Consider the following 72089-nt stretch of genomic DNA (forward strand, 5'->3'; position numbering starts at 1 on the left):
CTGAAAATACAAGCATTTTTTGCTAAAATATTGTTAAATGAATAACCCTAGAAAATGAAAATAGTGCACAAACAGGAAGATTGTTCACACCGGATTGTAATTTAGGACTGAAAACAGGACTCCTGACCAATGAATGGGAGGGAGAGGGGGTGAGACAGGTAAACTTTAATTCAAAAACATTCAGTTTAAAAGGGACTTCCAGTTTTTACACTATTTTCATTTTCCAGATTTACTTATCGGGGCGGCACGGTGGTGCAGTGGGTAGCGCTGCTGCCTCGCAGTTAGGAGACCTGTGGTTCGCTTCCCGGGTCCTCCCTGCATGGAGTTTGCATGTTCTCCCCGTGTCTGCGTGGGTTTCCTCTCACAGTCCAAAGACATGCAGGTGAGGTGCATTGGCAATTCTAAATTGTCCCTAGTGTGTTTGTGGGCGCCCTGCGGTGGGCTGGCACTCTGCCCGGGATTGGTTCCCTGTCTTGTGCCCTGTGTTGGCTGGGATTGGCTCCAGCAGACCCCCGTGACCCTGTGTTCGGATTCAGCGGGTTGGAAGATGGATGGATGGATGGATGGAGTCTGCATATTCTCTTTGTGCCTGTGTTTTGGACATTTTTATATCAAATCAGATAAAACCATTCTGAGACAGACTAGTCTCCCATCCAGGACTTGGTCCAACCTTGCACCCACAGCTGCCAGAATAAGTTTCATGCAAACCAAGAAATCAATGTGTCCATGAATTTCCATTCATCCAACTTCTAACCTGCTTTTGCAGTTCACAACTGCAGGGGCTGGAGCCTGTTCAGCAGCCCTGGGCCCTATTTGTGAAAACAGTCGTTTGTGGGGCACGTTCACACACACACTCACTCACTCACTCACTCCCTTTGGGACAGTTTACAGCCTGCATTTAAGGCAACACACTGGTCTTTGGAAGCAAATGGAGCATTAAAATAAAATTCCATAAGGTGTGGGCAAGAATGTGCATCAGGGGTGTAGCACAAAACTCTGGGTCCTATACATAGGTAGTCTCTGTGGGCCCCTACCTCTCGATCCATGTCTGTCACACGTCCTTTCCATTCCAGGCTTCAAGAGACCCCCCAACCAGTGGGCTGTGGGTAATCATTACCCTTTACCCCCACTACGACACCAATCTTGTGTATTATGATATTGCAGGCTGCTTTCTAAGTCATTAATGACTTGCACAGCACATTGAGTTAATGATAATAGTAAAAACTCACAGCCTCTTGGATCCTCAAACCAAGGCTAGTAAAGCATCCAGGGTTTGATTTGGACTAAAACCCTACGACAACTTCCTCTGGTTAATCAGCCATCTATAAATGTCTTGTTGTATTTAAAATTAATATCAAGAAAAATTTGCACCTTAATAATTAATATGGTCCAAGATAAGATCCCACTTGCCACCAATTGCTTCTAGGATGCAACGATAAAACTAATTAATCTGAAAACAAATAAAGCTATCATGGCATTTATATAATGTTAAAGGGAGAATACGGACACCCGTTATTTGCGTGGCATTTCAATTTTGTGTCGCTGTAAATGTCAACGCGGACCAATGCTTAAAAAAAATGAAGAAAAAAAAGTTGCACTTCCATCTACGTACGTATAATGCTGGGTCAAGTGTAACCGAGTTTAAGGCTGCAACGTCTTTAAACGCAAATTCAAATTAAGATCACACCATTCTGGTGTAGATGGCAGGGGGAAAGGGATGTTGATGGATTTGCCATATAAAAAGAAACTTAATCTTGGCCGAGGTCCCTTAAACCTAACGTACTGTTTTTCATTTTATACATTTTTCTATTGATTCGGTTTTTAGACCGACTACTCAAAATGGGCATCCGTTCAGTTACAACATTAACATTGGGAAATGTGTTTTAAAAATCCTTTACTCGAGAGCGAATTACAAACGTAAAAGTGCCTTTACCATCCGCCACGATTTCCCAGAAGCACTTACTACCTCAAGAGCGATTCGCTCCGCCAATCACTGACCGACCATGCGAATGACGTAACAAGGCGACCATGCTGCACCGCAGGATGCATGCAAGTAGAAACTAAGAGGCTAAGTGCTGCTCGAAAAAGAAGAACTTAACTATTTGTGAAACTCTAGCCTTCCACGGATTATTCATAGGTAGGACGAATGATGAGCTGTATACGATATAAATGCTTCCTGATCCAATAATGTTATCAATTTACCTGGCGTAAAAATTCTTGTATTTTTGTAAACGTAATATGCGACTAGTTTAGTTTCAACCCTCTAATACCCTGATTAGCTAATACGCACCGGGAAATCATTTGGATTGGCTGTTGTAAACAGCAATCACGATCACCCCGCCCACAACTAGATTAGGGAAGTCGGACAGGAGCATAGATTTAATGAAAACACACACTGTTTGTTTTCATCTATCCATTTAAGATCTCGCGTTTTTAATTATAAGGCCGGGAGGAGTATTTCTTTACAAAATATAAAATAAAGTTTTAAACATTTTTCTTTATGTTATGAAGCTTTTGACCCTCCCTCTTAACTGCATGGACTGCGATCACAACATAGTTACGAAAATCGACCAAGGAAAGAATATTTTTAACAGCTGTTTATTCGCAGCATACCTACTTATTCGCTCAGGCAACTTTATCTGCAGATGGTATTCTGTTAAAAGAACGATACCATGTTGTAAAAGTTATACATCGATTTGTGCCATTAAAATTAATGAATAATTAGGGGAGCACATATTCCACGTTCCGACCGAATATGAATTTTTCTGTGCCAAAATTAGATACCTTACAGTAGTCAAAGTCTCCAGTAAACTAAGGGCAGGGAAGTATGATGATACGTAGAACTGCGTAGAGTAAAGTTGCATCGGGCCACTTTATCCGTAGGATCGAGCAAAGATCCACTACATTTTAACAAATGTATCATAATTGTCACAGAACTGTGAATATTAAAATGGACCAACCTGTTTGGGGCTTTTTGAGGGCCCAATAAATATACTTAGACCTCTTTAGATATGGGAGTTCAACAAGTTTGCCAGTGAATTTGATTAGTGCTACCTGTGATGGACCTGGCAAAGTTCACATGAAGTCAGACTGTAGACTGTTCAGTTTTTCTAGTTATTCAACAATTTTAATGACACAAATCGATGTATACACTTTTGAACATCTTACCTTCCTGTTAACATGGAATTAGAAGCTGTTTCCCAGGTGTAAGAGATACCTGGCTACAAGGGTAAAAGTTGCTAACTTCAGCCTCTATAATTCTTTAAATCATGAGTGTTATAATATGGGGGACTAATATTAAGCAGATGTTAGTGTGATGTGCTGCCTCCACTTCTCGGGTTGGGTTCCTACTTAGCATCCATCAGCTGCTAGCAATTTTAACTTGGATTATGTAGGTTCAGATAAAAAGATGGATGGAAAAGGATGTGAAATCTTCACTTTATGCTTAAGATATAATTCTGTAAAAAAACTCTTACTTGACATTGATACTGTATTGAAAAACAGAAATTGCAGGGAGCTGGAGCGTAGTATGTCAGTGTCTTGGAAACAACCCTGAATAGGTTTCTAGAACAGTGTGCAGTGCCGCCAAATTTGACATTACATCTTTGTTTTGTCTACAAAGATATTTAGGATGTCTCATCTTGCACCCAGTGCTCACAGGATCACCTTTTGTGATGTCCAGTCCTTTAACACGAAACAAGTTGCAATCTAAGAGAGATACTGTGCTGGAAACCTGTGGTACTGTTAAGTTTTAACTGGGAATTACTAAGTTTCTAGCATTTTTTTTATTTTTTTTGTAATTTTAAAGGAGCACACAATTTCTATAGCCCATAAAGTGTACTGCTTTGTTTTTGCTATTTAAAACCATGGGAGTCTATCCTGTCATCACTGGGCATAAGTCAGGAAACAAACCTGGACAGGCTGCCTGTCCATATCATCATGTTATATTTTAAATTCAAATAAAGGAAAGTTCATTAGATCTCTAAATAGGACTTTGTGAGAGTAGAGATTAAACCTATGATAACGTTTTATTTTAGTGAGATGTTGGTTTCTTTCATTTTTTTTGTAACGCAATGGATTAATAATTAATATTATAAGGATCTGTTAAAAGCAGAGGGGGAGATAGTAGTACCTAGGTTCCCTTCCAGTTTTGCTACTGGGTCGATATCACTGGTCTGTGGCAATATCATACAGCGCAAAAAAAAAGGTGAACTTTATAGATTTAGGTGTGTTGAATCAATTTCTGAAATGGGAATTTTTCTACCACAGACGTTTTCAGCATGATATCAGATTAAGTGAAAAACACCTTCTTTTTTTATATATACTTTACTAATCCCTGGGATTCATTTTTTTTTCCGCATGACCTTTGGAGGTCAGAGTGCAGGGTCATCTATTTGTACAGCAGCTCTGGAGTATTTGCAGGTTAAGGACCTTGATCAAGGGCTCAATGGTGAATTCCTTTCGAACTGTATAACTGGAAACCTTCAAGTTACCAGCCCAGATCCTTTAGAGAGGTCAGAAATGTTGTTGAAAATAACTGCCTGCTTTTTCTAATCTTTCTTCAGTATTAATATTATAAACTATGCTATCTGGTATTAATTCTAATCTTTACTCAGGCTCGGAATTCTGTATAAGTATAGTTAAACCTGAGTGTTTCTCAGGATAAGCTTTTATGATCCAATGCACAGTGTTAAGCCCAAAAAAACTCTCAGTAGTAATATTTTACTGGATGAAATAACACTATGCTTCAACAAATTATGACTTTCTATGCATTTTTCTACTGTAAGGTAACTCATCAATATTCATGAGTGGGGTGGAGCCTTCAAACAAAACAACATGGCATGTAAATGAGAAGCTGTAAAGCCAGTTTTAGAACAAACTGAAACTGCACCATTATTTGAATCCAGTGATAGTGAGGACAATGTAAATTGCTCATCACATGTTGACATGGATAGTGAAACTTATGTATACGGCACTCTATGACCGGACCACTTCGATATGCCTAGCGAATTTGGTTGCCTGAAGGTTCACCATGGTGCAGGTAGGTGCGTGGCAAACAGGCAAAATGATGGGATCAAGTAGAAAGACCAGAAAGGTATTAGCCCTCTGTAATGCCTCCGTTCATAATGCAGTAACTGTCGTTCGTGAAAGTCACTAAGCCTACATAACACAAGGGACGCATCGATTATGTGGATCAGGCAATGAAATTCAACCTTTTCATACACAAGCAACAAAAAAAAAATATAAGAAAAGTGCAAAGAAACACACTTCTACTGTCCTGATTGCAATGCCAGGCTGTGGGTTGATTAATTCAAAACACACAACATGAAGGACGTGTAACAAATCTACATTGGTACAGCAGTGGACACAAGACATTCCTTCCCTATGTCTCTGTTACATGTAATAACATTTTGTCTTGTTAGGAAACAAAAAATCATAATTTTCGACTTTTTTTTTCCATAGGTAAACATAATTCTAAGGAGGTTACTAAATATTCGTTAAGTACTTTTTGCCTCTACCACTCTCTTTCAAAAAGTGCACACCTCAAGGCAGGGTTAGGAGACCCTTCAATTAGAATTTCGGGTAAAAAAAAATATGGAACTCCACTATTGACAAGATACGCTTCACAACAATCTGTGCCAAGTCGGGGCAATTAAACTAAAACTTTTACATCACACACTTACTTTGACTCTGGTTATCTAAAATATACCCAGGCCAGGGTCCTAAGTTTAAGCAATGCCATCAGACGTCTGTCTAGCTTGGTCATACAGCATGTTTTGAAATTGTCCAACACTCAGAATATATTTGGAAAAAAATATTTAACTGCACATCAGATAGTATTGAAACCACTTATACTTTAAAACCATTTTTTTATGCAGTATTCAGAGTACTATCAGTGGGGATAATAATGTGCATTGCTAACTCATTACCTTATCTTATTTAACAGGAAACATCCTAATACACCAACTATAATACAGTGGGAAATGGATTTCACTTAAAATAAGAAAAACATTAATTTTACCAGGAAAGGGCCAAAGCTTCTTTAAAATCTCACAAGAATGTATTAATGTTTCTCTCAACTAAGCATGCTAAGGGTCTGTTAGCCGTTCTGAAGCTGTAATATCTTTGCGTGACAGTGGTGCACTGTGCTATCCAATTTCATACATCTGCAGAAGGGTTGGGTGATGGTGTTGATGTCATATTTCATATCAAGTTTAACTTTATCATATGCTCAGTTTTTCTATATCATATGTATTGCAATGTAATTTCATAAAACCAATAAAGAACAAAAAATAATATTCATGTGTTTAATTTTTTTTTTTTTGGTTTGAGAGTTTTATTTGTAGACGCTATGGCTGAGTGGGGAGAATACTATCAAAATGAAGATGATCCAGAACAGGAGGAAGGAGAGGCACCCCAAGGTAAGGTTGTTTTAATAACAACTGTTGCTTACTGCAAAAAAAATGAACAATAAACAAAAAACTTGATACAAAATTGCCATTGCAGGTAAGGAAGGTAAAGGAAGATGAATAGCAACTAATTAAATTAGTGTTGTCTTAATATAGGGTGACACGTGTAGTTAGACTAAATGTCACTTACCAAATAGGCCTACCCTGCCATGAATGTGCCTGTTACAGCAGGCCTGGGGATATCTTCATACATAGCAATATCACAGGTATCTCAAGAATGCACCTCCTCACAAAAAATCACCCAGCCAACATGGGACCTGTGGACAGAAGCAAACTATTGGTGAAAGGTGCAGATGAAGTCTAGTATAAGCATATTTAGAGTAATTGGGTACATTTAGTCAACAAGCAGCTGAGTGTAACCAGTGAATGCTCAGCTGATTTTATCTTAGTTGGTGAAGTATGGGAAGCCAAATTCCAGTCCTGTGGCAAGAAACAAGATGGTACAGTTGCAATGGGCTAAGGAACACTGGAGGGGTAAAAAATGTGATAAATTCTGTATTAATTGGAGGAACAGGGTATGGCAAACACCCCATAAGTCTATGAATCCAATTGCAGGGTGTTAACAGTGATTGGGAGGAATAATGATGAGAGAAGGTTTACTTGAAGTACACCGACTCTTCAATACAAGTAGAGTAATGCTTGAAATCACAGTGTGTGGTAAGCAGGGAAAAGACAGAAGGGGGTTAGGAAATACAGGCTGTCAAAGGATCAGATTGTGGTAAAAAGCAAGGGAATTTAGAGTATGTTTCATTAGAATGTAATCGCTAGCCACAGTTGTTGAAGTCAGAAAGCAAAAAACTAATTTGTGAAGCACAATAAAAATAAAGAAAAAAAATGTATGACACTTCCCAGAGATATCCTCAAACTTGGACAGTGTTTTAGACACCGACCCAGTTTATATACAGCTCTAGTGATGAGCTAGTCCGATTTCCAGGGATGTGTTCTCTAGCAAGTAGCCATTGTGTCTCGGCAACAAGTACTGAAAATGACAGTGCCCATTAAAAACAGAATGATGGCGCGGGAAATAAACAAAACAAAATGGTAAATAATTATAACTTGGTGAAAACCACGTTATCTACATAGAATGATGGTGTATTTCAATTCCTTGATAATCAAAACATATAAAAAAATCCAAAAAAGTAAGGAAGAACAATGTATGAACTTCAGAAACGTTCCACAAACACATGGTATATCTCAATATTGTTGTAGATCAGATTCATCCTTCCTTGACAGCAGTGTACTCTTTGGTAATTTTTATTTTTTTCCCAAGAAGATTAATACGTAATGGCACAAGGCTGGGTAATTTACAGGAATTTTCCAAGAAAATCAGAACCGAGTCAGCCCACTTAAGGATTCCAGTACAGTTTATTTTTATATAGCATACTTTAATATACAAGCCTAGAGCTTTATGCACATTTAGAAAAGTAATTAAAATAAAACACAATATAATTTGCAGTAAAACAAAAATAGTAAGCATTATGTACTCAAAGAAGTATGTATTTTTATATGTAAAGATCTTGTAAATCTAGAAAATTAAATATAAATAATAGGCAATTCAGTGCTTCCACCCAAAGTACTTGTTAGGTTTACTTTTTATTTATTGATTGACTGTATTATTTCTCCAGTGAGATAGTATCCTTGTTTTTATGTTTCTGCTGCCGTAATCATTTGAATCTCCCCTTGGGATTAGTAAAGTTTATCTAATCTAAATAAAATTCTCAACATAATATTCACAAACCCGCTAAGTCTAAAACTACACATGGACAGTGACTGGGCACAGGATTCAAACCTAGGCTAATTAAACCATAATGCAGCAGCACCAACCACCATGTCACGATGTTACAGTAAATTAAGTCCAGTGCCTAAATACTAATAATATAAAAAATTGTAAAGTAAGAGTTTATATGAGTGTATATGTGCAGATTGCAGTTGATAAGAAAGAAACACAGAATTCCAATCTAATCATCTAGGGCCTGTAGTCATTAAGAAAGACAAAAATCAAAACCTTGGCCAACAGCCTGCCCAGTTCTGCCATGGACTAACTACAATGTTCTGTGAAGAGTGCTGCAGAAGGTTTTGGTGGGTTGAGATTAAGATCTTAGGCAGAGCCTGCCAAGGTGATAGCATATCTGTTCTGAGGTCTTCTTAGAGAGAGAACATGATGAAGATGGCAGCAACCCAAAGAGATATTTATTGCAGGATAACAAAAAGGGAGTTGGAAAGACATAGTATTAGGCTTATCACAATGATTGCAGCAATTATTAATAAAACAATATGAACAGAATATATAACTGCTTTGAGAAGGAACAAGCTGTACATAGTAGAGATCATTCACCACTTGAATTTTACCAACTATGAACACACTAGCGTCATTTTAGCGTCACGAAATCCACAAAACTTCATGTCTTTGGAAGGAAACTGGAGTGCACTGTGGCAACCCACCAAGAAAACATGCAAACTGCAGGCTGGGAACACAAGGGACACGACTGCCTGCGAGGCAGCAGCGTTACCCTTCTGTCACCGTGTCACCACAACATGTGTAATTATCAGTATTCATTATTTAAATGAAGTTAACGACTTATCTGTAAAATGTAACATACTGTACATACTTTAATGCATTTCATCATGAAAGTGATATCAAGTATAAATCTAAGGATTATAAATGTGTAGAGAGCTGGAATATCATAAATGTAACATGTTCTGTGTGTGGTAATTGCTGCTGTCAGGTCAGGAGGAAGCCCCAGAAACACGTAGCAATTAACAACTGGGCCGGTTTAAAGATGATGTTTATGACAGTCTACTTTAATAATAAAGTAAACTACGGGGTTAAAGTGGATATTTCAAGATTAAAGTCGAAATTTCCACTTTAATCACAAAGTAGACCTTTTCACCATGCCCTTAATTTTTTGTCTCTGTGACTCAAATACGCTGCTGTACAATCTGATGCTGTCGTGAAGATGGAATGTGAAATGTTTAAAATGTATTGTGTCATTATGTTGGGGAGTATGCAACGGTTGAATATAAAATCACCATGAATGCATTTGTATGTTGGCATTTTGCCTCACCACATCGAACTATTCATCAAACATCGAAGCAGGCACATCGATCCCATAGGATCCGCATAGCAGCTTTCTGTCACATGTTGATAGTAAGCAGAGACTCTGATTTCACGTTCCCACTTTATCACACTGTGCCCCCCGACTTTTTGCTGGTACTGCAACTTGCGCACGCAAGTTAATTTCTGAGGATGTGCTTAGAGGACGTGTCAAATGAATGCTGGGAATGTGTGGCAGCCATGATGCATGTGGGTACGCGTTCTGAGTGTGAAGTATAAATGAGCCCTTATGAGGGTAGGACATGGTATTAGGTTCATGGACTCTATAAATTAGTTTTAAAGCCCATAAGTGAAAATGTAGCAGAATACCTATGATAATTGTCAATGGATTCATATTTTATTTAAATGTGTAATTATTTGCTTTTCTCTTGAATATATTTTATTGATTTGAGAAATGAGCATTATTTACATGTCATTTTACTATTCCTATTACTATTTATTACTCCTTGCACATCAAGATTATCCCAATGTCTTTTCTCTACATTTTTTTTACTTTAATTTTTACTGCAGAGTGGAAGTACACTGGCAGGGACAGCTTGATCTTTCTAGTGGATGCTTCAGAGTCCATGTTTCAGTGTATGGAGGAGGATGAGCAAAGCCCTTTTAAGATGACCTTGCAGGTAGGAGATTGCATTAAATGGTGAAGTTATTTTTTAAGATGAATGTAAGTTGGAGCTAACCAGTTTTTGAGACGAGTAAACCAGTTTCTCAACATCATATCAGATGGGCAAATTGCTGGATTATACAGACCAACAGTCTTTGGTCCAGGTCATGTGAACATGTCCTGATTATGGTATTTATTTTATCCTTGATATGCTTTTCAAAATCGTTTGGAAAAAGTCTTGGAAGTAAAGTAGGAGGAATGTGAATAGTCTATAAGACAGAACATGAAACCCAATATTAGGCTACGTGACAAATGTTCCTTCCCCTGTGTCATTTATTTTTACTTATGCTACTTCTGACTGGTTGACCATTTCCAATAATCCAATTATAATTTTAACTGTAAAACTCCATTATTCACCCTTTTATTTTCTGACCTGCCTATTCTGGGCTGGTAACGTCACTTCCAGAGAAGTCCATTGAATCAAAAAAGCTGATTAAAATGGCAGACTCAGTTATAGGACACACTGTGGATCCCCTGTAGGTTGTAGCAAAGGAGATAAGTAAAACAAATCAGAGTGCCATTATGAACAATGCTACACGTCACTCACTCTCACACACTATCACTGAATACTTCCAGACAATGAATTATTCAGCAGAATAAGGATGAGCTTGACCTTTAGACAATTGTATAGGGTTATCCCAGACAAACCTTGAATGACTTTAATGTTAGTAAAAATGCAGAAATAATTTTGATATGAACAAATGCAACACATTACAGTACTAATTCAAATATTGTTTGTTTACATTGGTTTAAAGATGTCTAGGTTAATGTGATCTCACTATGATTTTAATTTTAGTTCAGGTGATGCTGAAGATAAAGCCTACTTTCTCGAAGCATCCATCATTCACAATAATTTGTTTCCTGTGGCATTCAGATTCTAAGAAAATATCTCTCATAATCCAGCAAAGAAGAACTTAATAAATATTGCCTTCCATTAAAGCTTAAAAGTCTAACTCAAGAACACATTTTATCATCAACACATCCTCTTCAACTTGATGACATATGAAGCTTTCAGTATGACAAGAACTCAAAATTCCACTTTAACATCAACAGTAGAATGGTTGACTGAAAGCAACATTGTCATTTTTGCAATGGGTGTAAAAACCTGTAGTCGAAACTGTTTAAGGGTCAACCTAAGGATATCAAGAACATTATCTGCATAATTGGAAGATCCAAGATACCTTCCTATGTGTTTTCTGTCTTTATTAATTGCTTAGCACAGTTATCCATGTTAGACGAATTAGCACCAAGAACTAAAATCGGATTCAAATTATACTGACAAAGGTTTTTTGGGGAAAAGTAGCTTTGTTGTTAGAAAAAAAAATGTTTTCAAATAATTGCAATAAAACTATAGCACATAATTATATTATATTGTCATATGTATCGAAGGTGCTTATCTTGAAACAAAGAAATGATTTTAGTTGTATGAAAAATAAATATTGCTTTACCAGATTTTTCATTCATTATTTCATTCATTTTTGCACCTGCTTATCCAGATCAGGATCTGAGGAGTTGGAGCCAGTCTTGTCATCCTTGGAAGTTAGGAAAGATTGACCTGGATGGAGCACCAGTTCATCACAGGGCCACCCTCCCTCCTACCCTCACTCACCTGGGTTTTTGAGTTGCCAGTTTATATTAACACACATGCCTTTAGGGTTAGGGAAAATGTTGTAATATCCAGAGAAACAACCATGTGCAGATCACAGGTGAAGAATGCACCAAATCCACAGCAGTAGTTCCTTCGGCACGGATTGAACCCCAGGATTCTAGTGCGGTGCTTCAGCGGCTCTCATCATTTGCCACTGTGCTGCCTTTGACCCAAAGTGTCTTTACTGTAAAGCCAATACCATATAAGCAGCGATACTGAATACCTTGCTTAGGGTTCTGTTTGTGGGTATTTGACTTCTTCCCTGCTTACTCCTTACAGTGTATACGCAGTGTCTACACCAGCAAGATTATCAGCAGCGAATATGACCTGTTGGCATTAGTGTTTTATGCATCTAGAGAACAACATGGCACTTTCAAGCATGTCTATGTCTTCCACAACTTGGACACCCCAGGTAACTATGAAAAGTTAGAAAGGACCGTCAATGATATTGTAAAACAGAGATGTTTTAGGTTATAAAGTGCATCATATGAATACAATTTAATGACAATCCTTTCAGCACTTAGACTCTGATGAGAAAATACAGTTAGCATATTTTCTTAATGTGTTCACCATTTTCAGTGAGTTGAGGCCTTGTTTTATATTTTAGCACTACCCACGTTACTTATTGACTTTGCTATAACTGGGCATTCAGATCTTTATGAACGCTGCTAGAGCAGAGAGGGCAGTTACTAAAAATTATATTTTATGCTGTTTTTTGTTATTTTACATTAACAATCCAAAGCATCATCCACTTGGCGAATGCTCCCTTTTGCCATAAGTAAATGGTGAACTTCAATGCCTTCTTGTTGTGAATCATGCTTTCGTCCTGCATTCCTCAAGGTGCCCGTAGAGTCCTGGACTTGGACAACCTTCAGAAGAAGGGTCAGAAGGGTTTCGATGAGTTGATTGGCAGCAGTGCTCAGTTCTCTCTTGGGGAGGCACTGTGGACCTGTTCAAACCTCTTCAGTGATGTAAAGCTGAGGCTCAGTCACAAGCGTGTCATGCTTTTCACAAATGAAGACAACCCGCATGCAGGAAATGGCGAATTAGCCAGACAGGCTCGCACTAAGGCCAGTGACCTGCGGGAAACAGGTTGGTGTTACGCTCCTTTTCTTGCTTTCATAAAAACTATTTTATTAACATAAGCATTAAGGTTTTCTCCTCTGAAACGTGTCTGTATCCAGATTTAGCGTCAGGTCTTCTCCTGTATTGTATCACATCACCAATTTTTGCCTTCTCAATCCTATTTCTTCGTTGTCCCACAGGTGTGGTCCTAGACCTGATACACCTTAGAAAGCCTGGGGGCTTTGATGTGTCCCTTTTTTTCAGGGACATAGTAACTTCTGTTGAGGATGAAGACTTGAAGCTGCAGATAGAGCCCTCCTCAAAACTTGATGATCTGTTGAGGAGGGTCCGTGGTAAAGAATTAAAAAAAAGAGCACAGGCTAGGTAAGGATTTTTAGAATTGTGTTGAAAAAGGAACTTTCAAAAGATGGTAAACAATAAAGTAAATTTAATACGTACTGTTAAAAACTAGACAAGCCTTTTAAAAAACACATCTGTCTCTGCTAGGTTGAAGCTGACCCTTGGAAGTGGTGTCTCCTTGGCGGTGGGGGTTTACATAATGGTACGCAGTGCCACTAAGCCATCTCCTATTCAGCTGTACCGTGAAACGAATGAACCAATCAGAACTAAAACGCGCTTGTTTAATGGTGAGACTGGCAGCTTGCTGTTACCCAGTGATACAAAGAAAGTGCAGGTACAGTAATTGTCACTTCTGCTATGCTATAAATGCCTGGTGATTTTAGTACAAAAACGTAAAAGTGTTGAGCTATGTCCATCTTTAATGCAACCAAGCAGACAGTTTCCAAGTTTTACAAGTAATTTTGTTTCTAGCATTTATTTAAATTAGCAAATATACCCCGTTTTGAGTTTATTTTTTGTTAAATTTTATTTTGTATTGTCCTGATGTTAGGCTAGTCCAAAAATAAAGAAGAATGAAACCTAATTTGGACTTTGATTTTTAAACTTCTGAATTGCAAAGGCATTGTTGGCTCATTTGTGACAGAATTAGTAAATGTGAGGCTCTTTGTAAAATAAATAAATGACTGACTGACTGTAAAAATGTTTGACTACTGCTGGGATTGTGCCATAATTTGACCATATACAGAAACTTATCCTGCAAAGTGCAGTGCATTCCCATGGATACTTGTAAATTATTATTATTAATTTGTATTTGGCTGACACTTGTATCCAAAGCAGCAGTCACAGTCAGGAAATGGACAATTGTTTACATACATATGTCACTGTTGAGGCACTGCCAAGACTTGCTGAGGGTCACACGCTGGTGGGAACGGAACAAGCAGTCTAGCGTTTAAAGTCCATTGCCTTAAGCAATACGCCACACGGCCTGCCTAAGTGTGCCAAACGTCAGTCCAGACAGAAATGAGCCAGCAACCCAAGCGTGTAAATCATGAGATGTTGACGGCACCTATCACTTCAATAAGGCAGAGTTAGTTAAAACAACACTCATTTAACTCAATTTCAAGGGTGGGGAAGTTAAGATGTTCTATAAATCTGGTATGATAACATCTTTGTGATCCTTTTTGCTGCAGTGCACTCTGTGACACAATGTTGTCTCCATCCGGCTTCATCTTAGAAATGGTGTAACGTGTGATACCTTGTTGGCACCAGACTTAGTTAACTTGTTGGCATGAAAGTAAAATATTATGTTGGGTTTCCCTTGCTGTTTTCACAGCCATAACATCTGTGAGATCCTAAGAATAGTGACCAACAACTGAAAACCTGCGAGAAACCAAAGGCTTTTTATAAATGGCATGCAATTATGTTGGAATTTGGGGATGTTAAAAATGAGCTTACTGCGGTGGGTTGGCACCCTGCCCGGGATTGGTTCCTGCCTTGTGTCCAGTTTTGGCTGGGATTGGCTCCAGCAGACCCCCGTAACCCTGTGTTCGGATTCAGCGGGTTGGAAAATGGATGGATGGATGGATAAAAATGAGCTTTAAAAATAGGCAATCACTTAATGGAAAAAACACTTCTTTTTATGTTATGGTTTGTTTAGGGTGGCAGACAACTCGGCAAAAGCCATCTTGGCAACAGATAACTCGGCGAAAAAAAGCCAACTGGGTAACAGACAACTGGGCGACAGACAACTCGGCGAAAAGACAACTGGGTGACAGACAATTCAGCAAAAAAGCAATTCGGCAAAAGACAACTTGGCGACATCCTTTACCAGTTAGGTAATAGTTAGGTTCAAAGAGATTTTTTTAATGATATTTAAATGACAACATAGGGTGCCAGAAAATCCACAGAATCACCTGCTTTATGAGAGTCCCAATACGTTGAGAGTAAAGATATTCCTTAAGCCGTACTCACAGGTCACCTTTTGTATTCTAAGTAACGTAATCATACGATTACAATCAATACAATTTATATAAAGGATTAGCAATTTTGGTTGCAGAAGATAATGTAAGATAGAGTTTGTTCCATCTGCACAATAAAGTTTGTTCGTCAATTATATAAATTTATTTTCAACATTTTAAATCACGTTGTCATTTAAATATAACTAAAAAATCTCTTTGAACCTAACTGTTAAAGGATGTCACCGAGTTGTATTTCTCCAAGTTACTTCTTCGCCGAATTGTCTTTCACCAAGTTGTGTTTTCACCCGGGTTGTCTTTCGCCAAGTTGACTGTTGCCCAGTTGCCACCAAACCGTTTTGTTTAATAATTAAATATTTGTCATAATGACTCCTTGTCTGCTCCATTTAATTTGTTTTACTCCACCACTCAGGTATATGGAAAAAGGCAAATTGTTTTGGAGAAGGAGGAGGTGGAAGAGTTGAAGAAGTTTGATGATGCAGGTCTTGTTCTGATTGGATTCAAGCCATTAGACAAGCTGAAGAAGCACCAGCATATTCGACCTGCACAGTTCATCTACCCTGAGGAATCTCAGATCACAGGTTAGCCTTTACGTTATTAAGGTACTCCAGATAGATACTGTACATAGATGGATTATTCGTTCGTTCGAACCAACTAACTAACTTTACTTGGCTTTTTACTGAAGCTCCATAAATAAATAAATAGCTAGGCAAATAAATACATTTATATACATACACACTTTGGTCTGAACACACACCAGAATCACTAAAAAGCAAGAAAATTTAAAAGAAAGAAAACTTCTGAATTGGTTGTTCCAGTCACAGTGAGGCATTATGCAGGTGTATTGCTGTTGGTATAAAGGAGCCCCCGGTAGCGTTTCTTGACACTCTTCTGCTGAATGATTTGTTGGCTGAAAGTCCTCAGTGTTCGTGTGTCATAGAGAGAATGTGCAGCATTTTACATGATGGCATTCAGTTTTCCAGGGGGTCCAGAGTGTGTCCCATAACAAAGCCTGCCCTTTTAATTAGCTTTGGTGGGCTTCTCTTGAAGTGGTGTGACCAGCCCAGCACACCACAATGTAGAAAATTGCACTGGCCATCACATAGTTGTAGAAGATGTGAAGGATGTCACTTTCCACATTACAGGAACATAGTCTGCTAATGACAAAGAGTCTGCTCATCCCTTTATTGTACAGTTACTCTGTCTATTCCAGCCTGTCATTAATGTGGACCCCCAAGTACTTGTAGGAGTAGAACACCTCTACATCCACTCCCTGAATGGTGCCCGGACATAGAGGCTGTTTGATGTGGTGGAAGTCAGTAATCAGTTCCTTGGTTTTGCAGATATTAAGATGCAGACAATTCTCAAAGTCCTTCTCCTGACTCCTCTCCTCTGTCTCATTCCCTTTATCAATACACCCCATAGGTGTAGAATCATTTGAGGGTTTCTGCAAGTGACAAGACCTGGTGTTATAGTAATAGTCTGTGGTGTACAGAGTGAAGAGAAAAGGAGACAGGAGTTAATTTTTGGATGGAAAATATGAGGCTTTGGAAATAACAGTCTGTATCTCCAATCTTCACATGCATGGGAAGAATAAAAGTAAACCACTAATTAATCCAAATCATAAGACATGTGTAGCCCACCAACTTATGTATCTTAATACGTTTATGCTTAAAGTATCCAATAGCGAAATGAAATTAACTCAAATTTCTGATAATGTGCCTCTCATTGACACATATTTGCTGAATCAGCTATACGGTGGCCCCAATTTAGTGCTTTCGTTCTGACAAAGGACAAGCCTAACTGAAGTCCCATTTAATGGGAGTCTAAGCACACAGTGCATTGTTGGAAATGTAAACAAACAAAACAAATATGGAATGCATTAGTGGGAGGAGGTGATTATTAAGTAAATGCTATATGATTGGTACTTTAAGAAATGAAACACTGCCAGTTGAACAATGTTGAGTGGTAGGGCCCTGCATAGGTATGAGCTATGAGCCTAACTCATACCGCCATCATTAAAGCCCATATCTAAAGTCAAAAGTTACGGTAACAAACTTGATTTGGCTTGTATAAGAAAGTTACATTTTGTACAACAGGATAAATACACTTGGATTGTGCACACATAAACATGTGACATTGATACTAACAACTCACAGGTTCTTTTAACCTACGTTAATTCCATCCTGCTTCCTCTCAAACCCCATCAGTATCCCTTAATAAATGAAAAAGATTTTTTTTTGACTTGTTACTAAGTTTGATTCACTAACTTGTGATTTAATCACACAACTGTTCACTAGACATTAGTTTGACTTATTTTAAGATAATCAATGCCTTCCACTTCAAACTCTAAGGACTAAATTGAAAAATGTCTGTAGATATTGCCTTTGGAAATGGCACAAGGCAGTACGGAAAGTTGCCAATGGCCTTTATACAAAATGGAAAATGTTAAAAGAGCGGCTCCCTTAATGCTAATTTGCCTATCAAATCCTCCTACCTGTGAAGACTGTCTCCTTTCTACTTGCAAATAGGCAGCAGGTTACTGTGCCCTTCCTAATGTTTGGGACAAAGACACATTTTTCCATGATTGCAGACTTTACTTTAAGGGTATACAGTGCATCCGGAAAGTATTCACAGCGCATCACTTTTTCCACATTTTGTTATGTTACAGCCTTATTCCAAAATGGATTCAATTCATTTTTTTCCTCAGAATTCTACACACAACACCCCATAATGACAACGTGAAAAAAGTTTACTTGAGATTTTTGCAAATTTATTAAAAATAAAAAAATTGAGAAAGCACATGTACACAAGTATTCACAGCCTTTGCCATGAAGCTCAAATTTGAGCTCAGGTGCATCCTGTTTCCCCTGATCATCCTTGAGATGTTTCTGCAGCTTAATTGTAGTCCACCTGTGGTAAATTCAGTTGATTGGACATGATTTGGAAAGGCACACACCTGTCTATATAAGGTCCCACAGTTGACAGTTCATGTCAGAGCACAAACCAAGCGTGAAGTCAAAGGAATTGTCTGTAGACCTCCAAGACAGGATTGTCTCAAGGCACAAATCTGGGGAAGGTTACAGAAAAATTTCTGCTGCTTTGAAGGTCCCAATGAGCACAGTGGCCTCCATCATGTGGAGAAGTGGAAGTGGAAGAAGTTCGAAACCACCAGGACTCTTCCTAGAGCTGACCGGCCATCTAAACTGAGCGATTGGGAGAGAAGGTGACCAAGAACCCGATGGTCACTCTGTCAGAGCTCCAGAGGTCCTTTGTGGAGAGAGGAGAACCTTCCAGAAGGACAACCATCTCTGCAGCAATCCACCAATCAGGCCTGTATGGTAGAGTGGCCAGACGGAAGCCACTCCTTAGTAAAAGGCACATGGCAGCCCACCTGGAGTTTGCCAGAAGGCACCAGAAGGACTCTCAGACCATGAGAAAGAAAATTCTCTGGTCTGATGAGACAAAGATTGAACTCTTTGGTGTTAATGGCAGGCGTCACATGTGGAGGAAACCAGGCACCGCTCATCTCCAGGCCAATACCATCCCTACAGTGAAGCATGGTGGTGGCAGCATCATGCTGTGGGGATATTTTTCAGCGGCAGGGACTGGAAGACTAGTCAGGATAAAGGGAAAGATGACTGCAGCAATGTACAGAGACATCCTGGATGAAAACCTGCTCCAAAGCGCTCTTGACCTCAGACTGGGGTGACGGTTCATCTTTCAGCAGGGCAACGACCCTAAGCACACAGCCAAGATATCAAAGGAGTGGCTTCAGGACAACTCTGTGAATGTCCTTGAGTGGCCCAGCCAGAGCCCAGACTTGAATCCAATCGAACATCTCTGGAGAGATCTTAAAATGGCTGTGCACCGACGCTTCCCATCCAACCTGATGGAGTTTGACAGGTGCTGCAAAGAGGAATGGGTGAAACTGGCCAAGGATAAGTGTGCCAGGCTTGTGGTATCATATTCAAAAAGACTTGAGGCTGTAATTGCTGCCAAAGGTGCATCGACAAAGTATTGAGCAAAGGCTGTGAATACTTATGTACATGGGATTTCTCAGTTTTTTTATTTTTAATAAATTTGCAAAAACCTCAAGTAAACTTTTTTCACATTGTCATTATGGGGTGTTGTGTGTAGAATTCTGAGGAAAAAAATTAATTTAATCCATTTTGGAATAAGGCTGTAACATAACAAAATGTGGAAAAAGTGATGCGCTGTGAATACTTTCCGGATGCACTGTATGTGCACATTTTGGTCAGGCCATGTAGAAATGACAACACGTTTTATACATGGTCCCACCATTTAAGAGCACCATAATTTTTGGGACAATTGACATCAGAGGTATGATTCATTGCTTCAGAAGATACCTCGGCTTGCTTCTACCCTTTGGAGTCCGTTGTTGCCATTGTTCAACATGAGGACAAGAGCTGTGCCAATGAAAGTCAAAGAAGCCATTATGAGGCTGAAAAACAAGAATAAAACCACTAGAGACATCAGCAATACCTTAGGATAACATAAATCAACTGTCTGGAATATCATCAAGAAGAAAGAACACACTGGTGAGCTCAGTAATCTCAAAGGGACTGTTAGGCCAAAGAAGGCCTCCACTTGTGATGACAAAAGAATCCTCACCATGATTAAGAAAACCCCCAAACGCCATCCGACAGATCATAAACAGTCTTCAGGAGGCAGATGTGTATGTGAGAAACAATTATGAGCAGCAGACTTCATAAACAGAAATACAGAGACCATACTGTAAGATGCAAACCTCTAGTTAAGTACAAAAACAAGAGGCCATATTATATAGTTTGTGAAAAAGGACTTGAAAAAGCCTGCAGAATTCTGGAAAAAGGTCTTGTGGACAGACGAGGCAAAGATGAACCTGCTTGAGAGTGATGGCAAGAGGATAGTGTGGAAAGCAACTGCCCAAGATCCAAAGCAGACCACCTCATGTATTAAACACGGTGCTGGGAGGGTTACAGCTTGGGCATGTATGGCTGTCACAGGTCCTAGCACACTTCTCTTCATTGATGATGGAACTGCTGACAGCAGGTGTGTAGAAACATCTGATCTGCTCAAGTTCTAGTAAAGGCCTCCAAACTCACTGGACGGCACTTCATTCTACAACAAGATAATGATCCAAACATACTGCTAAGTCAACACAGGTGTTTTTCAAAGCTAATAAATAGAAAATTCTTGAGTGGCCAAGCCAGTCACCCAATTTAAATCCAATAGAGCAGGACTTCCATATGCAGAAGAGAAAACTTGAGGGAACACGCAGGAGCTGAAGGTGGGCTGTGTGAGAGGCTTGGCAGAGCATCACCAGAGAAGACCCTCAGCACCTGGTGATGTCTATGAATCGCAGACTTCAAGCAGTCATTGCGTGCAAGATCTAAATATGACGGCTTTAACACACCTGCCATGGCTGTGTCCCAAACATTATGGTGCCCTGAAAAAAAAGTGTTGCTATTTCTATATGGTATGACTGAAATGTCTGCAAATCTCCTTAAATGAAAATCTGCAATGTGCACTTTAACCATATCTGAATTGTTTGATTTGTAATTTTAAACTGTAGAGCAGAGAGCTGAATCAAGGAAAAGATTATGGAGGGCACTGTATATATAAGGACAGTCTGAACTGGCATTTACAGTTAGGTCCATAAATATTTGGACAGAGACAACTTTTTTCTAAGTTAGGTTCTGTACATTACCACAATGAATTTTAAATGAAACAACTCAGATGCAGTTGAAGTGCAGACTTTCAGCTTTAATTCAGTGGGGTGAACAAAACGATTACATAAAAATGTGAGGCAACTAAAGCATTTTTATAACACAATCCCTTCATTTCAGGGGCTCAAAAGTAATTGGACAATTGACTCAAAGGCTATTTCATGGGCAGGTGTGGGCAAGTCCGTCGTTATGTCATTATCAATTAAGCAAATAAAAGGCCTGGAGTTGATTTGAGGTGTGGTGCTTGCATGTGGAAGATTTTGCTGTGAACAGACAACATGCGGTCAAAGGAGCTCTCCATGCAGGTGAAAGAAGCCATCCTTAAGCTGCGAAAACAGAAAAAACCCATCCGAGAAATCGCTACAATATTACCAGTGGCAAAATCTACAGTTTGGTACATCCTGAGAAAGAAAGCAAGCACTGGTGAACTCAGCAACACAAAAAGACCTGGACGTCCATGGAAGACAACAGTGGTGGATGATCGCAGAATCATTTCCATGGTGAAGAGAAACCCCTTCACAACAGCCAACCAAGTGAGCAACACTCTCCAGGGGGTAGGCGTATCGATATCCAAGTCTACCATAAAGAGAAGACTGCATGAAAGTAAATACAGAGGGTGCACTGCAAGGCGCAAGCCACTCATAAGCCTCAAGAATAGAAAGGTTAGATTGGACTTTGCTAAAGAACATCTAAAAAAGCCAGCACAGTTGTGGAAAAACATTCTTTGGACAGATGAAACCAAGATTAACCTCTACCAGAATGATGGCAAGAAAAAAGTATGGAGGAGGCATGGAACAGCTCACTATCCAAAGCATACCACATCATCTGTAAAACACGGTGGAGGCAGTGTGATGGCTTGGGCGTGCATGGCTGCCAGTGGCACTGGGACACTCGTGTTTATTGATGATGTGACACAGGACAGAAGCAGCCGAATGAATTCTGAGGTGTTCAGAGACATACTGTCTGCTTAAATCCAGCTAAATGCAGTCACATTGATTGGGCGCCGTTTCATGATACAGATGGACAATGACCCAAAACATACAGCCAAAGCAACCCAGGAGTTTATTAAAGCAAAGAAGTGGAAAATTCTTGAATGGCCAAGTCAGTCACCTGATCTTAACCCAACTGAGCAGGCATTTCACTTGTTGAAGACTAAACTTCAGACAGAAAGGCCCACAAACAAACAGCAGCTGAAAGCCACTGCAGTAAAGGCCTGGCAGAGCATTAAAGGAGGAAACCCAGCATCTGGTGATGTCCATGAGTTCAAGACTTCAGGCTGTCATTGCAAGCAAAGGGTTTTCAACCAAGTATTAGAAATGAGCATTTTATTTCCAGTTATTTAATTTGTCCAATTACTTTTGAGCCCCTGAAATGAAGGGATTGTGTTCAAAAAATGCTTTAGTTGCCTCACATTTTTATGCAATCGTTTTGTTCACCCCACTGAATTAAAGCTGAAAGTTTGCACTTCAACTGCATCGGAGTTGTTTCATTTAAAATTCATTGTGGTAATGTACAGAACCAAAATTAGAAAAAAGTTGTCTCTGTCCAAATATTTATGGACCTAACTGTACATCAAATGTAAAAGTATGCCGTTGTATTAATTACAGTAGTGGGCGCCTGGCAAGTTTTTGATTATCGGTGTTGTAAAGGGGATTCTTAATGCTCTTATTGTGGTTTCAAACTGCTTTCGATTTGTTTAAAACTGCACGACAAAGGGCAGAGTTTCATAATTAATATAAACGCTTGCACAACAGCTAATCACAAGTCATGACGCAACCTTTTAATAATAATAATATGCTCATAATAATAATACTGTTTATTAATAAGCACCTTTCATGACACTCAAGGACACAGTACATAAAAATGTTTAGTATTACACAAATTTGAAAATATGGTTGAGGGACATGTTTATTTTTAACTGATTAATTTTCCTGTTACATCTTCAGTCCAAATACTGAGAGCTCTTTTACTTTTCACTAGAATCTTTGCAGCTTTTGATGCACAAACATCGAAGCTTTCACATTTTTTGTCTTTCTTATAACTGTAGTGGTCTGTGGGCTCATTCATTACATCTGCTGCCCATTGATGCAAAGGAATGTCTTAGTTTTATTACATCCAAAAGTGACACTTTCTCTGCCGAAGTCATTACTTTTATGGTCATTTTAGCTGCTGGCTAACCTGGATTTGAAGTAGAAACAAGGAATGGCTCTCTAGCACCAGCAATCGCCAGCTTTTAGTTGTCCTAATTTTTTATTTTTTTTCTTTCCAGGAAGCTCAAAGCTGTTCACAGCTCTTCTAATCAAGTGTCTAGAGAGGCAGGTGTTTGCTTTGTGTCGTTACACCCCACGTCGTAACACCCCGCCACGTTTTGTCGCTCTTGTTCCACAGTCGGAAGAGCTGGATGAACATAAGGTGCAGGTCACTCCCCCTGGTGAGTAAAAGGATTTCATTTTTATTACACCACCTGGATAGGATTTCCATATTCATCTCAACACCACAAAGGAAATATTGTTTTAAATGTACACTTTGTAACAACGCATGTTGTGTGCATTCTGACTTGGAGCAAAAAATAAGCAACCACAATGTTTCTTATGTTCCTGTATATCTTGCTTTGATGATGAACAAATTAAATAAATTACACCTTAAATTCACCAAATCCTGGATTTTTCACTTGCATTTTACTCTTTCAATAAGAACATAAGATATCTGATGGACAAGATGAGCCCTTCAATCTATCAGCTTTGTTCCGTTATATAGCTAAACATCTCCTCCTGCTATGTTTTAGAAGTTGTCACCGTTTCCACTTAAGCTAAGTGACTTAGTGAGTTGTTCCAAATTCCCACAATCCTTTGTGTCAGGAGGTGCTGGTTGAATTGCATCTTGAATACACGGCTATTTGTTTCCACTGGTGTCCTCAAGTATGTGATTCATTATTTAAATCTAATTGGCAGTAAGCTGAATTAGCAGCTTCTTCATTCTTTATTAAGGAACCGCTGTGCAATAGTTAGCACTGTTTCCTCATGGATCCAGCATCCTGCATTCATATCCTGGATCTGGTCACTGGTGATGTGGAGTTTATATGGTATCCCAGTGTCTTATGGGGTTTCTTCCCACATGCCCCAAGACATGCAGATTAAGCAGACTGACCCTGTTGTCATTTTGGTTCATCCCAAATATATGGACACTTTGTTCAGTGATGTTTCCTATCTTGCACTTGCCAGTGGCAGAATTGGCTCTGGCCCTCCCATGATCCTCAATTAGATTAGGTGAATATGTTGTGTTATGCTTCTTTACTCAAGGCAATTTTCAAGACAACATTTTCAACACTACTCTTTTGTTAATGCACTGTACATACATGACATAATTTTTTTGCATCAAATAAATGTCTCTCTATACTGTTTTTAAGTTTGTATCTTTACTTTTTCAGACCGCACTATCCAGAAATGTAATTTATTTTTCATATGACTCACTGAAAGTCCTGAACAAAATTTAAATTCCCTGTTAGTCTTAATAGGATAATATAACCACAGATGTGCAATAAAAGTTATTTTCTGCTGGATTCATGGAAATTCTTTCCAGAAACGTGTTTGTTTTGTTTTGCAGTTTAGATTCACTGATGACCAGGCTTATCTGTGTTTCTCTGCTTCTTTCATTAACAGGGTTTCACCTGATTTTCCTTCCTTATGCTGATGATATTCGCAAATTGGATTACCCAGAAAAGGTCGAAGCCAATCAGGATCAAGTGGATGTAATGAAGAAAATTGTGCAAAAACTTCGCTTCTCTTACAGGTTTTAGTATTTCTGTGTTCTTCAAACTCTTCACCTTCCCTTTTTTTTAGAATTTAATTAGTCTGTAAATTTGTAACCACATATCCATACATTTTGTGAAAAGTGTAATTAAGAGATAAACCATACAAGCCACAAGGAATACGTAAAACCGCAACTAGATAAAAAAGGGTACTGGAAAAGTTAAGAGAAACTGAATAAGTAATCTATGACAGACACTACTTAGAAATGAGCAGGATACTAACAAAATAAAAATTTTACCTAAAGTAAAGTACTTTTAGGTAAAGTAGATTTATTGTATTGGGCAGAAGTGTAAAGAGTACTTAGAAGTTTAAGACTTAAAATTGAACAGTCGCATATTTTTCAGTACAGTACAATATATACATATATATTGTCCTGCGGTGGGTTGGCGCCCTGCCCAGGATTGGATCCTGCGTTGCGCCCTGTGTTGGCTGGGATTGGGTCCAGCAGACCCCCGTGACCCTGTGTTTGGATTAAGCGGGTTGGAAAATGGATGGCTGGATATATATATATATAATATATATATATATATATATATATATAAAATATATAGTCACAATAACAGTCTAAAGACATTGAAAAGGTGTGGGGCAGCCACCCGTATACTGTGTCCTGGATGCAAATGGGTCATTTTGTTGAGATATTTGTAGGTTTCAGTCCAAAACAGAACTGATTTGAGTGTGAGAATATGGCAGCTTTAAAGGCTGAGACAGAAAGTAATGTCGTCTGGACTGGAACCAGAAGTGATGTCATCAATAGCGCTGAACGTGGAAGTGACTTCAGTAAGTGGCACTGTGCCGGTAGTGATGTCATCTGTGGCGCCAGGACATAGCGGGATTTCCCGTGGATGGTCTGCAGAGGATTCAGATAGAAAGTCAGTGCAGTTCGCTACCACCTAGTCTGGTTGTGGTACTACTATTATATATATATATAGATATATATATATATATATATATATATATATACAGTGCATCCGGAAAGTATTCACAGCGCATCACTTTTTCCACATTTTGTTATGTTACAGCCTTATTCCAAAATGGATTAAATTAATTTTTTTCCTCAGAATTCTACACACAACACCCCATAATGACAATGTGAAAAAAGTTTACTTGAGGTTTTTGCAAATTTATTAAAAATAAAAAAATTGAGAAAGCACATGTACATAAGTATTCACAGCCTTTGCCATGAAGCTTAAAATTGAGCTCAGGTTCATCCTGTTTCCCCTGATCATCCTTGAGATGTTTCTGCAGCTTAATTGGAGTCCACCTGTGGTAAAGTCAGTTGACTGGACATGATTTGGAAAGGCACACACCTGTCTATATAAGGTCCCACAGTTGACAATTCATGTCAGAGCACAAACCAAGCATGAAGTCAAAGGAATTGTCTGTAGACCTCTGAGACAGGATTGTCTCGAGGCACAAATCTGGGGAAGGTTACAGAAAAATTTCTGCTGCTTTGAAGGTCCCAATGAGCACAGTGGCCTCCATCATCCGTAAGTGGAAGAAGTTCGAAACCACCAGGACTCTTCCTAGAGCTGGCCGGCCATCTAAACTGAGCGATCGGGGGAGAAGGGCCTCAGTCAGGGAGGTGACCAAGAACCCCGATGGTCACTCTGTCAGAGCTCCAGAGGTCCTCTGTGGAGAGAGGAGAACCTTCCAGAAGGACAACCATCTCTGCAGCAATCCACCAATCAGGCCTGTATTGGTAGAGTGGCCAGACGGAAGCCACTCCTTAGTAAAAGGCACATGGTAGCCCGGCTGGAGTTTGCCAAAAGGCACCTGAAGGACTCTCAGACCATGAGAAAGAAAATTCTCTGGTCTGATGAGACAAAGATTGAACTCTTTGGTGTGAATGCCAGGCGTCACGTTTGGAGGAAACCTGGCACCGCTCATCACCAGCCAATACCATCCCTACAGTGAAGCATGGTGGTGGCAGCATCATGCTTTGGGGATGTTTTTCAGCAGCAGGGACTGGGAGGCTAGTCAGGATAAAGGGAAAGATGACTGCAGCAATGTACAGAGACATCCTGGATGAAAACCTGCTCCAGAGCGCTCTTGACCTCAGACTGGGGCGACGGTTCATCATTCAGCAGGACAACGACCCTAAGCACACAGCCAAGATATCAAAGGAGTGGCTTCAGGACAACTCTGTGAATGTCCTTGAGTGGCCCAGCCAGAGCCCAGACTTGAATCCGATTGAACATCTCTGGAGAGATCTTAAAATGGCTGTGCACCGACGCTTCCCATCCAACCTGATGGAGCTTGAGAGGTGCTGCAAAGAGGAATGGGCCAAACTGGCCAAGGATAGGTGTGCCAAGCTTGTGGCATCATATTCAACAAGACTTGAGGCTGTAATTGCTGCCAAAGGTGCATCGACAAAGTATTGAGCAAAGGCTGTGAATACTTATGTACATGGGATTTCTCAGTTTTTTTTATTTTAAATAAATTAGCAAAAATCTCAAGTAAACTTTTTTCACGTTGTCATTATGGGGTGTTGTGTGTAGAATTCTGAGGAAAAAAATGAATTGAATCCATTTTGGAATAAGGCTGTAACATAACAAAATGTGGAAAAAGTGATGCGCTGTGAATACTTTCCGGATGCACTGTATATATATATAGATATAGATATATATAGATAGACAGATATAAATATTTATATATATATATATATATATATATATATATATATATATATATATATATATATATATATATTCCCGAGAGGGAGTGCAGTGGAGTGTGTACACCTGATGAGCCCAGAATGAGGGCGAAACACGTGTCGTGTACTCTTTGCATTTATTTCACAGTAAACTATTTCAACCATATATATATATATATATATATATATATATATATATATATATATATAGATATATATATATATTGTAAAGAAACACAAGCAACAGCATAAAGGTTTGGGGTTTTTAGGCCCCGTATACTGTAAAGGAACTGGTTTTCGGTCAGTAATTTCATACAGACATTCAACAACAAACAGTGGCTGGTGGACAATTTAAAGGGGAGGACAGGAAGTGATGTAAATGATGGGGAAGTCATGGTGGTGGATGGGTAAATGACGTCATCAGGAGTGGACCAGAGGTAAGAAAGGAACCCGGAAGTGGGTGGGATCAGCAGTCTTCCGGGTATGGTCATGGCGGCGGTGCTTCGTTCTTTCTGGAGAGACAGAATAAGAGAGGTTAGTACCCCGCCATTGTCCCCTGGCACGACTTGTCGCTGCGCTCATCGGGTCCTTAAGCCACTCCCCATGCGCTCGTGCGTGACAATATATAGATAATAGATAAATAGTTACAATTTTGTGTCTGAACACTGAAACATGAAAATAAAATCTCCATTTTCTAATTGATATTGTGCTCACTTAATCACGCCATTCATCCTTCAGTGACCTGTTAGTAATCATGCCTAACCTGTCCAGTTCATTTGTGTGAATGTGTGTGTTTTACAGGAGTGATGCTTTTGAAAATCCAGTCATCCAGAAACATTTCAGGAACCTTGAAGCTCTTGCACTGGATTTGATGGAGCCCGAGCCTATTGAGGACCACACTTGTAAGTTGATTTTATTGCTGACATCTTTGTTCAGAGTTACTGAAGTGACTGCAGTAAGCATTAAATTAGACTGGGAATCAGTCCCTCTGTCATCCATCTCTATACCCATGTACTGTATGTACATTCATAAATATGTAACTTATTACACTGCGTCTACCCTTTTTGTCTGACAGTGTGCACTCTTTAGGTTTGTCGATTTTCTGGTGGCAGTTGATAACATAACATTTAAACTTGCTTAATCCAATTCTAAGCTGCGGGGGCCACAGTAGATCCAAGTAGCAAAAGGTACAATGCAGGAACTGACCCTGAACGAGACACCAGTTCATCTCGGTGCTGACCATATCAGACCAGTTTAAATCATTGTGGTTGTGTATGTGATTGTGCCAAGTGATGGACTGACCACATGGACAATACTTAAGGCTAGGCTCTGGCTGGGCCAATCCCACATAAGCTAGAGCCCCTGACACTCTAAATTGAACAAAGCAGGTACAGATAAAAATTGAATAAAAGTAAAAAGTCATGCTCTTGTTTTAACATTTATGTCAGAACAGCTGGCTTATCAAAAGAAATCTGTGTTTCTAAGATGCAAGACTGATATTTATTTATTTATAATTGGTTGATTTTAAGGTTTTACCTCTATTTGGGGTTAGTCTTCCATATATAGGTTGGCATAACATTCTTAAGCCTGATTAATCTAATTTAGGGTCCTCCACTTTGCTCAGCATTAGTTGCAAAACAGAAACTAACCCTGGACAAAACCTCATTGCACTGCATGGCTCACTCACACACACCTCTGCATAGGACTACTTCAGAATTTCCAACCAACCTTACACATATGCAGTCGGGATACGGGAGAAAGTTACAAAGCAATTTGCAGAACCAAGTCAGATTACTATCCAGTATCAGGTACAGTGGGTTCAGAAAATATTCAGACTACTTCACTTTGTTCACACTTTATCGTTTTGTAGATTTAATTTTAAATTGGTAATTCTGAGACTTTGCCCATCAAAACTAAAAACTTGTTTTCAGAAAGGTTTGCAGATTTATCCCCAAAACTGAAATGTCTCATTTATATGAGTGTTCAGATTTGCTGTGGCATTCCAAATTGTAGTTGGCTGCACCCTGTTTGCTTTAATTCTCCTTGAGATGCAGAACTTGATTGGAGTTGACCTGTGGCAATCTGAATTGATTGGACATCCTTTAGAAAGGCACACAACTGTTTATATGAGGTCCTACAATACACACTGCCTGTCAGGACAAGAACCAAGCCATGACGTCTAAGCAACTCTCTGTACACTAACACAATAAAACTGTGATGAGGCATAGATCAAGGCAAGGTGATTTAACCATTTCTAAAGCTTTGTGTGTTCCCAGAGGCACAGTGGCCTCAATAATTGCGAAACAGAAGATGTTTGGATCCACTGGGACACTTCCTAGACTTGGCCATCCAGCCAAACTGAGTAATGATGCAAGAAGAGCTTTGGTCAGAGAGGTGACCAACAACCCAATAACAGAGTGTCAGAAGACCTCTGCTGAGATGAGCAAACCTGTTGGGAGGATGACTGTCTCGGCACCATTCCAAAAATCAGCTGTTTATGCCAGAGTGCCTTGAGTAAAAGGTATTTAAAGTACTCGGAGAGCTTGAGGAAAATTATTCTCTGGTCTGAACTCTCTGGGCAGAACTCCAAGCATTCTGTCTGGCAAAGACCAGGCACTGTTCATCACCTACCTAAAACCATCTCAACGGTGAAGCATGGTGGTGGCAGGATCATGCTATGGGGAGCTTCTCAAGGGCTGGGACATGAAGACTGGTCAGAACTGAGGGAAAGATGAATGCAGCCAAATACGAGAGGTCCTTGGGGAAAAAAAAAACCTGACCCAGAGCACACACTACCTCAGACTGCGGCAAAGGTTTTCCATTCAACATGACGATGACCCGAAGCATACGGTCAAGTCAATGCTGGAGTGGCTTTGGGAGGACAAGTCTCTGACTGTCTTTGATTGGCCCAGCCTTAAGCCTTATAAAATATCTGTGGAGACACCTGAAGATGGCAGTTCCTATGGTGCATGAGAAGATCTGCCAGGCAGAATGGGATAAACTGCCCAAATGCAGGCAGGCCAACTTTGTAGAGACTTAACCAAGAAGACTAGAAGCTGGAATTCCACCCAAAGGTGCTTTGACAAAATACAGAATTAAGGGTCTGTACGCTTTTATGAATGAGAGATTTCACCTTTTGATTTTTAATAAACTAGGGGGCTTTGCCCCATGCTTGTTCTCTCTTCAGTTCCCCAGGTGGGTGCTAAGCACTAGCCACTTTGCGATTCAGCCGCTTGCGTATGGGGAAGCGCATGTACAATTTAAACAGATTGTTATTTTCATGGGAATTGTTACATATGCATAATAGAACTAACTATTTTACATTACAGCGAGTAATTAACCATAGTAAAAAAATAGTAAAACGTAATAATTTGAGAGTAAATTATGTTTCATGTTGTGTTAGAGTTATTTGTTGCGTTATACGATTTTGTTCTGTTTGGATTTGAAATTAACACGCAAATACTTTTTAAACTTACAGTTTTACTGTAAAACTTCAGTAAAAACAATTTTTTGAACAAAATTTTTGTCAATATCACATTGAATTTTGATTCCGTGTTTGGACTTGCATTGTAACAACGCAACATATAACTGCCCATGAGTTAATTTCGTTTCTTTCTCTCTACTGAATAAACCTAATTTTTTGAATGTTTGTCTCTGTGATTTGTTAATTGTCTTTGAAAAAGCTATTCTAACGGGAAACTGTTAATGTTTTAATATGAATGGCATATCAAGATCTCCTTTGGTGTCTTATGTTATCCCCTGAAGATGTACTACATTACCTTTCTTGTCGCTTGTTAAAATTTTACATGTCAGAATTGCTCGACCAATTTTGAATACAACTAATCTTGTCTTATTGCATAGCCCATCACTCAGACATAAATTACGTAATAACATTACGATACATCCTTCTTTCAACAGTAATTTGGCCGGTGCAAGACTGGATGGTGTTAACGGTTGTAGATATTCTTCGTGTTATTGTAAGTTGATGTTTTCATCTTCCGCACCATCACCACCAACTGTTTCAGCAGAGTCTACTGATACGCATTTAACTAATTTGCTGTCTAACCGATCGACAATTTTTGCGTTAATTCGTTTGACTTCATCATTTCTCAGTGTTAGGATTGCCCGTGTACTCATTTCTTCTGTTGATAACCCTTCGGGATGAAATTCTTCAGTAAGATTTGGACATAATAAGTTTTCTTTTATTGGGAACTTAAAGTGAGGAAAACGTAAAAATTTATAAGAGCTGAGAGCGCAGGAACTGTGTCTGACTAAAGCATTCACATGAATGAGAGGTGAGAGGACCGTGGGTGTGGTTGAATATGGTGGAAAGGAGGGCGGGACTTGAAAAAATCCCATGGCCAAAGTCTTGTCTTGCAGGTCTTGAAACTATGTCTTTGAAAAAGTCTTCTTTCAGGATTTCCTTTAATAATAGAAAGATTTGCAAACCTTGCCGGACAGGTTTTCACTTTGACATTATGGGTTACTGCGTGTAGATTGATGGGCATTTACAGTAATCCCTCCTCCATCGTGGGGGTTGCGTTCCAGAACCCCCCACGAAAGGTGAAAATCCGCGAAGTAGAAACCATATGTTTATATGGTTATTTTTATATTGTCATGCTTGGGTCACAGATTTGCGCAGAAACACAGGAGGTTGTAGAGAGACAGGAACGTTATTCAAACACTGCAAACAAACATTTGTCTCTTTTTCAAAAGTTTAAACTGTTCTCCATGACAAGACAGAGATGACAGTTCCGTCTCACAATTAAAAGAATGCAAACATATCTTCCTCTTCAAAGGAGTGCGTGTCAGGAGCACAGAATGTCACATAGATAGAGAAAACAATCTCTAGCAAACAAATCAATAGGGCTGTTTGGCTTTTAAGTATGCGAAGCACCGCGGCACAAAGCTGTTGAAGGCGGCAGCTCACACCCCCTCTGTCAGGAGCAGGGAGAGAGAGAGAGACAGAGAAAAACAAACAGTCAAAAATCAATACGTGCCCTTCGAGCTTTTAAGTATGCAAAGCACCGTGCAGCATGTCACTTCACGAAGCAGCTGCACAGAAGGTAGCAACATGAAGATAATCTTTCAGCATTTTTAGACGAGCGTCCATATCGTCTAGGTGTGCGAACAGCCCCCCTGCTCAATCCCCCTACGTCAGGATCAGAGAATGTCAGAGCAAGAGAGAGAGAGAGAGAAAAGTATGTTGGGTAGCTTCTCAGCCATCTGCCAATAGCGTCCCTTGTATGAAATCAACTGGGCAAACCAACTGAGGAAGCATGTACCAGAAATTAAAAGACCCATTGTCCGCAGAAATCCGCAAACCAGCAAAAAATCCGTGATATATATTTAAATATGCTTACATATAAAATCCGCGATAGAGTGAAGCCGCGAAGCGCGATATAGCGAGGGATCACTGTACAATTAAATCTACAACACAATAAAGTCTGCAGATGGTAAATACTTTCAGAATCCACTTTATATACATTAACCAATACGATATAATTTAGTGCAGAGTGGTATTCATTTATATTATGTTGATTTACAACCTGAACAATATGGCAGAAAACAGCAGTTGACATTTTGGAAATATAAAAAGTACCTGAAATGTCTCATTGTTGGGTATTCAAATGGATGGGATAACTAGGGATTTTGTTTTAGATTTTTACCCCCCAAAAGTGGGCTTATTTTTTACTCTTTTTTTCATTGTGTTGTTGTTTTCTCTTTTCTGAAATGCTTAGGTGGGTGTCCCCTGTAAATGTGCTGAGTATCATTTGAATCAGTCGTTTCCATATGCAAGTGACAGAATTCTCTGGCATATTGAGCTTCTCACCTTTCACACATAATCAACACATGTAGTTTTAAGTGTTAGTTTGTCTCCCTGTTTATTATTTTATTATTATTATTACCACGCTTATTTTAACTTCACCTGTTTGTTGTCTGGTACAAATCTTGTAATCGATATTTAACCCACTTCCTATTGTCCAAATGACTTGAAATTTTGCACACTTACTCACTTCCGATAACAATACATAAATCAATAATCAGTTTCACTATTGATCCAATTGATTCATGTTAATTAAGAAATGAAATTTTCATATGAAGAATAGTTCAAGATTTCACCAATAGATGGCGCTAGTAATGGATAGAAATATTAAAGGAAGTGTTAAAATATTGATTACAAAATTATACTAAAACAAACCCAACACTAAAAAGTTGAAAATATTATACAGTGCATCTGGAAAGTATTCACAGCGCATCACTTTTTCCACATTTTGTTATGTTACAGCCTTATTCCAAAATGGATTAAATTCTTTTTTTTTCCTCCGAATTCTACACACAACACCCCATAATGACAACGTGAAAAAAGTTTACTTGAGGTTTTTGCAAATTTATTAAAAATAAAAAAAACTGAGAAATCCCATGTCCATAAGTATTCACAGCCTTTGCTCAATACTTTGTCGATGCACCTTTGGCAGCAATTACAGCCTCAAGTCTTTTTGAATATGATGCCACAAGCTTGGCACACCTATCCTTGGCCAGTTTCGCCCATTCCTCTTTGCAGCACCTCTCAAGATCCATCATTGGATGGGAAGCGTCGGTGCACAGCCATTTTAAGATCTCTCCAGAGATGTTCAATCGGATTCAAGTCTGGGCTCTGGCTGGGCCTCTCAAGGACATTCACAGAGTTGTCCTGAATCCACTCCTTTGATATCTTGGCTGTGTGCTTAGGGTCGTTGTCCTGCTGAAAGATGAACCGTCACCCCAGTCTGAGGTCAAGAGCGCTCTGGAGCAGGTTTTCATCCAGGATGTCTGTACATTGCTGCAGTCATCTTTTCCTTTATCCTGACTAGTCTCCCAATCCCTGCCGCTGAAAAACATCCCCACAGCATGATGCTGCCACCACCATGCTTCACTGTAGGGATGGTATTGGCCTGGTGATGAGCGGTGCCTGGTTTCCTCCAAATGTGATGCCTGGCATTCACACCAAAGAGTTCAATCTTTGTCTCATCAGACCAGAGAATTTTCTTTCTCATGGTCTGAGAGTCCTTCAGGTGCCTTTTGGCAAACTCCTGGTTGGCTGCCATGTGCCTTTTACTAAGGAGTGGCTTCCGTCTGGCCACTCTACCATACAGACCTGATTGGTGGATTGCTGCAGAGATGGTTGTCCTTCTGGAAGGTTCTCCTCTCTCCACAGAGGACCTCTGGAGCTCTGACAGAGTGACCATCGGGTTCTTGGTCACCTCCCTGACTAAGGCCCTTCTCCCCTGATCGCTCAGTTTAGATGGCCAGCCAGCTCTAGGAAGAGTCCTGGTGGTTTTGAACGTCTTCCACTTACGGATGATGGAGGTCACTGTGCTCATTGGGACCTTCAAAGCAGCAGAAATTTTTCTGTAACCTTCCCCAGATTTGTGCCTTGAGACAATCCTGTCTCGGAGGTCTACAGATAATTCCTTTGACTTCATGCTTGGTTTGTGCTCTGACATGAACTGTCAACTGTGGGACCTTATATAGACAGGTGTGTGCCTTTCCAAATCATGTCCAATCAACTGAATTTACCACAGGTGGACTCCAATGAAGCTGTAGAAACATCTCAAGGATGATCAGGGGAAACAGGATGCACCTGAGCTCAATTTTGAGCTTCATGGCAAAGGCTGTGAATACTTCTGTGCATGTGCTTTCTCAATTTTTTTATTTTTAATAAATTTGCAAAAATCTCAAGTAAACTTTTTTTCACATTGTCATTATGGGGTGTTGTGTGTAGAATTCTGAGGAAAAAAATGAATTGAATCCATTTTGGAATACGGCTGTAACATAAGAAAATGTGGAAAAAGTAATGCGCTGTGAATACTTTCCGGCTGCACTGTATATATAAAAAAAATAATACTTTTTAAAAACCATGCTTATATTAAGTTAAAAAGTGTACTAAAAAGTAAAAAATACGTCTCTCATGCATCCCTCGTAAAATAAAAGGTGGGCACTTTTCATCAATCAACATTCAAAAAACACTTCTTAAGTCTTAGCAAAAGTGACCACCTTTTATTTTATGAGTGATGTATGAGAGACTTATTTTCTACTTTTTAGTACACTTTTTAACTTAATATAAGCGTGGTTTTTAAAAAGTATTTATATATATATATATATATATATATATATATATATATATATATATATTGAGCTTCACTTCATGTTTTACTTTGCAATTTAATAATAAAATAATTCTTTGCATTTATGTAGCGAGTTTCTCACTACTCAAAGCGCTCAGCAATTGCAGGTTAAGGGCCTTGCTCAAGGGCCCAACAGAGCAGAGTCCCTATTGGCATTTATGAGACTCGAACCGGCAACCTTCCGATTGCCAGTGCAGATCCCCAGCCTCAAAGCCACCACTCCGCCTATTTAACCTTCTGAACCATTCTATTTCTCTATAATGTTGTTAATTTTTTTATCTTGATCATTTTCCTGGATGGTTCTCTTATTAAAAAATATGTCTGCCTTTTTCTCTTCTAGTACCAAAGGTGGAAATGATAGACAAAAGACTGGGGTCACTTGTGGATGAGTTCAAAGAGCAGGTGTACCCTCCAGACTACAATCCAGAAGGCAAAGGGACACAACAGAAACGAAAAACTGGTCAGTCTCACACTTCCTCTTCAGTCAGTCAGTGAACCTTTATGTAGTGCCATTCACAGATTAAAACATCATACGACACTTTAGGTAACAAACACAAACATTTGCATCTGAATACGTTTTAACTCTGTTTTGCTTTTTCTCGTTTTATTTCAGCAGAGGGGAGCGGTGCAACAGAGAAAAAGCAGCGCATGGAAATATCGGAAGCAGAATTACGAGCCCATGTAACAAAAGGCACCTTGGGAAAGCTGACTGTTCCTGTCTTGAAAGACGCCTGCAGGCAACTGGGTATCCGCTCGGGGACAAAGAAACAGGAACTCATGGATGCTCTGACTGCTTACTTCAACAATTGAAATACTTTAAAAAAGATAAGTAGTTAAATGGCGATTGTTCTAGTTTACTGTGCTTGTTCAGCCGGTTCAGAATTACAGGGCATTGCTAATTTACATAATCATGTTAAATCTTAGTTTGCAATTCTTTTTTTAAGTGAACAACTATGTTGCACTACATTTTTCAATAAAAGAATTTTGCACCTGCAATTGGGTGACTTCATATTGCACCTTTCACCCAGTCGCTTGGCACACGTGTCCCATCATGCAGAAAGAGACACATTAGAAATAACATTCCAATTAAGGGTTGGATGCTCTTAAAAATAAAGGTGTGGTTCTTCAGAGCGATGCCATGGGAGTTCCCAAAAGACCCGTCCACATGAAGGTTCCTAAAAGAGTCTTTGTTTATTTAGATCCATAACAGGCTCCATAAAGTGAATAACCATGAAAAGATGGTAACAGATCTGTGAAATACCAACCATATTCTTGCTGCGTACGTTCAGTAACACAGACTGAGTCCAGGTTTTCATGATCTGCTGGTATCCTGCTAGGTAGCCTACCATACATTAAAGATTTTTTTCTACACATTAGGAACCTTTTCAGAGCACAACGAACCAACTTCATATGCAGAGAACCCTTCCCAGAATGACATGATTCTTTCTCAAGCAATGGCTTTTTGAGGAACCATACAATCCAGCATGTGGCGCCATTAAAGAGCCAGCATTTTTAAGAGTGTAGAGTGCACAGGTCTGTCTTTCCAGTATTAGGCACAAGACAGGAGCCAACCCTGAATGGCATGTCAGTCATTGCAGGTCCTACTTCTGCTCACACACACACACACACACAAGCTTAATTCTGAATTGCCAGTTGCCAGTACACACATCTTTAGCATGCGGGGGCAGATTTCTATTTAGTTTTCATAACCACTGAATTCAGTAGAAGATCAGGGAAACGTGAGAGCTTATGCTTGCAATAAGAACAAGGCCTGGACATGATGTCTGTCTGTTTCAAAGGAAGGGATGATTGGGCCTGCCATCTCTGTACCAACTATTTAATCAAGCACTCACTTTTCTCTCTATTATTTAAAAAAAGAAAAAAGGGAGACTAGGGATATGAGACGTGATCTTCTCTGAAGACATTTTGACGTCCCGCAAGAGACACTTTAACGTCACACGAGACAAGGCAGTGGGACAACATTTAAAACAAGTTCACGGACATCTAACCTAGCAGTTGTTGGAATGCTTTTGGCAGACACAGTTTATAATAATAATTCATTACATTTATATAGCGCTTTTCTCAGTACTCAAAGCGCTATCCACACAGGGAGGAACTGGGAAGCGAACCCACAATCTCCCTCAGTCTCCTTACTGCAAAGCAGCAGCACTACCACTGCGCCACCTGTTTATGTTCTCCCAGCTCTTAAAACAATGACAAACAGAACATACAGCAAGCCAGCAGCTGATCCGTCGGCATCTCCTTAGCATGCATTCAGCTCCCCCATTTCACAGTGCGACCGGGAGAGACGCAAAGTGTCAGGAGTGTAGCACACCTCCGGGGGGGATGAGCGAAGTGATCGAGACGTGATCATCTCGGAGAGACACTTTGATGATATACGAGACTAAACATTATAACCTTAGGAAGCAAAACCCGTGAGACGGTGATGACTTTGCACGTCACGCCCTACATACAAAAACAATTTAAAACAAGTTCACTGACATCTACCCTCGCAGTTGTTGGAATGCTTTGGGCAGACACATTTCATGTGCTCCCAGCTCTTAAAGCAACGACAAGCAGAGCATGCAGCTCACCAGCAGCAGCAGCAAGCCAGCAGATGATCCGACTGCTTCTCCTTAGCGTGCGTTCACACCGACAACGCGACCGGCCGAGATGCGAAGTAGCAAAAGGACAGCTGCTGTACAGGCTTTTAAATGATCGACACGCAGCGCGACAAGCAGAACACGCAGCTCGCCAGCAGCAGAAAGACAGCAGCTGAACAAATGGCATCTCCTTAGTGTGTGTTCAGCCACCCCCCCTTCACAACGCAAGCGGCATTATACGTCCTGTGAGAAAGAGATTTAACCACGCCCGGGGCCGGAAATAGAGGACAAGTATTGTTTTTACAAATGTTTTAAAATAAACGTGAAAGTAATGCGTATGTAACAATTCCCATGAAAATAACAAACTCTTTAAATTGTATATCCGGTAAAACCTAAGCTGGGTGGGCAAGCGAAGCAAGCAGGGGGCAGAGCCCACTAGTTTGTTTAAAAAATACATGTGTAAATATATAAGTGGCCAGATGAATAGTTACAGTACCTATGCATGAATTCAAATGGAGCACTTTGACTTACACATACAGATGAGTTTGCATGTTCTCTCCGTGTCTGCGCAGGTTTCCTCCCACAGCAGGTTAGGTGAATTGGTGATACTAAACTGGCCCCAGTGTTTGTGTGTGTTTGTTCGCCCGGTGATGGACTGGCACCCTGTCCAGAGTTTATTTTTGCCTTGCGCCCTGTGCTACCTGGGATAGGCTCCAGCACCCGCTTCAGGGCCTGTTCTGGACAAAACAGGCTAGATGAGGGTCATGTTGGAATAAGCTGACATTTTATTAGTGTGAGCAGCATGAGGAGGGCCTGTCCAAAAATTGGTGATATTACCAGAAAAAAAAACAAAAAGTGAGCAACAGGCAAGAAAAAAAAAACATTTGGCCAACAATATGCTTGCGGTCCTGTTGGGGCTAACAGTGGCGGGTTCATCACGTCCAGTCCTGCAGGACCTCTGTGGCTATCGGCTTTCACTCCAACTAGTTTCACAAGTCCCTCTTGTGTCTCATCAATCTCATTGTTTAGCTGCCTATTTTTCTTTTCATTTAGAAAAGAGCTCTAGTATGATATCTGCATTTAGAAGAAATTCAGGAAATGTGTTTTCTTTGTCATAGTTTTAAACGCCTCTCTCTTACCTTTTTTTCAGTTCACTTTGTTTGTGGAGTTCTCTTCTTAAATTATACTGACAATTAGTGATGAGCAGAACAGACACAGGTGCAGATGACTCGCAACTCAATTTTACATTCTACTGTGTGATAATTAGTAATAATTATTTCAAAATAATTAGTAATAGTAAAAAAAATTATAAACTAAATATAATTGAAAGTGTCATCACATTCTTCATTGCTGTCTGGTTTGGTTCAGCGATGGTAAACTCCAAAGGTAAATTTCAACAATTGTGAAGTCTGCTGAGAAAATAACTGTCTGTGCTCTGTGCACGAAGAAAAAGAGTGAGAGGCACATTAGACAATCATCAAATAGGGGGTCTTTTATTTATTTTTTACTATGATAAACTCAGGCCTTATCTTAATACATAATTTGCCTGCCTCCTCACTCACTCACGTCCGTCCGAAGCCGAATGTGCAGTCGCCTTCTGCACAGCTGCCCGAAAAACCTTACAAGACTGACATCCAACCCCAACATCGCGGCAGGCGGCGGATTTACGGCCGCAAAAATTCAAAGAGAAAGGCGACTTTGATTAAAGCTCTACAGGCCTGAAAGGCGATTTTGACTACAGCTCGAGGCCTAATTACGCATTCTGATTCAATTACGCATTCATTCAATACACCTATATCAGGTTTGTGGTGCTTATACTTATTACTATTCCATATTGTACTGGAACATTCATCATTCAATATTATACTATAGGCCTGGAAAATTCATCAACTAACAGTACAAGCCTGTACAGTAATGAGTAAAGCGGACTACAATCATTACAAAACAACTTCTTCATTACTTATCACTTGTTCTTCATACACTGCTGACACAAACTCGTGCCTGTTTCATCTTACGTTGTCGAAACGGGCTCTTTGTCTAGTCAATAATAAGTCTTGAATAAATCTTGTGAGTTTCAAGTTGTCAATATGAAGAGTTTATGTCCTTTCTTCCTTATGCATCCCCCTTATGTCATACATGGCTTACTTGCTGGTTAAAACATATTTGAAGCAATAAACAAAAGCATGATACATCTGGGTCCTTCACAGTTCAATATTTGTTAATAAGAAGAAATAATGAGTCCTCTTTTATTTTCCCAGTTTCACACCTGGACATATTTCCTATAGTATGAGACCATGAGATGATGGATGATCTAAGACCCCGATTAATTACTTTCATGAATAAAATGCATTACTATAAATGTTTGTGGTGCACCACTTGTTGGGATGGAAAATTGAATGCATTTTATTACTAGAAATGTATGATGTGCCATCTGTTGGAAAGAAAGAGACAAAGGAATTGGACAGATGCATAGACGAGCATACACTTGGCCTTTTATTAAGGTGGGAGTTGTATTGTACAATGGATTGCATTAATTTTAGCTCTAGAATGGATAGAAGAATTAGAATAATTTGCTCAGATTCCAAATCTGCATTATTGTTGATTAAAGTAGATAAATGTTTGTCTAAACAAGATCTGCTGTCTAGAAATATTAGTAATTTAGGGAATTTTTAGGATCTATTTGAGTTCCAGCACATGTAGGGATGCACGGAAATGAAACTGCTGGTAAGTTATCTAAAAATGCTGTCAAAAAGAACAGAAGTGAACTTGGAGAGGGAAAGGGTATAACAAAGTTAAAAGTAGTATTAAAAAGAGTTTTTCCAATTGTGGAAAAAGAAATGGGAAGGAGCATCTAAACTTATGCACATATATGTGATATATAATAGTGTTACACCATTTAAATACTTAGGTAAAAAAAAGAAAATAGGAAGCCATATTAAGTAGGTTAAGGCTATGACATCGTGCCTTAAATCAAGCATTGTATCTAATAGATCGCCACCGAGATGGAAAGTATGCAAAACGTGGCTCAATGGAAACGTTCAAACGTGTTACTTCACTGTATTTTGTACCAAAAGCAAATTCAATCACTAACTGAAAGCCATCGCAAAATTAAAGTGGTTGCAGTAACACTAAAGGGCCTTCAATAATAGAGGAAATTTCTTAAATACACTGCATTGGAAAAAAAAATTTAGCAACTAAAACGCAATGAGGAATTCTCCCTCAATGCAGCAGATGGCAGCGATACACGAAGACTGGCAAAAGACGACTTGTGTGTATATCTATGGTTTTAGAGGATGAGTGACGTGATGAAATGCTGGCAGCGGATTGGTTGGTGTGCACATGGTCACTAGTCACATACGTAACATTTGACTTTGGATCCGATCATTTGTTTTTCGTTCAAATAACCGTCAGGTTGCCGTGTTTACTTGAATATCTTATAATATTTGCATTTTTAATGTGTGTAAACCTCATTTATTTGTGCCTTCCTCTGGTTTATGTGTAAACTTGAGAGACGTGATTTGATTTTAGTGCGAAGTAATACTATAAAATCAATTTTATTAACGAAACGGCCCTTCATAACGTGGAGGATTATAAAATTGTTTTCTTCTTGGTCTGCTGGTTCTACAAACTAAGGCGGGGAAAAGTTTCAAAATAGATTTTATATAAATTTAATAAGTATTTGTGCATCTGCTTTCTAAAGTGATAGAGTTAAGACACTGATTGAATGCTGTTTCAAAATTCTGCCAGTGGTAATTTGAAATAATTAATAAATAGCGGAGAATACTGAGAAGCCGTTAATAAAGAAAAATTGTAATAATGGCTTAAAATGAAATCTTTAGGTTTCGGTATAATAAATGTAAGTTTTTCAGTTCGATTTATTCTCATACAGAAGTCTTTTTCAGTGGACCAAATTACAGGGTTTATTTTTATCTAATCTTTTTTTTAATTAGGATGACAAAAAATCATATTCGCCTCAGGTAATATGAAACATTTACCGTTGTAAATTAGATTTTGTTCCTCGTCCTAAATGTTCAGAGCTACTCACTTTCAGCTTTCTGCTGCAGAGTGTGCAATACATTTTGGTATTTTTGAGCAAAAGAATTCTAGGCATTTGATTTGTTTGGCCATTTTCTTGACATATCTATATTATATACCATTCCTAAACCCTCTTATTGCAACTCCTGACACATTCTTTATAAAACTTTGAGTTGATTTTAGCTCACGCTAAATCACGGGAATTTTTTTTAAGTCAGATTTATAAAACCTGGCGTAGTCAAATTCCTACGCAATTTACCCTTCGCATCAAGCAGCCCCCTTACAGAAGGTCCGTATTTCTCACTGATTTTTGTTTTGTTTCTGAACTTATTTACTATTTATTTAGAGATCTTCTGTAAAAAGCTAAATTGGGGACAACTAATGTTCTATCTATCTATCTATCTATCTATCCATCCATCCATCCATCCATCCATTATCCAACCCGCTGAATCCGAACACAGGGTCACGGGGGTCTGCTGGAGCCAATCCCAGCCAACACAGGGCACAAGGCAGGAAACAATCCTGGGCAGGGTGCCAACCCACCGCAGGACACACACAAACACACCCACACACCAACCACACACTAGGGCCAATTTAGAATCACCAATCACCTTGTAAATATGCGTACGTGGGCGCGCCTTCAACACCGCCCTGAAACATCCATATATGGAGCATGCTAATTAACCTCATACATATGCAATTAGGTTGCTGCCGACGTTCATTAGCTGGTAAGCAGCCTCTCTCCCGACACACCGTAACCCTGTAGTATGTATCTGTGCTCCGAAGCTGATAACGTAAGAGCATTCGTGGCATTATATTGCCTCTCCTCTGCGCTATGGAGATCTGGGAAAGGTGTAATATGGCGCCAGCGACTGAGCTGATAGCCACCATCACCTGGCACATGTAATGATGGGATTGCTGTAACAATGAATAGTACAGGCCATATGAAACACTGAAGGGTTCAGCTAGTTCACTTACCAATGTTGGTTGTGTGACATCAGAATCACAGTACGCATTATAGACAAAAAGATGGTGGAAAACTACAGAATGTCTTTTTATTTATTAGTGTTTTCTATTCATATGATTTTTTTTTTCATTTAAGAACACATTTTCCAACCCGCTGTTTCAGTTCAGCTCAAGGATACATAAAGCAAAATAAAGGATAAAATTATGCATTTGGTGAAAATGTTGTAAATCTTCAATATATGACCCATTGATACTGCTAAACTGAGGCTGTTTAGTTTGGTTGTGAAAAATGTACAGTGCACGATTGATGAGATCAACAAATGGGACACTAACTTGGCCAGTCAAAGACTGACATTTTTTCCCCTGATGAATCCTGTAGACATTCATGAAGATTGAAGATTTTCAATGTGTCGCTGTCGTGTGAGTATTTGTGACACTCCAAAGGTATAATCACATTTTTCGGATAATTTTCGGTCTTGTTTATAATCTATCTATCTATCTATCTATCTATCTATCTATCTATCTATCTATCTATCTATCTATCTATCTATCTATCTATCACTTCGTCTAGGTTGGGTTAAGTTAAATCAAGTAAATAAATCATTTCTGTTTGAACCAGTAGAGGGAGCAGTGCGTCGCGGTAATTGCAGTTCAGGCTCCGCTCTGCTTCCGGTTGCCTCCCTGATGCCTCATTTAAAAAGAGCGCGGCTACACAGAAAGGCGGCACGGATTCACTGTCTCCATCGTTTTTCTGGTTGCAGCTTTCATTTAGCTTTACTGCTAACACTGCCCCCCTGCCCGGGAGGTGTTACATGTATAATATGATTTGCATTCATACAAGTAGCCTGCTTGTATTTATTTTTTCCTGAATATCTTTGTTATTATCAATATGTTTCAATGCTCTTGTATTCCTTTTCGGTTTGCATTGTTTTATTTATTTCTTGGGCTTCATGAGAAAACGTTTCGTGAGCTCTGCCAGAAGAAAGACCGAGAATATTCTCTGGTTTACAGAGATTTCTGGTAAATGAGGCACAAACCCCGTTAGTTAGACACTGCTTGGTTTATTGTATGAAAACAATGTTATCCTAAAGTTAGAAAAAGTGTGGCCGCATAACCTGACTTGTTTAGACCCCACCACCGCTCAACATTGGACACAATGGAACACCATTAGCTACTAATCTGCTAAACCCTGGGAGTTTTCAAATGCTGCCCTCCCTAACCATCCACCTTCAAACTTCTGCTCACTCCTACAACATCTGGAGAAGACAACAGTCGGAGCAGCGAGAACACCTCAGCCGATTGATGCATGCATCTGTGATCACTTTTACCTCGGCTTTCCTGACAGACCCAGTTTGTGAATTTGAACGATAAAAGATTCTTTAATACAAGCTAAGTGTGGATTTATTATTTTGTCATTATTGCGGTTTAGATGTGGCAGTGTATAAGTAAAACACATTTTCCACGGTGTGATTCCAAGCTCCCTGCCGGACTCAAGTCCTTTGTTCATATTGATAGTGTTTATTGGCTTGTTGCCCTGCTGCTTCATGAAGTGTCAGATGATTATACATTTTCTTGAACATAAATGTTTCAGTCCATTTTGGAATATAAATTGTTCTGCTCCGTTCAATAATCAGTGGTTCTCAATCTGTGGGGCGGGCCCCCCTGTGGGGGTGCGAAGTAACAAAAAGGGGGACTCGAAGATGTGAAAAAAAGAAAACAGAAATATAAAATATGAAAAATACATCTATTGAAACCAAAACAAATTAACCTAAACTACATTCTGATACTAGAAAAATAAATATAGAGTTAGATATATGTCGATAAAAGTTAAGTAGGTATAATAAAATATGCATCTATGATATATCTCTCGGGCGGCACGGTGGCGCAGTGGGTAGCGCTGCTGCCTCGCAGTTGGTTCGCTTCCCGGGTTCCTCCCTGCGTGGAGTTTGCATGTTCTCCCCGTGTCTGCGTCGGTTTCCGCCCACAGTCCAAAGTCCATGCAGGTTAGGTGGATTGGCGATTCTAAATTGGCCCAAGTGTGTGCTTGGTGTGTTTGTGTGTGTGTCCTGCTGTGGATTGACACCCTGCCTGGGATTGGCTCTAGCAGACCCCCGTGGCCTGTGTTTGGATTCAGCGGGTTGGAAAATGGATGGATATATCTCTCTATTATAAAAAAGGAAAATCCTGTCCTGTCTCGGTGCGTCTCGCGGGGACCGTAAACATGAGACTTGGTGCCAAGTAGCAAAAAGGACAGCGGCTGTACAGGCTTTAAAAAGATCGAAGCAGCCAGCGCCCCGGTCCACCAACCTACTCCCCGACCCTCACAATACGTCTGGCAAGCAAGAGATGTAACCTCGCACGTGGCCGAAAATAAAAGTAAAAGTGAAAATAATGCATATGTAACAATTCCCAAGAAAATAACACGTGGGAATGAGGGGTCCTTTCATCGGATTAGCGCTATTTCAGATGTGGAATGACAAAATGAATGAGGTCTCCAGGAATTAAAACAAATCCAAATCATATTATGTGATATCGTCTAATGTGGAATTCTACTCCGTACTTCTACAATTTTTATTTTTATACTGTATTGAGAATTTATTCTGTTCTATTTATTGTACTGTATTGTATTGACCCCCTTCTTTTTGACACCCATTGCACGCCCAACCTACCTGGAAAGGGGTCTCTCTTTGAACTGCCTTTCCCAAGGTTTCTTCCATTTTTTTTCCCTACAAGGGTTTTTTTTTTGGGGGGGGGGGGGGGGGGGATTTTTTTCTGGTCTTCTTAGAGGGTCAAGGCATTGCTGTCAAGAGGCAGGGCCTGTTAAAGCCCATTGCGGCACTTCTTGTGTGATTTTGGGCTATACAAAAAATAAATTGTATTGTATTGTATATCCGGTAAACCAAACACGGGGTGGGCAAGCGAAGCGAGCAGGGAGCGGAGCCCCCTAGTCATTAATTTAAAAAGAACAAATTGGTATTAGTGGGCTCCTTTAAAAAAAAACGTTAGGGTGACGCGATTAAAACTGTTATGAAAACTCGGGTCGTAAATACATAAAGGTTGAGAAACGCTGAGTTATGTCTTGAACCAGTTTCAGAAACGGCACGTTTTGCCTAGACAACAAATTATTACCTCTGCCATGTTTCAGAAGTGAAGGATTATGCTTTGGATAATCTGTTTTTTGTACATTTCTCACAATTTAACTTTGGGAGAAGTTTAACGTTATCTCATCTGTCCATAAAACATTTTTGTTATAAGCACTGTACATTTAAACATATTTTAAAAAGTACCTTCTACTTTTGCTGTTCGTCGTGAAAGGCTGGCATTGCATGGTGCCAAAATGTACCATTAAAATTTGCTATGAGAAATAGATGGCGATACCTTCATCCCTGCAATGCACACGTTGTCGGATGATTTCAGTGGCAATTTACTGTTGTAAAATTTTACTTCGCATACCTTCCTTTTTCAGGATAATCCACACTTTGAAGCCTCTCCCTGTCTTCGGTCTCCTTTTACTCTAATTGTTATATCGTTTTTAGATCTCTTGACTCCAAAAGGCAAACTTAAAAACAGAAACAACATACTATGTTTGCTTTTTGTTTTTGCGCGTTTATAAATGATGAGCGATGATTTGCGCTGTTTCACAGCGACCGTGAACTGGTAAGTCTGCTGGCGTAGGAAATGGTCGTCGTTGCATTTGTGTATTTGTTTTAGGAGCTTTCCAGTAAAAATAAAAAATGCTGAAAAGCGAATATTAGCAGATATTTAGGAACAAACTAATAAACACGAAAGCGGCCTCACCACAGACACTAATACTCATAATGACAAATTTTATTTATATAGCGCATTTCCCATGCTCATCATCCATTTCACGTCGCATGCAACATCTAAATCAGTTTCAACTCCGTTCATCGATGTGCATTTCCAACCTGCAGAACAGTTTTTATTTTTATATCGAATTAAACTCAAGATTTAATACCCGTGTCTCTGGTGTTTTCTAGTCTGACAGCACCTGACTGAGCCTTCAGTGAACACGAGTCTTCTGTTTCAGTTGCTAAGCCTGCCAGTCTCCGTCGTAGCGTGCCCGCGCACAGGAGGCGTGTCCTTGGGAGTCCGGAAGTGTCCGCGGGCTCGAAAAGGAAAGCCACCAGGACATCAGTGAGACGGACTCACCGTGCAAAGCGGACTGTCTCTGAGAATAAAACGCACACGTCACGTGAAACTGGCTTTATTATAGCCCATTCGAAACTGCAGCTCTTCCACGATGGAAGAAACGTTGAACGCTACGCTAAGGGCTAACGTTTTTAAGAAACTGCGCGGAGTGGCGGAAATCTGCCTGCCTGGCATCCAAACGGGAACAGACGAGCAAGTGCTTCGAAACTGGGAGAGCAACTTTGAACACTGCTTGTCCATTCTAGTGAAGGAGGCGGTGAAAATGGTACTGGAAACCGTCAGATCGGAGTTTAAAGAATTTATAGACAAACGAATTGCAGAGGTACAACTCGCCGTGTACGAACAGGAGAATGAGATCGAATGCTTGAGATTGCAGCTGGGAATCTCTCGGAGCGGACCCGTGTTCGTGCACGTGAGCCCCGAGGATGAGGTCCGCGGCAGGTCCGAATCCGCCTTGGGCGCCAGACAATCGATCCCGGATCCCGGAGCCGAAGACGGAGCAGGTGACCGACAGTGGGTGACTAATGCCAGCCGTGGACCAGCCCAGGAGGACAGCTGCGCACCGAAGGTGGTCCTCGGCGGAGTTTCGTTTACTGGGATACCAACGCAGGGTAAGAGGAGCACTTTCACTTTTAATTATTATTGTGCTGATCCATTTAAGTCAGTTTCGTAATCGGTTGGATAATCATATGTATTTTATTATTATTTGTTTTAATGTGAGGCTGAACAACGGTTTTATTTTCTTCTCATATCTCTATTGTTACGTCTTTATTTATTGATTTTTTTACTTGGTGTATTTTGCTACATGGTTTTGTCCACTTGTGTTTTGTAGAATGGAAAAAGTTAAGGATGAGCCGACCTTTTTTTTTTCTTTTGACACAAACCTGACGTTTACTGCATCCCATTTTCATCCTCCTTTCGTTCTTTGTGCTCCTTCAGCCATTTTCCCCTTTATTAAGCATTATTTCTTATATAAACGTCTTACAAGTTGGTGGCGTTTTATTGCTGAATAGTGACACGGGAGTAGCATGGTGGCACTGTGCTTTCGAACCTGTCTAAAAGCTTCACCAGCAGGAGTTCAATTTATAAACTCTCGGTTTTGTATGTTCTTTGCATTTGCAACTTTGCATTTGATATGTGAAACAAGAAAAGGCTCCGCTCACACTGCACCTCAATTCCCATTTTTTTCTGGAATATATGGCAAAGATCTGATGTTTATAATGATGTATGATTAACAAAAAAAAAAAAATCAAAACATTTCAGAAAAGAATTAACACTGCTGTCATAACGACTGTTTGGATCTAAACCATCCACCTCTTCCTCCCCGTCCTGTCCGTTGGTCCACTTGTTTCTATGCACGCAATTCCAACAGAGGTACTAAATGCCCACAAAGTAACAGTTCTGATCTTTAGTTTCCATTTCACTTCCTTGCCATCATAAGCTGATGAATTTCCATGTGTCCTGCACTTAAATAATGTGAAGTCGAGTAACAACCTGCATGTTTTAGTTAATATCAAGTCAAGTCAGGGGAGCATGCACTGGTAAAGCCCGTTGCCACACCCACCATACGACAAAACAGCTCGGGATCCTAGTTGCAAACCCCCTAGGCAGACACACGGTCCAGTCCCACCCTCCAGGAAAGACCCTCTATCTGCCACAACCAGGTGTTATGTGGGCGACCCCTTGGCCTGGTCCAGACATTCGGGTCCCCAACAATGAGGATCTTACGAGCTGGATCACCCTTTGTGAATTGCGCCACATGGCCGTAGTGACGTAAAAATTTTTGGATCATAGGATAATCTCAAGTAAACGAATGCAATTTTTTTATGGCCATGCTTGTGGTATTTTTTATTAATCAGTCCTTACTTTTCAGGTACCTATATTTGTACATTTGAGGAATGCCATATTCATAACATAACTTATTTGCATATTTGTATCTATGGTTTCAAACACGTTATAAAAGTTATACTTACTACTTTCAACAAGTCAAGTCAATTCAAATCAAGTTGGGGGAGCATACACTGGTACATCGCGTTGCCGCACCCACTACACGACGAAACAACTCGGGATCCCGGTTTGCAACCCCCCAGGCAAACACGCTGTCCAGTCCCACCCTCCAGAGATGACCCTCTATCTGCCGCAGCCAGGTGTTACGTGGGTGACCCCTTGGCCTGGTCCAGCTACTCGGGTCCCCAACAATGAAGATCTTACGAGCTGGACCACCTTCTGTGAGTCGTGCCTCATGGCCGTAGTGCCGTAACTGACAATCCCTCACAATGCAGGTAATGTGCCTTATTCAGGACTCCATAAGCAACACAAAGTCAAACCAACATTACCCAAAGATTTTCCAGAGAGACACAGTACCAAAGGAGTCCAGTCTTCATCTCAGGTCACTGGATAGCGTCCATGTCTCACAACCATAAAACAAGACGATCTACAAGTCTCTGACTTAAACTTTAAAGCCTTACAATATCTACATACTTCTGACATATCACCTATGTCCATATATTCGATCTCTTTTCACCACTCCGTTATTTCACTGAGTAATAATTTCCGTTTGTTAGCGCTAATGCTAACCTGCTCTGAATTTATGTTTCATTGCGTTAGAGGTATTCATTGCGTTATACGTTTTTGTTCTTTTTGGCTTTGAAATTAACACGCAAATACTTTTTAAACTTACACATTTACTGGAACACTTCAGTAAAAACAATATTTGGAATTACCTTTTCATCAATATCACATTGAATTTTGATTCCGTGTTTGGACTTACATCGTGACAATGCAAAGTATAACTGCCCGTGAGTGAATATTATTTCCATCCATCCATCCATTTTCCAACCCGCTGAATCCGAACACAGGGTCACGGGGGTCTGCTGGAGCCAATCCCAGCCAACACAGGGCACAAGGCAGGGAACCAATCCTGGGCAGGGTGCCAACCCACCGCAGGACACACACAAACACACCCACACACCAAGCACACACTAGGGCCAATTTAGAATCGCCAATCCACCTAACCTGCATGCCTTTGGACTGCGGGAGGAAACCAGAGCGCCCGGAGGAAACCCACACAGACACGGGGAGAACATGCAAACTCCACGCAGGGAGGACCTGGGAAGTGAACCCAGGTCCCCAGATCTCTTAACTGCGAGGCAGCAACGCTACCCACTGCGCCACCGTGCCGCCCGAATATTATTTCTTTCTCTCTAATATATAAACCAACTTTTTCTTTGTTAATTGCAATAGAAAAAGCTATTCTAACAGGAAACTGTAAACATTTTAATATGAATGGCATCTCAAGATCTCCTTTTTCATGAACGAATTTAAATGTGGAAAACGTACAAATTTATAAGAGTTGAGAGCACATGAACTGTGTCTGACAATAGCATTCACACAAATGAGAAATGATTGTACCATGTGCGTGGTTGTAAATGTTTGAGAGGAGGGCAGGACTCTTTGCAAAAAGTCTTGTCTCACAGGAACTGAAATTCTCTCTTTGAAATTATCTCCAAGAATGTCTCGTCACAACATTTCCTTTTATAATAGAAAGATACTTTGTTAATCCCCAAGGGAAAATGGACTTTTTGCTTGACGTTTGGAGGCCTGAGTGCAGCACCCTGGAGCAGTTTTCAGGTTAAGGGCCCAACAGAGTAGTATCCCTTCAGGCAGTAACAGGATTTGAACTGGCAACCTTCCAGATACCCGTGCCAATCCTTAACCTCGGGGCACAGGAAAAATCAAAAAGCTTAATCCTCGCAGTGCTGCCAGCTTTATACAGCTTTGTGAAGGAGATCGATAATTGTGTTCTACACTCCAGTTTTTGTCTGATAGGCAAAGTGCTGTGGGTCCAGGTGGTCTTTCACGAGAGGACTTGTAAAGAAGTGTTTTTTTTGCAATAGCATATGTCATGTGACCAGCAAGGGCATGGGATCTGTAAACAGTTTACGAGTATTGACTGCACATGTTGGTTGCAGATTTTAAGTAGAATTGGAAGATGTTGCTCAGACACACAAATTCAAGGCAAACAGTCCGAACCAGAATGATGAAAGATTAAGCATACAGTGCTCCGGACGTGTATCGAGAATCAAAGCCGGGAAACAGTGCAGGTAAGTTTGAAAACCAAAAATAAAAAAAATACACATAGTCAGAAACAGAAATAACATCAAGTTGAGTTTTGAAGGTCCCTAAAGTCCTACTGTCTACCACACTACTTGGTAGCTTATTCCGTGTGTCTGTGGTCCTCTGTGTGAAGAAGAACTTTCAAGCAATTGTGTGAATTTACCCTTAAGTTTCCAACTGTGTCCCTGTGTTCTTGATGAACTAATTTTAAAGTCACAGTCTTGATCTACTGGACTAATTCCCTTCATAATTTTAAACACTTCATTCATGTCTCCTCTTAATCCTCTTGTTTTTAAACTGAAGCGGCTCTGCTCTTTTAATCTTTCTTCACAACTCATCTCCTCTGTCGTCCAGGAATCAGCCTTCTTGCTCTTCTCTGGACCTTTTCTAGCTCTGCTGTGTCCTTTTGGTAGCCTGGAGACCAAAACTGCACACAGGACTCCAGATGAGGCCTCACCAGTGTGATATAAAGCTTGAGCAGAACCTCCTGTGACTTGTACTCCGCACATCAGGGCACTATATAACCTGACATTCTGTCAGCCTTCTTAATGGCTTCTGAATACTGTCTGGCAGTTGATAGCGTCGTGTCCACTACAACTCCTAAATCTTTTACATAAGATTATGTAAGATGCTAGGTGGCACTGTTGCCCCATATAAACCCAACAGACAGACGCTCAGGATACCAGACAAAAGCACCAAGAAGTTATTAATTTAGTTTCTTCTTCAAATAGTGTCCTCTAAGCACCACAGCCACACTAAATAGGCAAGTAAATCACAAATCACAATAATTATAAACACAATTCTCTCCTCCACACTTCTTAGCAAGGTTTGTCCACCTCCACCCGACTCTGGCTCACTTGCTGGATCTTCAGCAGTTGTTTAAAAGTCCTTGTGCCAGGAGTGCTTCTGTTCTTCCGTCCACGTGGCTTGCCAGCACTTGCAGGTCAGACGGAGAATTAAAGTTCTTTAATCAGCCCGGAAGTACTTCAGAGCTTCCACCCTCGTGACTTTCTAGTACTTCTGGGCTATAAGGGAAGCGTGACTCCCCAGGTCCTTTCACAGCCCCTCTGGGCAGCAGCCACAGCACCCAACAGTGCTGAGAAACTGAACTCCAAGCGTTTTGGGGGAGGCAGTGTCTACAAGTAGCTGCCTTCCCCCATCCTTCCATCTCAGGGGCGTCCCGGCCGTCTCTTACAGTTACTTTCGATTTTCAGACCTCCCAATGTGTATTCAAACTTCATGTAATACTTTATATGTACTTACACTAAATGTCCATCCATCCATCCATCCATTGTCCAACCCGCTGAATCCGAACAGAGGGTCACGGGGGCCTGCTGGAGCCAATCCCAGCCAACACAGGGCACAAGGCACACTAAGTGTCATCCATCACAAATCTGCCCAAGCCTGTATGCTGTCCATGTCTCTCTGTAATGATTCAACAGATTCCAGATTATCTGTGAATCCACCTAACTTGGCATCATCTACAGACTTCACCAGCTTCTGATTTTGTTTCTTAAATCATAAACTGTAGTCAAAAAGCAACCTCTGGTTAGCCTTGCCTGGCAAAAGTATAGCATCCATCAACGGAAGGCTCTCAAAATGGCTGTGCCCATAAGAAAAACAAAATGGCATCTTTCGAGAATATTTATTTTTAACATTATTAAAAATGTGTGAAGTACAAAAGCAAATGTGATCACGAGATTCCTTGCCCACCGAAGTAACAACATTTTTCAATGCTAAAGAGAAGTTATTAAAAATACAAACTAAAAACTTGATGATGACAGTACTGACAACTATGCAAAAACGCACCATATGGCAGCATGCAGTAGTACTGAAAGCTTTCTGTTTTTTCATTTGATTTTCTCTTTAAATGCAGTTGTTTTTTAACCTTTCAAATGTGTTTTTGGTCCCCAGTTGTAATTTCCTAAATCCCTCTGGTTTTGCATTTATTGCTTCTTTTTAATTTCCTGTATGTTGGTCTTTTTCATCGAATGTATTTTTGTTATAATTCTTTTAGCTACACAGTTCCCTTTCTCTTTATTTTGTTTGCTTTTGGAATATATTTTTTATTCTCTTATGAATTGAGATGTTACAGAAATGACATCATCTGTGCACTGCTGTTTTCCCATTCTGCTATTTCCAGATGTTCTTTTAGTACCAAAAGCAGTCTGCTCCTCCCAAATTATAGGCCATGTATTTCGATATTTTCAAAATTTCTCTCTTACTGTGTTTTCTGCTACTCCATTCATCCTTCTGCTCTGCCTTGGTTGTGTGAAATGACACGGGTTATGTGACGTCACTACATTTTAATCTTTAGTTTGCGATGCTACTGTGCCATGAAAATAAGATGCTGATTAATAAGGTATAAGTCAAAGTTATTTCTCCACAAATATGGTATATATACATTTACCACAAAAAATTGTGTTCTAAAGTTAAGTGCATTCTACCAATTATATGTTTTAGGTGGAGTGGTGGCTCGGAGGCCAAGGATCTGTGCTGGCATCTGGAATGTTGCTGGTTCAATTCCCGTTAACTGCTAGAAGGGATCCTACTTTGTTGGATCTTCAAGCAAGGCCCTTAACCCGAAAATTGCTCCAGGGTGCTGTATAGTGGTCAACCCTTACCTCAGAACTCCAAAGGTCATACAAAAAGACAATTTCCCCTTAGGGATAAATAAAGTGCATCAAATCTAAAAAAGAGAATCTAATCTAAATTCAAAAAATATTTTGACTGCTCTGGCACTTCACAATGAAGGGTATAGGGTGCGGAGGAAAAGCTTAGCATTAGAATTACCAAAGCCTACGAAAAAACTCGTAAACCTGACCCACCTTAAATCCATTCGCACCTCTCCGGCAGCCTCTTTTGTCTTGTAAATGTGGGGAGTCGCTCACATACTGAAGAATCTATAGCTGAAGCTGGGAGCTGCCGTCACTGTACTTTGTATATAAAAGCCAGATCAAATGTTATTTACCTTGATTTATTTACTTATCTTCCTACAGCGTAAAATCACCAGTAGACTGCAGAAAGAACTTCCTGTGTTTGATCGACACGGGCATGCTCACAAAGTACATGTGTACTGAAGTGACTTCAGCTGCAGGTGGAAGCTCCTGTTGCACCCTATGCAACTGTATTTGATCTTAGTCAGGAAAAGATCCCAGTCGCCCCATGGGAGAAAGACTTTCCAAGACTAAGGTCTTGAAGCTTATGAAACCATTTCTGGATAAAGGCAGAACCATAACAGCAGTTGCATGGAGCTTCCACCTGCAGCTAAAGTCACTTTAGTACGTGAGCGACTCTCCACGCTAGTGTTTAGATGTGGACGGTGTATGTGCCCCAAAAAGAAGTCTAACTGCATTCTCGTCCCATTGCTCGCATACTGAAGTGTCAGCAGGCATTTTTCTTGGCATTACATGTGTAATTTGTGAGCATGTCCTTGTCGATCAAACACAGGAAGCTCCACAGTCTACTTGCGACTTTACGCTGTAGGAAGATAAGTAAATAAATCAAGGTACATAACATTCAATCTGGCCTTTATATAAGTAACATATAAATGTTTCTTTACAAAACATTTCCAATGACCAAGCTGTCTGCTGAGCTCACTCTTGAGCATGCAACGTACAGTTGGCCATGTGAGAAGCAATCTTGTGTCAAGTCAATGGTGACCTTTTTTACAGTCTGGCCCTGTGACTTATTTATTGTCATAGCGAAGCAGACCCTTACTGGTAATTGGAGGCGTTTGAATTAGAATGGGAGGTCAGAGGGTATGAGATGGATGTGAGTAATAAATACAGTCTCCCCTGAGCCAGTTCCAGTGAAGACAGTTGCCTCAATGAGGATGTTGTGCAGAGATTTGATTTGAAGCCTGGTGCCGTTACAACGTTTTGGTGGTTGTATTTATACAGTTTAGGGGGTACACCCTTCCCCACTTGGGTGCTGCAATAATCACTAATCAATGATTTTGTTAAATGGTGCGACTCAAACCACCTACACCTGAACACCAGCAAAACCAAGGAGCTGGTGGTGGATTTTAGGAGGCCCAGACCCCTCATGGACCCCGTGATCATCAGAGGTGACTGTGTGCAGATGGTGCAGACCTATAAATACCTGGGAGTGCAGCTGGATGATAAATTAGACTGGACTGCCAATACTGATGCTCTGTGTAAGAAAGGACAGAGCCGGTTATACTTCCTTAGAAGGCTGGCGTCCTTCAACATCTGCAATAAGATGCTGCAGATGTTCTATCAGACGGTTGTGGTGAGCGCCCTCTTCTACGCGGTGGTGTGCTGGGGAGGCAGCATTAAGAAGAAAGACGTCTCTCACCTGGACAAACTGGTGAGGAAGGCAGGCTCTATTGTTGGCATGGAGCTGGACAGTTTGACATCTGTGGCAGAGCGACGGGCGCTGAGCAGGCTCTTGTCAATTATGGAGAATCCACTGCATCCACTAAACAGTGTCATCTCCATATATACTGTATATATAAGATTATATATATATATAATCTTGCATATATCTATTATCCTTGTATTATTTGGTTTGTTGTAGCAAGTGTGTTTGGGTTATTTGGTGGAAATAACTATCGCCACGTCCGACCTACAACAGAGGAAGTGAAATGTGTTTAATTTAGTCTTTAGGCAATTCATGAGCCTCATTCAGGTACAGGTCTCTTCATATTTCTAGTGCCCCGTCTGGAAGGTGAAACCAAGATCTCTCGCATCTCCCACAGAGGAGACTAAATTCTGAGAGATTCTGAACCATCGTATTTAATCAAATATTACCTATACAACAAATGAGATGTGGTGATCGTGTCTGATTTCAACTTTCTAGATGTCGATTGGGAAAGGATAGAAAAAGAAAATGAAGTGATGGTCCTAGCGAATGAACATATTGTCACCTATCTGGTCTTGAGCCCCACAATAGATGATGCTTGTCTAGACGTTATTGTTTCTAAAAGCTTTTGGCAAAGTTACAAAGACACAAATCATTGATCCTTGAAAGAGTAACAACCATGATATGGCTCCCTTTGAACCAGTGTTTTAAAATGTGAAAAACAGACTTGGAAATAGCCGGGGAAGGCAAACAAAGCAACATTTGCACTCCAAATAAAAGATGGGTGTAATTTCAGGGATATCCTGATTCACGTGCCAGGTAAATATATCTGTATTTCATAAACAACATGAAAACACAGAAGAAAGGTCCTAACTGGACAAGTACATACATTTTCAAGAGCAAATCTGAAATGAAAACTGTACCGGAAATGAGAAAAATAAGCAGGAAATTACAACAAAGGGTCAAAAAAGCATCTGAAAGATTAAAAGAGAAACAGGAAGAATTACAGCTGACACTAAAGCATAAAGTCAAAAACATTCTTCATGTAGGACTATTTAAGAAACCACAAAGATGGATTAGAAAAAATAATTAACTGACCATAAGGTGGAAATGGCACATTAAAGATATTCCACCCAAGCTTTACAAAAACAATACATGAAATGGAAAGCTTTAGGTAGCACTAAATTTGCTTGAAGGTTTTGAAACTGAACAGGTGGATGCACTTCTGGTTTTGGGATGTTGGAGATTTCCCCATCCTGAGGTGAGATAGGACTTCAGTATACAAACCCTGGCACTCACTTCAGATGAACACCGTGATGATGCCTCTGTCACCCGGGTCCAGCAGAAGAAGGTCAAATGGATTTAGCACTCCATTCAAGGGCCATGCTGAACCACCTTGGACCAGAGGCCATCAATCAGCATGCAAAGTTAGAAATCCATCTGGTAGCCTAAGCAAGATGACCAGATTATTTCCCAGGTTGTACTAATATTATTTTGCCAACCCTCATGTCTGTGCTTTGTTTATATTTTAGGCGTATTATCTATATATCTAATGCATGATGAATAAAAGTGTTACTTTTCCTCCCACCTATTCTGGTACTCTATCTTAGCAATAGTAATTCATTACATTTATATTGCGCTTTACTCTGCTCAAAGCACTTTGCACAGTGAGTGGGGAGCCACTTCAATCACCACTAATGTGTAGCGTCTACCAGGGTGATGTAACGGCAGCCATTTTTGTGCCAGTACGCTCACAACACATTAGCTGTTGGGTGATGAAGTGGTGAGAGAGAGAGCCAATTAGAGACAGGGGATGATTAGGGGACCAGAATGACTAGGCCATGATGAGTAATTTAGGCAGGACATCGGGATACACCTACTCTTTACGAAGGATGCTCAGGGTTCTTTGTTGATCAGAGAGTCAGGACCTCAGTTTTACGTCTCCTCTGAAGGATGGCACCATTTTTATAGCACAGTGTCCCCATGACTGCACTGGGGCATTGAGATAAGTGCCCCCTGTTTGTCTCGCCAACACCTCTTCCAGCAGCAGCCCAAGCTTTTCCTGGTTGATCTCCCATCCAAGTATTGGGCAGGCCCGAACATACAGTGCATCTGGAAAGTATTCACAGCGCATCACTTTTTCCACATTTTGTTATGTTACAGCCTTATTCCAAAATGGATTAAATTCATTTTTTTCCTTAGAATTCTACACACAACACCCCATAATGACAACGTGAAAAAAGTTTACTTGAGGTTTTTGCAAATTTATTAAAAATAAAAAAATTGGGAAAGCACATGTACATAAGTATTCACAGCCTTTGCCATGAAGCTCAAAATTGAGCTCAGGTGCCTCCTGTTTCCCCTGATCATCCTTGAGATGTTTCTGCAGCTTCATTGTAGTCCACCTGCAGTAAATTCAATTGATTGGACATGATTTGGAAAGGCACACACCTGTCTATATAAGGTCCCACAGTTGACAGTTCATGTCAGAGCACAAACCAAGCATGAAGTCAAAGGAATTGTCTGTAGACCTCCGAGACAGGATTGTCTTGAGGCACAAATCTGGGGAAGGTTACAGAAAAACTTCTGCTGCTTTGAAGGTCCCAATGAGCACAGTGGCCTCCATCATCCGTAAGTGGAAGAAGTTCGAAACCACCAGGAGTCTTCCTAGAGCTGGCCGGCCATCTAAACTGAGCGATCGGGGGAGAAGGGCCTTAGTCAGGGAGGTGACCAAGAACTCAATGGTCACTCTGTCAGAGCTCCAGAGGTCCTCTGTGGAGAAAGGAGAACCTTCCAGAAGGACAACCGTCTCTGCAGCAATCCACCAATTAGGCCTGTATGGTAGAGTGGCCAGACGGAAGCCACTCCTTAGTAAAAGGCACATGGCAGCCCGCCTGGAGTTTGCCAAAAGGCACCTGAAGGACTCTCAGACCATGAGAAAGAAAATTCTCTGGTCTGATGAGACAAAGATTGAACTCTTTGGTGTGAATGCCAGGCATCACATTTGGAGGAAACCAGGCACCGCTCATCTCCAGGCCAATACCATCCCTACAGTGAAGCATGGTGGTGGCAGCATCATGCTGTGGGGATGTTTTTCAGCGGCAGGGACTGGAAGACTGCAGCAATGTACAGAGACATCCTGAATGAAAACCTGCTCCAGAGCGCTCTTGACCTCAGACTGGGGTGACGGTTCATCTTTCAGCAGGACAACGACCCTAAGCACACAGCCAAGATATCAAAGGAGTGGCTTCAGGACAACTCTGTGAATGTCCTCGAGTGGCCCAGCCAGAGCCCAGACTTGAATCCGATTGAACATCTCTGGAGAGATCTTAAAATGGCTGTGCACCGACGCTTCCCATCCAACCTGATGGAGCTTGAGATATGCTGCAAAGAGGAATGGACGAAACTGGCCAAGGATAGGTGTGCCAAGCTTATGGCATCATATTCAAAAAGACTTGAGGCTGTAATTGCTGCCAAAGGTCCATCGATAAAGTATTGAGCAAAGGCTGTGAATACTTATGTACATTATGTACAAATTTCTCAATTTTTTTATTTTTAATAAATTTGCAAAAACCTCAAGTAAACTTTTTTCACATTGTCATTATGGGGTGTTGTGTGTAGAATTCTGAGGAAAAAAAAGAATTTAATCCATTTTGGAATAAGGCTGTAACATAACAAAATGTGGAAAAAGTGATGCGCTGGGAATACTTTACGGATGCACTGTACTTAGTTTCAGGTAGACAGCCTGTTCTAAAGTGCATGTAGTATGGCTGATTTTCCGGTTTTAAGTCCTTCCAGCAGGAAGAGGCAGGGGTCCAGGTGGATGGACACCAGAAGTGATGTCAGTGGTGTTAAGAACCGTCAATGTTTCCGGTCAGTAGAGGAGAGGAAGAGAAAAGGGAATAGGACACAACGGCAATCCCCTGGAGTGGCAGGGAAATTACAATCACCAGAGCCCATAAGCTGTCCCCTGTGCACCAATGTGAGACACATGGATGTTTAGATTTGTTCACCATTTATTGTTCAAGCTGAATCTCAATTCCATGCCCATTGTATCAGAAATTTCCATTCTAAAGGAAAACATGAGATTTAAAAGGTTTTCTCAGCCATCAGTACAAACCAGACACCCAACGCAATAGACACGGGCGCAAGTCCAACAACACACAGGGCTTTATTAAAGCTGTGGGAAACACTTTCCTGTTGTTTCCCACCACCACAGCACAGTCACAGTACCAAACAAAGTCAATACTAGAAGCACACAGCAATGTCTTCTCTCTTGCCCTTCCACCTCCACTCCTCCTCTGGCAAGCTTCGTCTCTCGCCCTCCCGGAATGAAGACAGGCGGCTCTCTTTAAGTAATTCTGGTGTCCCAAAGGCTTGGCTTGGAAGCACTTACAGGTAAGGTTGGAGCCCCACTAAGCAGGGCTTCTCAGGCCCCGTGGCACCCAACAGGGCTGAGTCACAAAACTCCAATTCCCATAACACCATGGTACCGCCTCAGCCCAGAGAAACTGCCATCTTGTTCTGTATATATTCTCTCCCTCGGTCCTTCCAGTTCACAGGTGTCCCTGCCAGGTAAGTGCCGTGGCCGTCCGCCACAATGGATACAAGATGGAGAATTTCTCTAAATGACCGTAAGAATATCCGTATTTAATGAATGCCTTTCAGTTTTTGAAAAGCTAATGAGATGCACTTTTTGTTTCAGGGGAAGCATCCTGCAAAGACTATGGGAGTTTCAGCCTGGAGAACTGGGAAGTCTCTCGTAACACTCCAGAGCATGTCAATGAGGACAGTGAAAGTGAGATTTTTGTGGAGCTTTCGAGGAACGTGGAAGAGGCTCACCCGAAACTGAGCATTATTCCCCTTTCAGAGTGTAACATGAACTTGCAGCCTGTTCAAGTTAAGGAGGAATTCAAGGATCAGGGCTCCGACTGCTTAAAAGTGGAAGTCACTGACTTGGATCTTCATTCGATTATTAAAGCAGAGGCCTCTGTTTTTGTGCATGACAATGAAGAGATTTCATTAGTGCATCGCAGTGAAGAATTTGTAGAGCTACGTCAGCCGGAAACTAGGCTGCAGAATGAATCTGCTGGAAAAGTGATCAAGAGGGGGAAGCAAAATTTTAAACCGAAGAGACCTGTGCCCAAGCATAACAGACCTTTTGTTTGTCAGGAGTGTGGGAAGACCTTTAATCAGTTAGCCCACCTTAAGGTACACCAGAGAATCCACTCCGGCGAGAAACCGTACCGATGTGGTGAATGTGGCAAGGTCTTCAGCCAGTTAACCAACCTTAAAACGCACCAGAGGATCCACACGGGGGAGAGGCCATACAGCTGTGCATTGTGCGGAAAGAACTACAGTCAGTTAGTCCACCTTAAATCACACCAGATGACTCACACAGGGGAAAGGCCATACAGCTGTGGCACATGTGGGAAGAGCTTCAGCAACATCTGCAACCTTAAAACACACCAGCGAATTCACACGGGGGAGAAACCCTATACTTGCAACGAATGCGGCAAAAGATACAATCAGTCGGCCTCCCTGAAGAAACATATGATGGTCCACGCTCGGGAAAATGCAAACAGTTGCAGTGACTGTGGGCGGACTTTTTGTATATCAGATCACCTTCAAGAACACCAGAACACACAGTACAGTAGTGCGGAAGGCCATTTAAATCAGTTCGACTCCCTTAACCGTCACTCTGGCTGTGCAAAATGCAGGAAGAGACTGAAACGCGCCGCGTACAAACACAAGAAGCCCCACATGTGCACTGAGTGTGGGAAGACTTTCAGCCAATCCACCAACCTGAAAACGCACCAGAGGACTCACACCGGTGAGAGACCCTACCGGTGCGGTGAATGTGGAAAGTCCTTCACTCAGTTAGTTCATCTCCAAACGCATCATAGAATCCACACGGGAGAGAAACCGTACAGCTGCAGCAAGTGCAACAAGTCTTTCACGATGTTAAGCAACCTAAGGACTCACCAAAGGATTCACACGGGCGAGAGGCCCTACAGTTGTCCAGAATGTGGGAAGACATTTGCTGTGCTAAGAAACCTAAAAGTACATCAGAGAATCCACACAGGAGAGAAGCCATACAGTTGTGCAGACTGCGGCAAGCCCTTCAGTCAGTTAGCCAACCTTATTAAACACCAGAGGATTCACACCGGCGAGAAGAGATACAGCTGCCAGGAATGTGGGCGGAGCTTCACCCAGTTCAGCCATCTTGAATCCCACCGGAGAACACATGCTAGAAACCGAAACTGTATGATTCGGTAGATTTTTCTGGCCTCTCTCAGCCATCATTAGCAATGGTGAATGTCCTGACAACTAGAGGAATGCGTCCACTTCCATATTGTTCCAAACTTCATGATGGCAAACCACACTTATGGGAGAATGCAGGGTGAATGCTGGTTTGATCTTACATACTGTACAACTTTCAGGAAAATGTATTCCCTCTGCTAATTTCTGTAAAAATGAAGACGATGGTGGGAGATACCAAGTTGAATCTCCAGATCTTAATAGCTTTGGTGTAGATTTAGTCCACAATGACAATGAGTGGCCTTGTGACAAAGAGAGAAATTCAATCATATAACCAACTGTTCGACAGAAAATGTAGGACATTCAGTATAGTAGGCCCACAAACTCCACAGAAGTTCTGTGTCTGGAGGAGATGTGTAACTTCACAAAGACAAAGCTTCCTGAACTCCCCAGTGAACATGAGAGAATGAAACCTGAAATTTGTATTGCACAGTTAGATCCTAATTGGCGGGGCCCCGAGTTATGATGTGTTACTTAAGTAATAACGAAGTGACAGAAATGGAATAAATACAGTGCCTACCTGGAGATGACTGCACACATCATCCACAACTTGTTGTGATATTTTTGGTAGGCCTCTAGTATGCACTGGCAACACTGATCCTGTGGTTTCCAATCTCTGTGCCAAGTTCTGAATAAGATGTTTCAGTGGTATTTCCCTAACGCCGTACATCTTCCTGAACGCTATGCCAAATGTCTGAACATTGTTTGTTCCGTAAGTTTCTCTTATGGATGAAGAGATACTTTCGTATTTATGTTCTTTTGAGAACTAAGCTCTTAGAGCTTCTTCTATATTGAATTCATATCTCACAGTGAGGTCAATGAAATTAGCATTGTTGTTCTTGATCAAAATCAAGTCAGGTCGAAGGGACCTGCCATTGTTCAGTTTAATAGATTGTTCCTTGTGGACAGTCCATTTGTGTGCCTCACACTCTCTTTTTCCAAGAGGTTACATACAGTGGGTACAGAAAGTATTCAGACCCCCTTCAGTTTTTCACTCTTTGTTATATTGCAGCCATTTGCTAAAATCATTTAAATTAATTTTTTTCCTCATTAATGTACACACAGCACCCCATATTGACAGACAAAAAAAAGAATTTTTGAAATTGTTGCAGATTTATTAAAAAAGAAAAACTGAAATATTACATGGTCCTAAGTATTCAGACCCTTTGCTCAGTATTTAGTAGAAGCACCCTTTTGAGCTAATACAGCCATGAGTCTTCTTGGGAAAGATGCAACAAGTTTTTCACACCTGGATTTGGGGATCCTCTGCCATTCCTCCTTGCAGATCCTCTCCAGTTCTGTCAGGTTGGATGGTAAACGTTGGTGGACAGCCATTTTAAGGTCTCTCCAGAGATGCTCAATTGGGTTTAAGTCAGGGCTCTGGCTGGGCCATTCAAGAACAGTCACAGAGTTGTTGTGAAGCCACTCCTTCGTTATTTTAGCTGTGTGCTTAGCGTCATTGTCTTGTTGGAAGGTAAACCTTTGGCCCAGTCTGAGGTCCTTAGCACTCTGGAGAAGGTTTTTGTCCAGGATATCCCTGTACTTGGCCGCATTCATCTTTCCCTCGATTGCAACCAGTCATCCTGTCCCTGCAGCTGAAAAACACCCCCACAGCATGATGCTGCCACCGCCATGCTTCACTGTGGGGACTGTATTGGACAAGTGATGAGCAGTGCCTGGTTGTCTCCACACATACCACTTAGAATTAAGGCCAAAAAGTTCTATCTTGGTCTCATCAGACCAGAGAATCTTATTTCTCACCATCTCAGAGTCCTTCAGGTGTCTTTTAGCAAACTCCATGCGGGCTGTCATGTGTCTTGCACTGAGGAGAGGCTTCCGACAGGCCACTCTGCCATAAAGCCCTGACTTGGTGGAGGGCTGCAGTGATGGTTGACTTTCTACAACTTTCTCCCATCTCCTGACTGCATCTCTGGAGCTCATTCAAAGTGATCTTTGGGTTCTTCTTTACCTCTCTCACCAAGGCTCTTCTACCCCGGTAGCTCAGCTTGGCCGGATGGCCAGCTCTAGGAAGGGTTCTGGTCGTCCCCAAACGTCTTCCATTTAAGGATTATGGAGGCCACTGTGCTCTTAGGAACCTTAAGTGCAGCAGAAATTTTTTTGTAACCTTGGCCAGATCTGTGCCTTGCCACAATTCTGTCTCTGAGCTCTTCAGGCAGTTCCTTTGACCTCATGATTCTCATTTGCTCTGACATGCATTGTGAGCTGTAAGGTCTTATATAGACAGGTGTGTGGCTTTCCTAATCAAGTCCAATCAGTATCATCAAACACAGCTGGACTCAAATGAAGGTGATCTCAAGGATGATCAGAAGAAATGGAAAGCACCTGAGTTAAATATATGAGTGTCACAGCAATGGGTCTGAATACTTAGGACCATGTGATATTTCAGTTTTTCTTTTTTAATAAATCTGAAACAATTTCAAAAATTCTTTTTTTTGTCTGTCAATATGGGGTGCTGTGTGTACATTAATGAGGAAAAAAATTAATTTAAATGATTTTAGCAAATGGCTGCAATATAACAAAGAGTGAAAAATTGAAGGGGGTCTGAATACTTTCCGTACCCACTGTAATTCGTGGTGTCTGGCAATTCTTTCTTTTTGCATTACCGGACATTGGCCCAGGATGTGAGATAGAGATTCTGTTGCAATTAGACATTTTCTGCAATTTGAGGGCTCCTGTCTGCCTCTGGTGGTGGTTTCCCTGGTTGGAAATACATTCACTCTTGTTTGGATGGCGGCAATGTATTGCCCCTGACTCATCCAATTGTGTGTGTGCAGCCAGCAGTTGCTCACTTTATCATTTTCAAATAGTTCGATACCTAGACCTTGGACCAGGAGCTTTTTCCAAGTCTCAAATTCAGCTTGTCGCCAGTCACGAAGCTTGGCTGGGACACAGGTGGCGCAGTGGTAGTGCTGCTGCTTTGCAGTAAGGAGACTGTGGAAGATTGTGGGTTCGCTTCCCGGTTCCTCCCTGTGTGGATAGCGCTTTGAGTACTGAGAAAAGCACTATATAAATGTAATGAATTATTATTATCATTTGGCAATTGATTACTGCATATATTAGACAGGGTGTCTTCATTTGGAAAATTAGTGGCATTGCCACCCATAAGTTTCCATAGGTTTTTCAGTTGTTCCAATGTTTTGTTTTGGATGCATGTTTCTTGAAGGATAGGGTCCTCAGATAGTGCAATTTTTCCTAGTGTCCTGAAGGAGGATTTGAGTACAATAGCCTCCAATTTGAGGACACTCAACCCTCCGTTGGCTCTCTTGGAATAAATTAATCCATTGGCAGTGCATTGTGGTAGGTGCAACCACATTTTTATTGTCTTCCTTATATGTACGTCTAATTTCTTGATAGTCATAAGACAAAATTTCGTGTTGAGCAATGGGTACAAGAGACGAGGAATGGCATACTAATTGAAGATGTTAATCTTCTGATAGGGCTTCAAAGGAGCTTTGCCAATAAGATTGCTCCATTTCTCTATTTCATCCATGGGATCTTCCATGAAGACACCTGTCCTTGGTTCCACATTTACACCCAAGTATGTCACAGGGATTTTTGAGGAAGTCCTTTTCATCTCGACCCCTTCTAACTTCCATAGGTAAGTCTTTTTGGCCACATTTTGCAGTTCTTCCAGGTGAGGAAGAAACCTTTGCATTTGGCCGGCTGCAGTTTGAGGCCAGATCCTCTACAAAATTATTTTAGTATGTTCAGGTTGGTCTTCATACCGCCCCAGGTATTGCTTACAATGACAAGGGCATCGGCGAAAGCCATTGCCATTATAGTGGCTCCACCAAGCATGGTACCACGACTATCTGTCTCCAATTTGTGGATCAATGAGTCAATAGCTATATTGAAAAATAGAGGGGAGAGGGCATCTCCTTGTTTGACTCCACTCATCAGAGTGATCTTGTTGGTGCTACTCTCATGATTTTCCACACTAGTGGAGGCACCTGAGTACATGTCTCTGAACAGTTGGGAAATATGAGCATCTAGCCTCATTATCCTTAGGATTTTAAATAAGTAAGCATGAGATATCGTGTCGAAGGCCTTCTCAAAATCGATAAACACCATTCCCAGTGATTTTTGGTGTTTCTTATGGGCTGTGATTATCGCTTGGAGCATTTGGATATTTTCTGTACATCCTGCCGTCTCCATGAACCCCCTCTGCCTGGGGTTTAATGATATCCCGTATTTTAATCTTGTATAGAGAATTTTGGAAAATAATCTTGTGATGAGAGATCCAATGGTAATGGGTCTCCAATTATTGATGTTAGAGAGTTTTTGGCTGTCAAGAGATTTAGGCAGAAGTACAGTCCTGGCCTTTTTGAAGGCCCCAGGAATAGCTCCTGCCAGAAGCCATAGGTTATAACTTTTGGCTAAAGTTACGTTCCCATTTACTAAGGATATAATATCCATCTTATTGATCCCATCGGGACCAGCCGCGGAGTCAGATTTAATGTGTCTGAGACTGCTTGATGGAACCGGTACACCAATACGTCAGCACAAGAAACACCCTCTCGGTCGTGTACGCCATCCTTCCCCGTACTGCATTTAGAGCAGAAATTGCCAAAGCATTAACTATGTGTTGTACAAAGGAGTTCGCTGTAGGCGCCAGTCTGGCAGAAAGACAACGACATTCTGCTGCCTGCCAGCAGTCTCAACAGAAGAGCGCTGTACTTCATTCGTTCATGCATTTATCCACGAATACTGGAATCTTCATTTCGTTTGAATTGCTTCATTATTAAGACAATAATACAACATAACTCAGGGTGCCTGCCCATTAGACTCACCCTGTACAACATTCCAGCCATTCCTGCCACAGGCTGTCTCTCCTAGATTCAATCTTCAGATTGATGCTTCCATGCCCAATAGGGATGGCATAAAACAAGCAGCTCCAAATTCAGCATAGCTGAAGCCAATCACCTCTCACTCTATTTGAATAATGCAGAAGTTAGAAGGAATCAGCCATTATCTTGTCTAGAGAAATCGTTTTTGGAAATGACCAAGTGAAAAACAATGGGGAATGGCATAAAAGGACGGAGATCTTTAGAATCTGTTTACAATGGACACATTTCAAAAGAGATGGCATCATGCGGGCATTCAGTTTTACGTTCAAATGTAACATAACAGTTGTTTTACCTCACATCACACTGATTTCAGGACTGTGTTAGTCCACACACTTTATGGAGTGCTGCTGTATTTTACAGCTCTCTTCTGCGCATCATTTTCTGAATGTGTTCCTTCCTGAAGTACACCACCCAAATTTTGTTCATCCTGCCTTCTTCAGGGAACTTCTGTCCAACTTTTCTGATGCATCACAACTAAAAGAAACATCATATGTTTCACCACAAATGGAGTTGTCCATCTCAGTGGACAGTTTGTTGAATTCCCTTATGGACCACCCTTCAGACTTGGGAGTGATCAGAGAACTTACCTGATGGGTCTGGGCTACACAACTAAAAGCAGGCCCCCTATTGCTCACTCAGTGCAGAATGGGTTCTCCATTTCGGTGGACCATTCGTTGAATTCTTTTTGGACCACCTTTCAGTCTTGATATGATCAAGCCACCTTCTGTGCAATTTGCCTTGGCTGTCTGGGCACCACAACTAAAACAAACCTCATATCGCTCTCCACAAATGGAGTTTTCCATCTCGGCAGACCATTTGTTGAATTCCCTTATGGACCACCCTTCAGACTTGGGGTGGTCTGCCAGCATTCTTTGCTGCTTGCCTGATGTGTCTGGGCCATATAACTAGTAGACATTGTATTACCCACTGTCCCTATTTTAGTGGACCATTCATCAAATTCCTTTTGGACCACCTTTCAGACTTCCACTTGATCGGACAACCTTCTGTGTGACTTTCCCGATGTGTCTGGGCTACACAACTAAAAGTAGACGTCATAATGTTTACCACAAATAAGAGTTCTCCATTTCAGTGGAACCTGTGCCAGTTTCCCTTATGGACCACCTTTTAAACTTGGGGGTGATTGGACAGTATTCTGTACGACTTGCCTGATGTTCCTGGGCTACACGACTAGTAGACCTCATATTGCCCACTGCTAAAGGGGTCCGCCATTTCAGTGGATCATTTGTCGATTTCCCTTTTGGACTACCCTTCAGACTTGGGGTGATCTGACAACCTTCTGTGCATCTTGCCTTGTCTGGGCTACACAGCTAAAAAGTAGACATCATACTGCTCACTACGAATGGAATTGTCCATCTAAGTGGTTCGTTTGTTCAATTCCCTTATGGACCACCCTTCAGAGTTGGGAGTGATCGGCCTATGTCCTGTGTAACTTGTCTGAATGGTCTGGGCAACGCAACTGGAAGGCAGGCCTCATATTGCTCACTCAGAAGGGGTTCTCCATTTCAGTGGACCACCTTTCAGATTTGGAGGTGTTCGGCCAACATTTTCTGCAGCTTGCCTGATGTGTCTGGGCTACACAGCTAAAAGCTGGCCTCATATTGCTCACTGCAAATGGAGTTCTTCATCTCAGTGAATTCCCTTATGGGCCACTCTTCAGATTTGGGGGCGATCAGACAATATTTTTGTGTAAATTACCTGATGGATCTGAGCTACACAACTAAAACAAATCTCATTTTTCTGACTACTAACGGACTAGTCGTTCTCAGTGGACCATTTGTCACATTCTCTTTTGGACCACTGATAGGCCATAAAGTGACTTTTAATCTGTGGACTGAATGAACTCCTCATTACGTTCGAAACACTTTTGAAAAGCATGTTGTGTGCTAAAAGTGTCCACCATGAAAACAGAAAAAATCTGGCATATTACAAAACGCTTTAGGCCTGTGTTACTGTTGTGTTTTTTTTTTACTACCAACGAGGTGTTGCTTTTCAGACGCAGGCATCGCAGCACGGTGGTCTCGAGTCTTCTGGAGGACATGTTTATCAATGAAGGGTTAGGCAAGGATGGGTCACCAGACCTTTGTGAGCCTCGTCCTCTTCTGATGTAGGCCTGTTGTAGGTTTGTTAAATATTTTATGTCATGTCCTCCAGTGCGGTTCACGATTAACCGGACCAAAATGAGGTGTGAACCAAGCGATGCTGTCAAGATGCCCTTTGAATATGTGAGGGTTTTAATTACACGTGGAGCAAATATTACTGTATTTATTTCAGATGCATCGACTTATATATATCATTTTTAAGTAAACATGTATTTTTCATATGGTACCCATTAAAAGATTAATATCATGAAGACTTTAGTTTATTTTGCAAGTCAAAGATGTTCGGAGGCCTTTTTTTTCCATGTTTGTTTCATTAATTCCAAAATAAGGTGGTCTCAAAGTAACAGCAACCCATCTTGGGGTACTCTTCCCCGAACATGGAGTCAAATCAGACCCTAACCTACAAGTCAGATGCTTAGCATCCTGGGAAATGGACCCCAATTTCTGGAGCCAGCAGCACTAACCACTGTGTCATCATGAGAAACTGACCTCCTCAGCTCCAGTTTAACAGCCATTTTTCCACATTTAACGAGGTTAGCTGGCTGCCCCCACCCCTCCAGATCTTTTTCCTTGACTGTCGTGGGTATCTTTTGGGGGAAAGATCCATTTTTTTTCATATTATCTCCTAGCACCACCAGCCGGGTCTTCTTTGAACCAACCCGCCTGATCTCCTTCAATTCCACTAATCTCCTCTCTTCTCTGTTCGGCTATCTGCAGTGCTGTGCCACACCTCCACAATTTACTTTACCACCCTTAACGTTTTCAGGTCTCTGTTCCAGAAAAAAATGGCAACCCATGATTCACATTATGATGTGGGTCATGCTAAGAACTTACAGTACTGAGGCTATCAATGCGGGAACAAAGTCCATTCAAGAACCCCTCAAATTTCTTCTGTCGAGGCCTTTCAGAATTAGGAGGAGTTACCGGAGGCTGTGGATGAAAGTGCACAAAGTGTCCGGCGGTCCGCATTCAGGACTTTTAGACGTCCTTTATTCACCATCCTTTGTGTTTTTTACACTTTATACGAGGAACATTCAAAACATTTCAGCACTTTTTTTTTAACTCTAAGAATTTCAAAAACAAATTACATCACTTTTCTACATAGTCCCCTTCCTTTGCGATGCAATTTTTCTTGGCTGTTATTTTTAAATAAATAGAATGTTATCTTTATTTTAAAAAAAGTATCAATTTCTATTAAAAACATGAAAATGTCTGGATGTGTCAAGTCAGTTCACTGGTACTGTACGCAGTGCCAGTGCTCAGTTATTTTGTGCCCTAAGCCAAGTTTATTAGTGTGCCAGCCGACTCTTCAGTTGCTCACCTGTGTTACTTGGTTTAACGTAAACCCCTATGATCTCCACCCTCGGTGAATACCTAATTCACCTTAATGGTGGCTGCGGCCCCAACTGTATGTATAATTGACCTTATTCTATTGAGTTGTGGACATAGATAGAGATATTATAAGATGCTATATCAGATATAGGCAGATAGAAGTGAAAGGCACTATATAATAGATATTAATTTTATTATAGTAGGCGGGCTTAGATAAATAGAAAAGGTGCTATATTAGGATGGATATTATAAGGCACAACGTCAAAGGCAGATATATGGATATTATAAGGTGCTATATCATAAATGGATGGATAGATAGAAATGGTGCTATAATAGATAGACTTTAATTTTAGTATAGTTGGTAGGATAGATAAATAGATTTTAGTATAGTGGGCAGGATTAGATAGATAATACACTATATTAGGATAGATATAAGGCACTACATCGTAGGCAAATGTATAGATATTATAAGGTGCTATATCATAGATGGATGGATAGATAGAAAAGGTGCTATAAATAGACTTTAATTTTAGTATAGTTGGAAGGATAGATAAATAAATAGACTAGTATAGTAGGCAGGATAAGATAGAAAAGGCACTATATTAGGATAGATATTATAAGGCACGGGCGGCACGGTGGCGCTGCTGCCTCACAGTTAGGAGACCTGGGTTCGCTTTCCGGGTCCTCCATGCGTGGAGTTTGCATGTTCTCCCCGTGTCTGCGTGGGTTTTCTCCCACAGTCCAAAGATATGCAGGTTAGGTGGATTGGTGATTCTAAATTGGCCCTAGTGTGTGCTTGGTGTGTGGGTGTGTTTGTGTGTGTCCTGCGGTGGGTTGGCGCCCTGCCCAGGATTGGTTCCCTGCCTTGTGCCCTTTGTTGGCTGGGATTGGCTCCAGCAGACCCCCGCAACCCTGTGTTCGGATTCAGCGGGTTGGAAAATGGATGGATGGATTATAAGGCACTATGTCAAAGGCAGATATATAGATAGTATAAGGTGCTATATCATAGATGGATGGATAGATAGAAAAGGTGCTATAAATAGACTTTAATTTTAGTATAGTTGGCAGGATAAAATTGCTAGAGATACTTTAGCATAGTAGGCAGGATAAGATAGATAGATAATGCACTATATTAGGATAGATATTATAAGGCACTACATTGTTGGCAGATGTATAGATATTATAAGGTACTATCAGATATAGGCAGATAGATAGAAGTGAAAGGCACCATATATTAGATGTTAATTTTATTATAGTAGGCGGACTTAGATAAATAGAAAAGGCACTATATTAGGATAGATATTATAAGGCACTACGTCAAAGGCAGATGTATAGATATTATAAGGTGCTATATCATAGATGGATAGACAGAAAAGGTGATATAGACTAATTTTAGTATAGTAGGCAGGATAAGATAGATAATGCACTATATTAGGATAGATATAAGGCACTACATTTTAGGCAGATGTATAGATATAAGGTAGATAGAATGGTGCTATAAATAGATAGAATTTAATTTTAGTATAGTTGGCAGGATAGATAGACAGATCCCAAGTGTACGGAGAGCAA

At 40.7% G+C, this 72089-nt stretch overlaps 2 protein-coding genes across 4 annotated transcripts in view; both read left to right on the forward strand.

Annotated features, from left to right (window-relative positions):
• Positions 1 to 1995: 1995 nt before the first annotated feature.
• Positions 1996 to 36659, forward strand: xrcc6 (X-ray repair complementing defective repair in Chinese hamster cells 6). 3 transcript variants are annotated; one of them, XM_051934439.1, is made up of 13 exons: positions 1996 to 2137; positions 6334 to 6422; positions 10096 to 10205; positions 12177 to 12309; positions 12738 to 12989; positions 13163 to 13346; positions 13470 to 13656; positions 15711 to 15879; positions 23300 to 23461; positions 24690 to 24819; positions 28297 to 28397; positions 36004 to 36123; positions 36280 to 36659. In XM_051934439.1, the coding sequence occupies exons 2-13, from the start codon at positions 6353 to 6355 to the stop codon at positions 36471 to 36473; spliced, it is 1812 nt and encodes a 603-aa protein (XP_051790399.1). In that variant the 5' UTR covers positions 1996 to 2137; positions 6334 to 6352; the 3' UTR covers positions 36474 to 36659. The 3 variants fall into 3 exon arrangements, with proteins under 3 accessions (XP_051790399.1, XP_051790397.1, XP_051790398.1); XM_051934437.1 differs by having other exon boundaries at positions 2006 to 2137; positions 6336 to 6422; positions 36277 to 36659; XM_051934438.1 differs by having other exon boundaries at positions 2006 to 2136; positions 6331 to 6422; positions 36277 to 36659.
• Positions 36660 to 47324: 10665 nt separating this feature from the next.
• The window catches only part of LOC114644567 (zinc finger protein 665-like), a 35513-nt gene continuing 10748 nt past the window's right edge, over positions 47325 to 72089 (forward strand). The window contains exons 1-2 of the mRNA XM_051934483.1: positions 47325 to 48048; positions 60585 to 62128. Of these exons, the coding sequence (XP_051790443.1) occupies positions 47529 to 48048; positions 60585 to 62128 (2064 nt within the window). The 5' untranslated portion in view covers positions 47325 to 47528. The remainder of the gene's footprint in view (positions 48049 to 60584; positions 62129 to 72089) is intronic.

Source organism: Erpetoichthys calabaricus, chromosome 12 (genome assembly GCF_900747795.2).
Source record: "Erpetoichthys calabaricus chromosome 12, fErpCal1.3, whole genome shotgun sequence".
In the NCBI taxonomy this organism is placed as follows: domain Eukaryota; kingdom Metazoa; phylum Chordata; class Cladistia; order Polypteriformes; family Polypteridae; genus Erpetoichthys; species Erpetoichthys calabaricus.

Bases quoted from the DNA above. Each gene is read 5' to 3' on its own strand.
- xrcc6 (XM_051934437.1), top strand. From the start codon at position 6,353: ATGGCTGAGTGGGGAGAATACTATCAAAATGAAGATGATCCAGAACAG. The intron at 13,657-15,710 runs GTACAGTAATTG...TCCACCACTCAG, and splicing joins GTGATACAAAGAAAGTGCAG to GTATATGGAAAAAGGCAAAT. The intron at 15,880-23,299 runs GTTAGCCTTTAC...TTTTCTTTCCAG, and splicing joins TGAGGAATCTCAGATCACAG to GAAGCTCAAAGCTGTTCACA.